Raw genomic sequence first — 69,832 nt, 5'->3', positions numbered from 1 at the left:
TGAGATCTAATCACATCTGCAGTCTGCAGTGATGAAGAAGGACCTCACTTCCTGCTTTGCTATGCCTACCATCTGGAGCCGCTGCTTGTGCAGCTGGGCGGACGCCATGGCCACCATCGACATCACGGATCTAGAGCACCGTTGCGCCGGAGTGCACGACTGGTCGCCCGCACAGCACGGGGCCTGGCCGCCGCCTAGCCCCTGCAGCCGCGGCCGTGCGCGGGGGCCGGGGGCGCCGGCCACTCCGCCTCCGACTCCGAGCGTGAGCTGCTGAGTAGGCGAGCAGCAGAGCAGACTGCCTTGGTGCAGGCGCGCGAGGATGCTTGGGGGCTGGGGCCCGGGGAGGCGGGCGCGTCGATGGCCGGCGGCGGCGGCCTAGGGAGGAGGCGGCGGCAAGCAGGCGGGGAGGCATCAAGGGGCTGACTCGGGTGTCGTGGGATGGTGGGTGGGACGGGGGTTTTTATATTTTTATCATTATAACGAATTGCACTCATCAGATTATTACTATTACGATGTCACTTACATCTATACCATAAGAGAGAAGTTTGACTTACAAATTTACCACATTTGAGGATGTGGCAGCCACGAGGCCGGTCCACGCTGGCGCTGAGTCAGCAGGCACCGACGCCGTTCGGCCCCCGTTACTGGGCGCTGGGCCCGGTTGACGCCGCCGCCGCTAACCCTATCCGGCCGAATCGATCCCCCCCTCTCCTCCCACTTCCTTCCGCCGCAGTCTTCTTCTTCCTCCTCTTGCCGCGCTGCTCCTTCTTCGCTGCTCGCCCCCCCGCCGCCTCCAGCTCCCCTCCCCCCGTCCCTGCGCCAAGGTGGCCACGTCCGACATAAGTCAGGGAGGAGGCAGGAACGCGGCTGTAGCTCAACGCGCGTGCATGCTGTGGCGTATCCAACCGGCAAAGAATCTGGACTTCCTTTGATTGAATGCCCCGACTGCGGCCTAGCCCGTGTGATCGAGCTTCGCGCGAAGAAAGATACAGTCAACAACGGGCGAACCTTCTTCAAGTGTCCGAGGAATGGGGTCAGTTTCTCCATCCCTCTATGTTAGTTTGTTTGGCGATTTGATTTGGAGCATCACAGTTTCGATTTGGTGGTGTTTGCAGAATCCGAAGTATTGTGACTTCTACCGATTTCAGAAGGATTACTTGGATGAGCTGATTCTCAAGAAGATTGTCATTATCAAGTGTGAGCAGATCGAAGAAGTGGAAGAAGGATCGCACGGCAGCATGAACGATGAGGAAGAGAACCGCAGTAGGCTAGAGAAGTTAGAGAATCTGACATGGAAAATGAATTGTGTGTTTGTTGTTTTCGGCATTGTTGTGTTAGCAATGGTTGTGAGATCAGTTGTAATGGCTTGAGTTGAGCATTGTGTTTGTTGGAGCCTGATGTATGAACCATTATCTGATGTATGAATCTTTTGCAATGCACCAGATGTATGAATCTCTTGCAATGAACCTGATGTATGAACCATTTGCAATGAAACATATTCTGGCAACTTGAGTCCATAACATCCCTAACATTAGATAGCAATTGTTGGCATACATATTGTTTTGTGGCATTACAGACCATCATCTAGCATCTCCAACAAAGTGGGTTTGTGCCTAACATTACATAATAATAAGGCCATGCAAGAGACAGTTTTGACCGTTCAAAAGATTGTTTTGGCAAAAGAAGAAGAGTGAGGCTGGTCATTTCTTCTTTGTGGCTCCTTTCTTCTCAGGTGTCTTCTTTACCTTAGTTGCCAACTTTTTCTTCTTTGGAGTCATCTTCCTAGGTGCTTGCACTTCAACCTCCAGAGCATCTCCAGGAAATAGGGACCTGTGCAAAGTTATGCTAATGGTTCATGTGTTGCAAAAGTGTTGTTGCATTTCAGAACAAAAAGTACCTCCTAGTTGTTGTTGTCTGATTAGTGGCTTCTGGGAGTACAACTTCTAAGGCCATCACATGTTACTCCTCATCACCTTGTGATGTTGAAGCTGCAAGTCTTGCAGCTTCTCTTTCTTGCCTTGCTGCTGCTTCTGCTGCTTCCCTTGCTGATGCAGCCTTGAGCTCAGCTTCCATTGCTTCTTTCCTTGCCTTTTCTGCTGCTTCTCTTGCAACAGCTGCTCTGGTCCTTGGAGTTGTTGTTGGTTCTTCAGTAGCAGTATCTTTCTTGCTTTTTTTCCTCCCAGCCTTGGCTTTGGTCTTTTTTGTTCTCTTTCTGCATTAGTGATAGCATCAGCTTAGTATGATATGGCAAGGTGAAACACCAAAAAAAAAAAAGATTAGAAAGAACCTTTTCTTGGTGCCAGTCAGTGGACATCTCCAGCTGCCAGCCCTATGACCAAGCTCTGTGCAGTTAGGACACCTCACTTGCCAGAGACACATCTACCTTTTGAAGCACCTGAGCTGGCATTTTCAGTGTAGCCATCCTTCGTCACAACATCTACTACAATCATAGCCAACCTCTCATTCCATCTGTCCCGAATCATCTGGTCAAAGTGCTCATCCCTCCTAATCTTCCACTCAGACCCAGTATCTTGGTCAAGAACCCACAATGCAAGTGTTTGAGATGGCCCCCAGATTATTTTTGTTGCTAACTCATCGTGGAATTGGGCCAACGAATACTTGCAGTTTCTATCCAGCCATAGGTCATGTTGCTGCTCGGCCATATCAACTAGGCCGTACTCGCCATCAGCCACAAACTTAGCAACCTTAACCACTAGTCTAAACGCATTGCCAGGATCGATCCTGGCATCAGGGTAAACAATCAAAAAGAAATGAGGAATTAGACGCGACCAACTCCTAAATTCATCCTAGACAGTTTTGTTCAGTACGAACTTACCAAGGAGGGCATTCACTGCTACCCATTGCGACACAACCACCTCTCCCACTACATCAGAAGCCAAAGAAACAATGGAAAACGATCATCCCAGGAATGCAAAGGCCCAACACAAACTCGGCGTCCATGATATCTAACCCTAAGTCCAATGCAAACTGGATCATGGCGCACCGCGTGGCCGAGTTAAGGGTACATACCTTTAATCCGTCACGGAAGGCCAGGGGACGGGGGGAGGGGAGCTGGAGGCGGCGGCGGGGCGAGCAGCGAAGAAGGAGCAGCACGGCAAGAGGAGGAAGAAGAAGACTGCGGCGGAAGGAAGTGGGAGGAGAGGGGGGGATCGATTCGGCCGGATAGGGTTAGCGGCGGCGGCGTCAACCGGGCCCAGCGCCCAGTAACGGGGGCCGAACGGCGTCGGTGCCTGCTGACTCAGCACCAGCGTGGACCGGCCTCGTGGCTGCCACATCCTCAAATGTGGTAAATTTGTAAGTCAAACTTCTCTCTTATGGTATAGATGTAGGTGGCATCGTAACAGTGATAATCTGATGAGTGCAATTCGTTATAATGGTAAAAATGTAAAAACCCCGGTGGGATGAGGCCACGAGGGTTCGGTGTCTTGGTGGGCTAGGAGCTGGGCCGAGTATGATTCGTGGGCTGGTCATCTAAATGCGGGAAAATACCGCAGGAATTTCCTGCTCGAATACAGGAAGCGATAAAACGGTCAGGAGAAGTCCTCAACCGCTTCCGCTCCCGGATTCGCCGGATTTTTCCAGTTTTTTTTCCGTTTTTCTGTTTTTCCTGTAAAAATAATATCTAAACGGGATAGTCGGTATACGGCTCCCTTCCCGTTTTCAACCCTAGCTGGGTGTGCTGCCCCAATAATGTTGCCGTCGCTGTCACCCTGTACATTTGTTTAGCTGTGTGGTGTGGCTCGGATCAGATCAGGAATCTCGTCGCAAATCTTGTGCCCATTTGCCGCTGATTTTTTTGTTGTTCCGACAGGGTCAACTGAATGGAATAAAAGGCTTTTGTGCTCCCGACCCTGTTTAACCATCAGTTTGCCATAAAAAAACGTGCACACCACACATGGTGGACCAATGATTTTCTTGCTTTGACATTGAGGTCTTTCTCCCTACCACAAGAGCTTATTGAGATTGGATTGGATACGGCAATTACCTGTCGGGTACCATGATTAGAGGCACCCTAATCAGGGGACTAAAATCGCCCTAAAAACCCAAACACGTATTAGGCAACCGGGCCCACAAAGTCCCACAGCCTCCTTCTAATATGGAGGAAAGGAAAGGATTCAAAGAAGCCCAATACGCGACCCACGTACTAAGTGCGGCACATCCCCATCGAACCTGCGGGGCGATTTCCGCCTCGCTCGAGGGCTCCCCGTCGAAGCCCTCGACCGCGCCCCGTGTCTCCGCCTCGCTCGAGGCCACCCCTCGACAGGAAGGACAAATAGCCCTTCCGCTCCCCCGCCCACCGTACGGAGGCATAAATGCCAACCACTCCTCCACAGCGCCCGGGTCAAACGGCGTCAGGCCGCCATTCCGCACAGTGGCTGTGACCGGGGTACTGTCCACCAACTCCGGTCACTGCTCCGCCATTCCGGACGCTGTGGCGACACTGTGGGAACCTGCAACGCGATGCAAGACGTGCTCGGCACTGCTCCAGCTACTGTACTGCCAACTCCCCATACCTCCTTCAAACTTTCCTCTCCACGGAGCCCTCGAACGGCATGGGCACGACCCTCGGAAGTGGCTCTAGCTTTGACCAGGACGAGACCCTGGCCTGCAGGACCCTCGGAACGTCGCCACGCCACGCCTGGAGGACGTCACCCACTACAACAACGACCACGCCGCCCGCTGGAGCTGCCAGGACGCCAGCGCAATCTCTGCAAGGCCAAGGACGATGCCCAGGACGACTGCCACGCCAGGCGCCATACCCCACAGTGGACTTTCCACAGTTGACCACTGCACCCCCGTGATTCGGGGAGAAGACGACGACTTCTACGATCTCCTGTGCATGTACACCGCCCCTCCTTGTGTCTATAAAAGGAAGAGGCGGGCTTTCCTTTAGCGGGGGGGGGGGACGGTCCATCCGGTAGAACATAACACTCGGCACTACTCACAGAGCACATACGCTCTTCTGAGCCCCGATATTGGCACTAGCCTCAATCAACTCCTCCTTTAGCAGAGACCTAGGAGCTCCCCTCCCTCTCTCGCGTCGCTTGTACCCCCTACTATAGGCACCCCCGGTGCAGGACAGTACAGTGCTCTCGCACACCCCTTTGCTGGACGTACGGCCCCACGGCCGGAACCAGGATAAACCCGTGCGTGTCTGTGTTGCCTCTTGCATCAACATCTGGGATGAGGAACATGCAGCATCATCACTAGTTGGGTTCGCACTGCCGGGTCAGGACACCGACAGTTGGCGCACCAGGTAGGGGACGATGTGTGACGTTTCTCTATTGTTCCCATTTGATCTCCAGGCATGGCGAGCAGATCCAACCCATTTCCCATGGGCACCTCGAATCCGCTCCCAGCGGGATACGTGATTTGGTTCGAGAGTCTTGAGTTCAGGGCAACCGGTAACGGTTACCTCATGGAGCTCCTCTCGCCTAGACGCAACCCCGACACTCCGACTTCACCAGCCCGGCGCAATAGGCGCTCGAGCCAGCACTCGCGACAAGCGCGCATGGAGCGGCGCAGGGCGGCACGACTCAGCTCCCACACATGGGTTGAGGTTGGCATGTCGCAGCTCAGCATCGCGGCCGACGGAGCCACCACTTGTCACCACGTGTTCCGGCGCCATCTTCGCCGGCACCATCATCGACTGCAGCCCCAGTGCCTCCCAGGGAGGGCGCCACTGCGCCGTCGCCCTTTCCCTTCGGGATGCGCAACGCTGCCACTTATGCATCTTCATCCAGCACCAACTTCACCGAATACGAGGATCTGCCGGGTCATCACCTCCTCTCGATCCGCAACCTCATCGCGTCATCCCCTAATGACTCCTACCCCGAGACGGCGGGATCGATCGCTGACAACATTAGCTTCTTCATGGACAACTTCACTGCCGAGGAGGCCGATGACTACTCCAGGGTCTGAGACCTCGATGCTTTCCGCTCGTTCCAGCTCGTGGCAGCTTACTACCTCACTTGCTCCGAGGACTCCAGCGAGGGGAATTACGATCCCACTCAGGAGTGCTTCATGGTCCAACTTGCGGACGGACAAAATGACAATGCCCCGGGCAATGACGGGAACGGCGGGGCAGACGTGTGCGGGCAAACCGAGAGGTGGTGCCTGTCGCGACCCCTTCTTCTTCGTAAAGCTCGGCGGCGCGGCAGGCACAGCTGGCGCAACTCAAGGAGCTTCAAGCCAAGTTCGACGAGCAGCGTCGGCAGATACAGGAGCTGCGCACCGCACTCGAGCAGCAGCGCACTGCACGTGGCGCGCATGCCCAGGCGGCAGCGCGCATCGCAAGGGAGCGGATCCTGGCCGACGACAACGTCGACAAACATACGGAACTAAAAATGGCCGGCGAGAAACTCGTTTCTACGGCCTACCTACTCCAAGCGATGCCCGAGCCATCGACGACTTCGGGTTGCAACCTGCGCCGCAAGGCACAGGTGCTCATCGAGCAAGCTGCTGTGCAGCAGGCCGAAAGCTCTGCGTCTCGCATGCGCTCGATTGTCCCGAAGCCCGGAGGTGCAGCACGCCAGGGCCGCGAGGCCTCGGCGCACTCTCCCCCGGAAGGAAAGGGGAAGGTAGCTGCAGCAGACGGAGCGAAGGCACCCTCGGTGCACGACCGTATCGGAAGGACTCCCGCAAGGGAGCGACTCCACGACACGCACGGACATGCCGGCGACGGCGATGCCCGCAACATCATCAATGGCAGGAAGTACACCCCTCGACGGGGTGGTCGCTTTGACCCTGAGCACGACAGGGGCGAGTCACCGGAGCCTTCGGGCACCCGTGTGTTCGGCCGGGGGATTTGTACTGCTCCCTTTCCCCCGCGCTTTCGACAGCCCACTACCCTCGTCAAGTACTCGGGCGAGACAGATCCCGCAGTCTGGCTCAACCACTACCGCCTAGCATGCCAGCTGGGCGGCGCGATGGACGAAGCGGTCATCATCCGCAATCTCCCCCTTCACATCGCTGACGCCACACGAACGTGGCTCGAAAACTTGCCCGCGGACCAGATCCACAACTGGGCCGGCTTAGTCAAGATGTTCGTGGGCAACTTCCAGGTCACGTACGTGCGCCCTAGGAACTCCTGGGACCTCAAAGGGTGTCGCCTGAAGCCCAATGAGTCCTTGCGCGACTACGTGCGGCGCTTCTCCAAGCAATGCACCAAGCTCCCCAGCGTCACCCACGTCGAGGTCATCAACGCCTTCCTCGAAGGCACGACGTGCAGGAACCTGGTGCACAAGCTTGCGCGAAGCCATCCCGCCAACACCAACGAGTTGTTCGACGCCGCCACCAAGGAAGACGCGCCCGCAGAGGGCGGCAGCACCAAGACCAACGCCCCCGCCAAGAAGCAAAAGCGGGGAAAGAAAGGAAAGAAGTCGGCCCCACCGAACCAGCGCGGATCGGGACAGGCGGAGGACTCCGATGAGGCCTTTGTCGCCGCCTCGGACTGCAAAGGACCTCGAGGCCCCCCTCGAGGCAGTGGCGGCCTATTCGACGACATGCTCAAGAAGCCGTACCCTTACCACAAGGGCTCGGTGAACCAAGTTAATGAATGGATGGGTAGCACGGAAAAGTAAGTGCTAACAAGATGAAAGGATTGTCCAATACACATACATACCCTTCCATTCTCCACTCAAGGGTGAGTCCCATGCGTCAGTTTGTGGATCGCGGTCTCACGCACTAATCCCTACAGGTGCCCATAGTAGGCCGGCCGAGCCCGTATTAGCTTACCTGAAAACTAACTAAGGGGAAGCTCAAAGGAATTAAGTAAGCCAACTTCAGGCTATAAAAGATATTTCTATTGAGGCTAAACTTATCTGCCTTTCCTGGTACTTCAAAGTCGAATACCACTGCTGCTACATACAGGAGAAGATAGATTTTTTGCTAGAGGCATTTAAGAACCCGATTGCTGTAGTAGAGGGATACAAGAAAGTATCTTACTTAATGAGTTGCTTTAGCCGATCGCGTAAGGCTTCGCAAGGTCTTGAAAGAGATTCTTCACAAAAAAATAGACGAAATGCGGAATCCAGTTTCAAAGCCACTCCAAATAGCTTCGCAAAGAAAGATTGATTTGTCCTTCTCACGAAAGAAAAAGGATAGAAGTTTCAAAGAAGTACGAAGAACGAAAGATACGAAAACTCACCCTCGAGCAGTGCGAGATGCTCCGGAAGTACTACAACTGCGTCGCGCATCGCGACGAGGACAAGAAGAAGGATGCTGGTGACAAAGGTGGAGACAACGAGTTCCCCCGGTGGAGAACGCCTTCTTCATCTTTGGAGGGCCGACAACGAACATGACCTCTCGGCAGCGCAAGCGTGAGCGCCGGGAAGTCTTCTCCGTCACCAAGGCCACGCCATCCTACCTCGACTGGTCGGAAGACACCATTTTCTTCGGCCGCGAGGATCACCCCGACTACATCCCGCACCCGAGACGGTATCCACTTGTTGTCGACCCCATCATCGGCAACACCCGCTTCTCCAAGGTGCTCATGGACGGAGGCAGCAGCCTCAACATCTTGTACGCCCACACCTTGGAGCTCATGGGGATCGGATTGAACGAGCTCCGCCCCAGTAAGTCGCCATTCCATGGCGTTGTACCAGGGAAGCGAGTCCAACCCCTCAGTCAGATCGACCTACCCGTCTGTTTCGGCACGGCAGCCAACTTCCGCAAGGAAGTGCTCACCTTTGAGGTGGTGGGGTTTCGAGGAGCCTACCATGCCATCCTTGGCCGTCCCTACTACGCCAAGTTCATGGCCATCCCCAATTACACCTACCTCAAGCTGAAGATGCCGGGTCCGAAGGGTGTCATCACCGTCGGCTCTTCGTTCGAGCATGCCTACGAGTGCGACATCGAGTGCATCGAGCACGCGGAGGCTCAAGGGGAGGACGAGGCCCTCGCAGCCACCCTCGACAAGATGGCAAGCGAGGCCTTGGACTCCACGCACCGGCATGCGGGCAGCTTTGAAATCGCCGAAGGTAACAAGAAGGTGCCCCTCGACCCAAATCACCCAGACGATAAGGCGTTGCAGGTCAGCGCCACCCTCGACAGCAAATAGGAAGTGGTGCTCGTCGACTTTCTCCACATCAACGCAGACATCTTTGCGTGGAGCCCCTCGAACATGCCTGGCATACCGAGGGAGGTCGCCGAGCACTCACTTGACATCCGACCCAACTCCAAGCCGGTGAAGCAGCGCCTGCGACGCTTCGACGAGCTCAAGCGCCGGGCGATCGACGAGGAGCTGCGGAAACTTCTGGCGGCCGGATCCATCAAGGAGGTATTTCATCCCGAGTGGCTAGCTAATCCTGTATTAGTGAAAAAAAAAGAATGGAAGTTGGAGGATGTGCGTAGACTACACTAGTTTAAATAAAACATGTTCGAAGGCTCCCTTTCCTTTGCCGCGCATTGATCAAATCGTTGATTCAACTACGGGATGTGAACTTTTATCCTTTCTTGATGCTTATTCTGGTTACCACCAAATCAAGATGAAAGAGTTCGACTAGCTCGCGACCTCTTTTATCACCCCTTTCGGCATGTACTGCTATGTCACGATGCCTTTTGGCCTCTGAAACACCGGAGCTACATACCAGCGGTGTATGCTCCACATATTCGGGGACCATATCGGGTGCAACGTAGAAGCATAAGTCAACGACATCATTGTAAAATCCAGGAAGGCGGACGGCCTGGCCGCTGATCTTAGGATCGCATTTGATTGCCTAAGGGCAAAGGGGGGTAAAACTCAACCCCGAGAAGTGCGTGTTCGGAGTCCCTCGAGGCATGCTCTTGGGCTTCATTGTCTCCCAGCGGGGCATTGAACCCAACCCTGAGAAAGTCTCGGCCATCACTCGGATGGGATCAATCCGAGACCTAAAGGGGGTACAGAGGGTCATGGGATGCCTAGCGTCCCTCAGCCGATTCATCTCGCGTCTCGGCGAGAAAGGCTTGCCCCTGTATTGACTCCTGAGGAAAACTGAGCGCTTCACGTGGACCCCCGAGGCTCAAGAAGCCCTCGACAGGCTGAAGGCATCGCTCACTCATGCTCCCATTCTTACACCGCCCATAAACGGCGAGCCCCTCTACTTGTACGTAGCTGCGACGACCCAAGTGGTCAGCGCGGTGATCGTTGTCGAAAGACAAGAGGAGGGTCATGCTCTGCCTGTCCAACGGCCGGTGTACTACATCAGCGAAGTGTTATCCGAAACCAAGACACACTATCCGCAGATCCAGAAGCTGCTATACGCGGTGGTCTTGGCTCGGCGCAAGCTACCCTACTACTTCGAGGTCCATCATGTCACCGTGGTCTCGTCTTTCCCTCTGGGAGAGATAGTCCGCAACAGGGAAGCCGAGGGTAGAATTGCCAAGTGGTCTGTGGAGCTGATGGGAGAAAATCTCACCTACGCCTCTCGCAAGGCGATCAAGTCCCAAATCTTGGCCAAGTTCGTCGCTGAGTGGACGAACACTCAGCTGCCCCCACAACAAATCCAAGCTGAATGCTGGACCATGTACTTCGACGGGTCAGTGATGAAAACCGGCGCCGGCGCCGGCCTCCTCTTCATCTCACCCCTCGAAGAGCACATGCGCTACGTAATTCGACTACACTTCCCTGTGTCCAACAACATGGCGGAGTACGAGGCCCTCCTCAGTGGCCTCCGCATCGCCATCGAGCTCGGCGTCAAGCGCCTCGACGTACGCGGTGATTCTTAGCTCGTCATCGACCAAGTGATGAAGGAGTCTAGCTGTCATGACCCAAAGATGGAGGCATACTGCAGCGCAGTACACAGCCTCGAAGACAAATTCGATGGCCTAGAACTCAACCACGTCTAGCGCAAGTACAATGAGGGTGCCGACGAATTAGCCAAGATCGCGTCAGGGCGGACCACCGTCCCCCCTAACATATTTGCTCGCTACATCACCAAACCTTCCGTCGAATTCAAGGATCCGGCAGAACCGGGCCCCTTGAACGCCGAGCCTCCCGGCGGGAACCCCTAGGCGGATGAGGCCGAGCCCATGGACACTGACTTCGAGACCTCCTCTGCGGATGAGACTGAAGCAATGGAGATCGACGATGCCCCGTCTCCGCAAGATTGGCACACCCAGTACCTCGACTGGATGATTCGAGGGATCCTACCCTCGGACCGCGTTCAGGAACGGTGCCTCGCTAGGCGGGCCAAGTCCTTCGTCCTGATCAACGATGAGCTCTACAAGCGCAATCCCTCGGGCATCTTGCAATGCTACAACCTGATTCCCGAGGGCAAGGAGCTGATCCGTGACATCCACGCTGGCATCTGCGATCACCACGCCGCGCCGCGCACCCTCGTGGGTAACGCGTTTCGATAAGGCTTCTACTGGCCCCCCGTGGTCGCCGACGCCACCGACGTTGTGCGGACCTGCGAAGGTTGCCAGTTCTACGCTCGAAAGATGCACCTCCGGCCCACACTCTGCAGACCATCCCTATCATGTGGCCATTTGCAGTGTGGGGATTGGACCTCGTTGGCCCGCTGCGGAAGGCGCCCGGGGGCTTCACCCACTTGTTGGTGGCAATCGACAAATTCTCCAAGTGGATCGAGGCTCGACCCATCGGCAAGATTAGATCCGAGTAAGCTGTTCTGTTCTTTACTGACATTGTCTTCAGGTTCGGGGTCCCGAATTCGATCATCACCGATAATGGCACCCAGTTCACGGGCAAAAAGTTCTTGGCGTTCTGCGGCAGCTACCATATACGCATGGACTGGTTGGCTGTGGCACACCCACAGACGAATGGGCAAGTCGAATGTGCCAATGGCATGATCCTCCAAGGCCTCAAGCCAAGGATCTTCAACAAGCTGAACAAGTTTGGCCGCAGGTGGCTCACAGAGCTACCCTCGGTTATCTGGAGCCTAAGGACGACCCCGAGCAGAGCCACAGGCTTTACCCCGTTCTTCCTCGTCTATGACGCCGAGGCCATGCTCCCCACGGACATGGAGTATGGGTCACCAAGGCTCAAGGCCTATCAAGAGCAGCAGAACCAGCAAGCCTGCGAGGACTCCTACACTCCGCGCGTTACCAGCAGCCCCTGCGAAGGTACCAACCACAGAGAGTTTGACGCCGAGACCTCAACAAAGGGAACTTGGTGCTGAGACTTCGACAGGACAACAGGGGCCGCCACAAGTTCTCACCACCGTGGGAAGGCCCATACATCATCACCGAGGTGCTCAAGCCCGGCACATACAAGCTGGCCAACGAAAGCGGCGAAGTCCTCACCAATGCTTAGAACATACATCAGCTATGTCGCTTCTATCCTTAGAGTTCCAAGCTATTTATACATCATTTGTACATATATTTTCGATTTCACAAAACAATAAAGGAGTATGCTTTACTTGTTTATTTTTTGGGAACCTTCCGGACCCTCGGGGGCTCGGATGTGCACGGACACTGAGGTACACTTGGCTTTACCCTCGGCAAAGACAAGCCTCCCTCGGGGGCTACTACGGGGGGAACCCCCGAATGTCCCCAAAAAGTCGCCAACGTTTTTTCGAAAATTTTTCGTATCTAAGTTTCTCCTATACTTGAAAAAAACGGAAGCGAGGCATAAGCAACTACGGTACGGGGCCGGCCAAATCACGGGACCGCTTACGCCTCCGGGATACAGCATCCCCCTCACCACCCCATGCCTAAGTCGCTTATGAACGCGAAATTCCTTACAGAAGTTTACCTAAGTCGCATACGAGAACATAGAAATAGAGTAAAGAAAATGAGGGCTCGAATGCACAAGGCCTCGATGAGCCACACTGTCGATTTACAATTACTAATATCTTACATCCACAAGTACTATTATGGCAAGTACTAACTTATTACATGGGCTCCAAGGCCCAGACTACCTACAGGTTATCCTCCTCCCTTGCGGGTCTTCAACGGCATCAAATTCAGCTATGGGGGGATGTCAGCTTCAAGCTTCGCGGCCAGGATGGTGGCGAACCCCTCGACAGTGACGTCGGCGTCGTTCATGATGGCCGACGTGGTGTCCGGGATGGCGTCGTTTGGGACCACGAACCCCGATGACACCCTCTGGAGGTCCATAATATAGTGCGTCGAGGCCACGGCGAGGGCTCGCAAGACACCGAGGTGGAAGGTGCTCTTGGCATGCTTGGCGATCCGGCCACCTAGCGCTCGCAGGTGGCTGATCACCGAGCTACCAGACACGACGCCGTCCCCCTCGAGCTCCCGACACACGCTCACGGCGGTCCGCTCCAGTTTAGTGTATTCAGCCTGCGACGCCATGAGCACGGTGTTGACCGCCTCCTTCGCCGCAGCCTCGTCCGCCACACTTTGCCTCAGCTCTGATCAGAGGAATCAAGATAAGCTGCGATAAATTAGAATCAAACAACAGCAAAATCTCGAGCACTCACCCGCGATATTCTTCTGCACCTCCTCTTGCTGGACTAGGGTGGCCTCCTCGAGCGAGGACAAGGAGTCCTCCTTCTCCTTGAGGGCGGCCTCCGCGTTCCGCACGACCACCTCCTTCTCCTCGAGGGCTTTTCACTTCTCCTCGAGGGTCCCGGTCAGCGTGGCGACGGTCGCCTTCTCGTGCTGGAACTCAGCCTCCTTGCCTTGGAGCTCGGCCTCCTTGCCTTGGAGCTCGGCCTCCTTGCGCTGGAGCTCGGCCTCCTTCTGCTCGAGCGTCGTCCTAACACATTGAAGCTCGGCAGTCGGCGCCATGGCCTCCTGAGCCTTCTGCTCCGCCGCGGCCCTCTGGACGTCACGCTCGCCGGCGGTCCGCGCCAGCTCCTCCTCTAGCGCCCGCTGATGCGCCCCCAGATCTGTCATCTTGGTGTTGGCGTCGATATTCCGGAGCACCGAGGCGGCGTTGTGCTGCCCAAGCCAGCGCATTTGGGAGTACAGCCGGGTCAGCTCGGCGCTCTTTTTGCGCGAAATGTCCCTCAGTCACTGCATGTGGAAAAGCGTGAGTGAAACGCACAAAATCAAGGCCAAATACGAACGATTCCCGGGAGGGAGCCACCTACCTGACTGATCTGGAAATCCGTCGTTCTATGGAGCTCCAAGGCGCGGTCGAGGTGATCCAGAATCTGAGAGCCGGCCTCAAACTGCGCCTTCCAGAAGACTTCCTCCTCTTGCTCATTGTGGAGAAACTCCAAGGGGACCCCGGACTGGATGATCGCCCTGTGATGGGGCCCCTCGGACGTCCCCGCGCTGAGTATCTCCTCGGAGGCCGACACGAACTCGGTGAACCGATTGGCGGCGCTGGCAGTAGTAGCAGGGTCCATGTCCCTCGTGTCCCCAAACTCGTCGCTGCTCTCCGACAGCTGCACCACCGGCACCATGTTCACCGGCGCCGTTTGCGCCTTCGCCACTGCAACGACACCCTTGTCCCCGGCCTCTGCAGGCTCCGGGACGCAGGTTTTCTCCACTGCCGGCGCCCTTGGTGCCGACTCCTCCTCCATAACACCCTCGACCCCAGCACTCGGGGGCTCGGGGGTGGGGGTTTCCATCTCCATTTGGCTGGCGGGGCACTCCGGTGCGTCCCCACCAGCTCCTCCTCCTGCAGCCGGCCGGGTGGCGCTATCTGCATCGCCCCGACCGGCCTCGATTTCGACATCCGACCGGGCGGCGTCATCAGCATCGCCCCAGCCGACCTCCCCCTCGGCGTCAGCCTGAGCGGCTGTTACAGTGCCGCCCTGGCGTCGCCCCCACTCTCCGGCGCTCGAGCTATTGGGCCTTCTGGGCCCCTAGAGCCATCGCCTCCTGGAGCTTCGCGGCCTCCGCCACTATGTCCACGACGGGCAGGGGCTACGGCGCTGTGTGTGGCGTTGCGCGCGCCTTGGTCTTGAGGGCCTTGGTCGGCGCAAGCTGGGCCGCATCCCTGGCAATGGCCCCGGAACTGGGTGATCGAGGAAGAAACGCTGGAGTCAGCAGGACTGGGGGGGTCGATTAAACGAATGCGAAGGATAAAATCAAGACCACTTACCCTGACCGGGCGCTCATGCTGCGCTTGCCTGAGCCACTCCTTCGGGCCCGTGGCACACTGACACCTCTCAACAACTGACCCGAGGGCGTCGTCCTCGGATCGGCCTGGAGCCTCGAGGCCGTCTGCACAGACGTCTCTGCGCTCGCCACGGACCCATCGCCGCCCGTCGACACCGCGGGCGCGGGTGTCCTCCTACCCGTCACCGTTGGAGACGACCTCTGTCCTGTCACGGGCGTAGACGATCTCCAGCCTGCTGCCGGCGTGGGAGACCTTCGTCCCGCCGTTGGCGTGGGCGACCTCCGCCCCGCCCCTATGAGGGGCGGCCCCACGCCGATGTGAGCCTCGCCTCGCCCAGTGTCACTGGTACATCCTCGTCGCCAGCCCCTTAATAGACCGGCGAGGAACCCGCGCCTGTCGCCGCCTCGTCGTCGTCCGAGAAGTTGAGCTCGGTGTCCGAGGAGTCCTCCTCCTCCTCGGTGGACTCGGGCGTGGCGGGCCGCGGCTTTTTCTCTGCGTGTGCAATCTTGCACGCCTTCTCGTGCTTTTCCTTCCTCTTCCTCTTCCAGGCGGCGGCCGCCTCCGCCGCGTCCTTCTGCTTCTTCACCGCCTCTGCATGCAGGCGGTTGACTTCGCGTTCCTCCGGGTCCGGAGGCCTCGAGGTGTAGCCCCTGTGGCTCACCCCCTGTAAAATGCAACCAAGTCAGAATCAGGGAGTGGGGAGAGGAGTAGCACAAATCGGCAACGAATTTAAACTGGAACTTACCACAGAAAGGTACCCCATCTCGGGGCGCATCTTGATCTCCCAGAGATCGTTTGGGTTGTCGGGGAACTCCGCCACCGCGTTCTTCGCCCTCCGGGTAGCGATGTCATGGGGAAGCAGCACGTACGACGTCCTCGAGCCCGTGCTCGGGGCCTCGGGAGTGAGGTCAAAAATGGGCATATTCCTCTCCGTGAGAGGAATCACCCTCTGCGGGTGAAAGTTCGCGATGACGGCCGCCGCCGTCAACCCCTTCCTCGCCAGATGCCGTAATGTGTTGGTGAGCACCTCGAGCCTGGCCTGATGCGGTGGGGGCAATACCCCCCAGTCCCACTTCTCTGCCCTCTCCCGGAGCACCTTGTTGGTGAACGCCGGGAGCCGGTTGCCGAAGTTGCACAGGTAAAACCACCCTCGGGTCCACCCAGCGTTGTTCGTTGTCATCCTGTTGGGGGATGTACAAATTCCTCCGGGTCGGGTGCAGGTGGAGCATCAGACTGCCGGCGCGGGCGAACCTTTTCGGCTGGCCCCACACATTCTCGATGAAGAGCTCGCAGAGGAACAAATGGATCCATAGATCCCAGTGCGCCTCGATCCCCAGATACCCCTCGCAGACAGCGACGAAGACCGCCACCTGCGAGATGGAGTTGGGGCCGAAGTTGTGCAGCTCCACTCCATAGTACTCGTACAGCGCCCGCATGAATCTGCCGACGGGGACGCCGAATCCCTGCTCGTGGAGCCGCGCGAGGCTCACGACGTAGCCCTCGGGGGGATTTGGCTCGGTCTCCTCCGGCCACGGGGGAATCCATGCCGGCCGCTCTGAGTTGATGTTCACCGGCAGCAGCTTGTCGGCGACCAGCTGCTCTAAGACCGTCGCGGTGGCGGTGGACCTCCCCCACGACAACGGCTCCTGGACATCCGACATCGCTTCAAACTGCCGGGGGATGCAGGGAAGCAAGCTCTACGGTGGCTAAGGTGCGCTTTCGCTCTCTCTTTCTTCCTCCTCTCACTCTCAGCTATGGGCTCAGGATGCAGGGGAGACGGAGAAAGCAAGGGAGACGAAGGCAAAGTGGCCAGGTGAGCCCAAACAATCCCCCCTTCCTCGCTTTTATCCATCAAAACGGGCGGATTCGCCGCCATGGCCCGAATCCACCGCATTGAATGCGGTAGATTTTGCTGTCGCCGACAGCTGGGCCCCACGACCGCGGAGTCCCCCACGCGCACACTTAGCAATAATTACGGCGTGGTAACCGACTGGTGCGCCGCGACTGTAGCACTGTTCCATCCGTCAGCCGCCGCCCACGCCTCTTCGCCTACCCGTGGCAGCCGCCTGAAAAGGCGCACCCGTACTGCACCGTATGTACCGGGCCACGTCGCCCACGACAAGTAGAAGACCCACACACACGATCTGCGAATCTGCGCCGTTTGCAAACCGTGATGGAATATTCCCTTCAGGGGCTCTTCACCCTCGAAGGAACCATATTCCAAGGCTTTACTGATCAGGGTTCGAAGCCTAGCCCGTCGAGGGTTCGACAGGCACCCCAGATCACCAGAGTCAGGCACTGCATGGATGTGCCGTACAAACTACCCTCGAATGCAGAGTTCGAGAGATCCTACGCAGTGTTCAAGGCCAGTCGAGGGTGCCTAGCAGGGGGATCCCATCGAGGGAGAGCATCGAGCCCTTGGACCCTATCGAATGGGTCTGAGCCCCGCCTAGCGAACCTTTGCGAGCGTTTTATGTGACGTGTCCACGGACCACGAGCCAGCCCTTCTCGAACGGGGCACGGACGTCCACTTGAACCACCCGCTAACAGCTCACTAAAGCAGCCATGGCTCGCGGCCGGGCATGGGTAGCATGGTGCGCTTCACCCCTCCTCCCTGCGGAAGGGCGACGAGGGTCGTAATGAAAGTCAAGGGTCCCCTGAACGCCTTCACGTAGGCCGGGGCTCAGGGGCTCCTCGCATGCCGCGACTCAGGCCGCACCCTCGAATGGATCGACAACTGTCGATTGTGAAGCACCACGTGTTTAGCCAAAACCCCCCACTCTTAACGCATGTCTGCCAAATGGTTCGACGGGATCCCAAGTCACTGCGCCAGCACGAAAAACACCGAGGCCGGCTGAAAGGAACGCCGATGCCGGCTGAAAAGGAAGCTGAGCAGTCTCCCCCGTAAAGCAACCAAGCAGGACGACGTATATAGCCCTTGGACGAGTGCAAACACTCCTCCAAGGCCTCGGGGGCTACACCCACGGGTGCGCTGACGCGCCCCCACGGAAGAAACTTCACACATTCGGGGATCGAAATCCTCTGCAGGCCTGCTCGAACGCCCTCAGCAGCACGACGTCGACGTGCCCAGCGACGGCACCATGGTGCCCGAGGCGACTATGATCTGCATAGGCAACTTGGAGTGGCCACCTCACCACTTCTCTAGCGATAAATTCCGACCCTGGATTAGACTCCTCCAACAATGCTCCCTGGAGCACCGTTGTGCCCCCGCCTGGCAAACCAAGACCGCCATGGTCAGTACTCGAGCCACACCCTCGAAGGGTTAAGCCTCTGCAGGGCTGATGCTCGCCTTCACACCCTCGGTCATCCTCTCCGTGAAGAAGAAGGAGACTTCATTGCTCTTTGCAAATGAAGATTACAAAGGGTTACCGGCTCGAAGCCGTCGAAAGGTACAAACGCATTGCCACCTGCGTGGTAATTTTCCCCGTCTTGGGGAGGAGTGAGCGCTGATGAAGAGCACCAGGTCCTAGGCCGACATTACAACCAGGCTGCTCGGGATTGCAAGGAGCGGCCCCTAGACTGCACGGGTCCGGCGGGATGCCCTTCTCGCAGCTTTCTTCTAGCGTCTCCTCCACCGAAGACCTGGTGGGGGGTCAAGCTGGCGGATAGCACCCTCTGCACCATCTCCCCGAGAGCGACATTGTCTCCAAGAGGGACGACGCGAAGAACGGCCACCAAACCTGGCGCCGACGCCATGGTCAGGCATCTCAACGCCCCTTCAGGCTAAGGGACATCACAGAAGCAGGACCCCACGGGCCCAATGTTCTTCTGCTAATCCCACTGAAGCCGAGGGATGGTGAGCACGCCCTCTCCAGCTTTCCCCCGCCGCTCGCAAGCATTCTTCTAGCATCAAAGCCTAAAGAAGCTAGGCCACCCCGTCCGGGGGATGACCGTGAAAGGCAAAATGACACATTACGAGACTTAGGCGAAGCTAGAAGTAAGAGCAGGGAAGTTGGAGAGGAAAAGGAGTCTCACGACCCCTATTTATAGCTGCGTCGGGCGCCAAGTTTTAAGCCTGTTGCAAGGGGAAGGCTTGGACCGCCCGTGACGGTGCGGCACCCCACGAGCGAAAGATGCCCTCGGTTACCGTGCCGAGATGTGACTAGACAGGGCAAAGCCGAGCCCCTGTACGCTGAGCAGCGCAGCATCGGCGCTGGCCGACTGCCCTCGAATGGCGCGCCGCAAGGCAACCAGGGAAAGCAGGGCTGAGACCCTGAACGCGGGACAGCGCAGCAATAGCACCGGCTACAGAGCAGTAGGCGCCATCATGACCCTGGCCTGCTCAGTGCGCTGACGTGTCTCGTCACCAAAACAAGACAAGAAGGGGCGCGCGCCTCGGAGCACTTTTTCTGCAGGCGCACTACCCCGACCGATGAGTTATCACGTCCAATGGGCGAGCACCCGGACGCGCTCGTCGGGAACACAACGCCGATCGATCACATCAAGGGGTAAAATTGCCGAAATACCCTTTGGCCGAATCCCCTGACTCGACCAAAGGCTCGGCGGCTACTGTCGGGTACCATGATTAAGGGCACCCTAATCAGGGGACTAAAATCGCTCTAAAAACCCAAACACGTGTTAGGCAACCGGGCCCACAAAGGCCCACAGCCTCCTTCCAATCTGGAAGAAAGGAAAGGACTCAAAGAAGCCCAATACCCGGCCCACGTACTCAGTGCGGCCCATCCCCCTCGAACCCGCAGGGCGATTTCCGCCTCGCTCGAGAGCTCCCCGTCGAAGCCCTCGACCGCGCCTCGCGTCTCCGCCTCGCTCGAGGCCACCCCTCGACAGGAAGGACAAACGGCCCTTCCGCTCACCCGCCCGCTGTACGGAGGCATAAATGCCAATCACTCCTCCACAGCGCCCGGGTCAAACGGCGTCAGGTCGCCATTCCGCACAGTGGTTGTGACCAGGGTCCAGTCCGCCAACTCCGGTCACTGCTCCGCCATTCCGGACGCTATGGCGACACTATGGAAACCTGCGACGCGGTGCAAGACGTGCTCGGCACTGCTCGAGCTACTGTACTGCCAACTCCCCATACCTCCTTCAAACTTTCCCCTCCGCGGAGCCTTGGAACGGCATGGGCACGACCCTCGGAAGTGGCTCTGGCTTTGACCAGGACAAGACCCTGGCCTGCAGGACTCTCAGAACGTCACCACACCACGCCTGGACGACAGTACCCACTACAGCAACGACCACGCCGCCCGCTGGAGCTACCAGGACGCCGGCGCAATCTCCGCAAGGCCAAGGACGATGCCCAGGATGACTGCCACGCCATGCGCCATACCCCACAGTGTACTTTCCACAGTCGACCACTGCACCCCCGCGATTCGGGGAGAAGACGATGACTTCCACGATCTTCTGTGCATGTACACCGCCCCTCCTTGTGTCTATAAAAGGAAGAGGCGGGCTTTCCTTTAGCGGGGGGGGGGGGGGGGGGATCGGCCCATCCGGTAGAACATAACACTCGGCACTACTCACAGAGCACATACGCTCTTCTGAGCCCCGATATTGGCACTAGCCTCAATCAAGTCTTCCTCTAGCAAAGACCTAGGAGCTTCCCTCCCTCTCTCGCCTCGCTTTTACCCCCTACTACAGGCACCCCCGGTGCAGGACAGTACATTGCTCTCGCACACCCCTTTGCTGGACGTACGGCCCCACAGCCGGAACCAGGATAAACCCGTGCGTGACTGTATTGCCTCTTGCATCAACATCTGGGACGAGGAACATGCATCATCATCACTAGTTGGGTCCGGACCGCCGGGTCAGGACACCGACATTACCAGTATCAATTTTCTTGTGAGTTCCTTACTGCTAGTTGTTTGTAGGAGTACTTGAAAAATATGTACCATGTTAGGATGATGTGGGTGGTGGTGATGCATCATCTATTCATCTATCTAGAAAAGGTAATTTTATTCAGTGGTCTTGTCTGCACGTTTACTTCTGGTGTATTATCAGACAGGAAACAAAACTGCGGCATCAAGAAATACAGATCTGTTCCTGACAATAGCATGAAAGCATGCATATATTTGCAAATATCATTGGATGTGAGTATGACATGTGGGCTCTGGGGCCACATGCCATAGATATCCAATGGTAATTCTAACATATTTCCTCTATGAGCCATCAAATTGACGTTAAATTAGAATTATTAGGCCCAGTTTGAATCTTCCAAGAATTATTAATAAATACAGATTTTTTTCAATTATGATTTAAAAATTCAAATCCTATGGGAAATTATTAATTCAAATAGAAATCTAATTTGAAATCCCACGAAAGTTATTTTAGTTCACTGCCAAGTACACCTCAACTAACCCAGCAACCTTGACGAGATTCATTTCAAACATGTGATAAACAAGGAAGATACTACATGCATGCCTTGTTTTGACTGGAATATTCTAGTTCAACTATAAGAAAGTTTCATGAGGAGACGTAATGTCATAGGATGGGGCAAACAAAACATAATACAAAGTAGTTGGTGTTGGTAAAGATATCATATATATGTATAGTTCTTTGGCTTCTGTTGTACCAAAGACCACCAGCATTGGCCAAATAACAGGGGAGGGAATAGAGAACTAGAGAGCCCTTACTATGCAAGCAAGCATTGTTATCAAGATTAGGTGCCAATGTACAAGATAGACAAAAAGGTCATCACCATAACTACCACAATAGGGAGATTTCTAGTACTTTGTAGCTCCTAGTAGACTTATCATAACTACTAGAAAAATCATACAAGTTTTTCTACTATATCTGTTACACTGTAACATTGTTTGTTTAAAGATGGTTTCAAGAAAGAAAAGGTCAGACAAGACATTTTTTTTGGGTTCTTCTCCTACTCCATCTCCTATCTTTCGTTTTCAGATGACTTATAATATGAACCGGATAGATACTCTATCAGTCTTCTAAGCACCGAAATCCAACTTTTGTTAGTGGCATTATTTTGTGTTTTTATGGACTCTACCTTTCTTATCGTCAGTCATCAGTAGACCTAAATAGCAGGTCTATCTTTAGTGTTTAGATGACTATTAGTGGAGAACAATGACGTTTGTTTTAACTCGCACTAAACCAAAGTTACCTTAAAGAATGCTTCAAAAGAAGGTGATCCATCCAGATTAACATACTTAACACGTAAAAGTTCAGAGTAGATACATATGAACCAAATCCCTGCTTTTTGTTTACCCGTCAAGCACATCCTGCTCTACTAACCATACCACACTTGCATCATTGGAGGCTTCTGATTTACTCTCAATGGGAAAATCTTGCCACTTCTCTTTATTCATCTTTCCACTTCTCATGCATCATGCATATCCTACAATACCCCTCTGAAAGTGAACCCTTCCAATGATTTGTAGTAGTACAAGTAGTACAACTCTTAAGCAACTTTGGCCTGTTAGGTGTTTGACAATCAACTGTACTTAAAAGAAAACTTTGTATGAAACATCCTTCTCCATTCACATTAGACGGGATGCTTTTTTTTGGAAAGATTAGATGGAACGCTATTTGGATTCTATTGGTGCAACAGTAATATATGATACTGTTCACCGATGTATACATGCAAAGCTCTTCACGCCTCCCGAAAAGGAAAATTGCACAAGTAGGAAATTGTCGAGAAAAACACTAACTCAACATGAAACGTCTTTAGACAGATTTATTGCCTGAAGGGAAAGACCACAATCATTCGAATATATCACTTCGCCACCAACCTTGTTTGTTCCAAAGTTTTAGGGCCCCAACAATGTTTCCTCCGTTGATTCTGCCTTGCTAGTGACCACACATGAAAAAAAAGGAGCTAGGACAAGGTAGGAGGAGCATCTAGATCCAAATCGGATGGGAAGACGAAAATGTTGGTTCTTGGTGGATTGATTGCAAAGGAACCAAACCAGTACAGTTGAGATAGATATCCAGCAACGGAATACTGGCTGCATCTTTTTGTAGTTTATCCTGCTGCGTCCAGGTGCCTGCAGTTTCTGAAGAATCTTTTGCCCCCTCCTATCCATTCTTTTTTGGACAGGAGAAGAAGAATCATATCCGTTGCGCTTTCAGTAGGAGGAACATCGGTTTGGATAGCAAGCATGTGCCGTATCCGGTTACACTGCCCCTTTATCCCCTTTCCCTTATTCCCATCTCCACTTCTCATTCCTCGGCAGAACTCAGCAGGAATTAATTCAGAAAACTCTAGAAACGAAAAGCAGACAGGGTCGCCTCGTCCGGTCGCGTCATCCAAATTAATGCTGCGTCACCAATGATCCTAAAGATCTTTATCCTGCAATCTTGTGTTTAGGTCGGATTGCCATGTCCGAGCTACCGCGAGCGGTTGAGGTCACCCCATACGCATTCGCCGTCATGACAAACACACTCTCGGTCGCCGGCGCCGAGCGCCCGCTCGCACGCGATCCTCAAGAGGGGTCTCCGCCATGTCGCCATCCTGACGAGGAAAACCCGGCCGGGAGAGGAAGAGGAAGGCATCAGAACGGGCGATTACATCAAGCCCGTCTCGTCATCTGTGACATGAGAACGGGCGGATGCCCGACTTGTCCCAACCCTAGTAGCCATGTTCCCGGAACCGTCCCCGGAACCGGAGTGTTCCCGGAACGAGGAACAGCGGTTATGAAGGATTTTTACACTAAATTGTTCCCAGAACGTTCCCGTTCCCGTTCCGGAACGAGGAACGTGGCCACGTTCCACGTTCCCGGCTTCTATGGTCCCAACTCCGGCCAGCAGCGCCAGTACCATGCGTTGTTGCTTCTACGGCGGCCGCCGCCGTGGAAACAATCGACCATGTCGGCCTGGTGGCACGCGGAGAACGATGAGGGTGAAATTAAACGATGTGGCAGCACACAGGGCAAGCGATGGTTGTCAACATGGCGAGGACGGATGAATTCAACCTAGACGACGGCGCGGCGATGGCCGGCCAGGGAGGGAGACCGGAGGTGACAGGGGCGTGTGCGCGGCAGCATGCCGCACACATGTATGGCACGCGATGGAGTGGCGATCGCGAAGTCTACAGTCACCAAACCGCAGCGTGTAAGGTGGTTGCAAGGGGACAAGGCGTCGGTCCAGCTCCTTATCCTTGGAAGCTCTCGCATCTTGGAATGTCAGCCGGAGTGGATCCGGGAGGAGATTCTCAGGGTGGGAGGAAAAAGGAAACACAGGGGAGGTAGGAAGTGCCGGCCACGACCGTCTGACAACAACTGAGCCCGACCGCGGCCTAACTAACAATCCAAAGCCGTTCAAAGCTGAACTGCGATCAACCATGGCCTGGTCCCGTCAGAGAAAAAATGCGTGTGAAAGAGGCAGGTCTGAACACGGGCGATAAGGCTCTCCGCACTCGTCACTCTCTAAATTCACTCTCTAAAAAAAATATTCCATCCTGGTAATCGAGATTCTCTACTCTACGTTCAGTTTCTCCGCGCTCGTTCACTCTCTATATCTCACTCTCTATATCCTAGTCATCTACATTTTCTACTCAAATCTATTCCACCCACCTCTTCTACTATCCCTGACGAGTGGGACCCACCCAACCTTATCTCCCACCCATCCACTCCCTCTCCCCATGTCTCTCTCCTCCCCTGCTTCTCCTCCGCGGCGAGTGGGCGGCGCCGGCCTTCCCCGGCGGCCCTCCCCGCGCCCGTGGCTGGCAGAGCTCGGAGGGCCCCCTGCTGCTCACCCGCCGGCGGCCCTCCTCCCTCCCTCGCCACGGCCCCCCGCGGCGGAGGAGCGCGCGGCCACTGCAGGGCGAGGCCGCGGCCATGGCGGCCTCCAGGGCTCCCGGAGCGGCGGCGAGCTCCGCGAAGGCGGCGGGGCAGCAACGGGGGGAACGGGGCGCCCGACGGCCGCGGCGGCGTGGCCAGCAGGCCGGCGAAGGGGGCAGTCCACGCCGCAGCCTCCCCTTCTGCTCCCTCAACTCGCGTGCTGGACGCGGCTCGCTCGGGCGGGCGGGCGGGACGGTGCCGCAGGCGAGCTCGGCGGCGCAGGCGGGCTGCCTCGCCGACGCGTCCTCCTCCGCGCCTGCGCCCCACTCCTCGCGGCCTGCGCCCCACTCCTCGCGGCCGCCGCCTCCTCATCTCTGGCCGCGCTCCGCGCGCGGGGGGCGGACGCCCGTCCCTACCCCTGCCCCCGGCGGCGGGGTTGCTCGGCCCGGGGCGGGCCTGCGCGGCGAGGCAGGGCGGCGGCCTCCCTCCCTCCCTCTCCCTCCCTGGCGAGCTCCCCCACGGTGGCGCGCGCCCTCCCTCCCGCGCGGGGCCATGGCGCCCACCTCGCCGCGACTCCTCCTCGCGGCCGAGCTGCAGTGGCCCTCGAGCTCGCCTGCTTGGACGGCACGGCTCGAGCTCGGCGGCCCGGCTCAAGCTCGGCGGCCCGGATTCGGCGCCGGGGAGCTCCGCGCAGGGCGGCGGCCGAGCTCGCCGCGGCCGGGCCTTCCCTCTCCTCCCCTGCCCCGCACTCTCTCCGCCCTCGTCACCTTCTCTCCTTCCTCTGCGGCGCCTCCCCCCTTCCATGCGGGGCCATGGCGGCTCGGGGCGGGACGGCGCGAGCTCGAACAGGGGCGGCGGCGGTGGAGGCCCGCGGCGGGGCGACCTTCGCGCGGCCCGGCGTGCGGACCGAGCTCGCGCGGCTCGGCGAGCAGGGGCGGCCGCGGTGGTGCGGCGAGCGGGGCGGACGCAGCGAGGCCGCGGGACGGTGTGGGACCCGCGCCACGGTGGCGGCGTAGCGCGCGGCCGCTATCTGCGCTGGGTTTGGAGAGCGGAGTCTCGCCCGCAACCATAGAGAGCGAGGTAGCGCGCCCCGCTGCAGCGTTTTTCTCTCTAAATCGGCTCTGTAAGCTGCGTTGCGTATCGCTTACAGAGCCCAGTGCGGGCAGCCTAACTGAAAGACCTGACCTGTCCGGATGTAACGAAATATCCCGGACGCTGAAGCAAAGGCATGCATGCTTCTGACGCTGATAAGATAGATGCCGAACTCCCCGGGTCCAACTGAACGTTCCCCGGCGGACTGACACGGCCGTCGGCGGCGGCGAGCGAGAGCAAAGCATGCCGTGCCAGGCACAGCGACGCAGGTCTCTCCGATCCGTTCGTGGCCGGAACGCGGCGTGGGGTGATGCCGCGGCTTGTGGTCGCCGGCGGCCGGCAGGCATGGGATGGGACCATCGGCCGCGGGAAGCCCAAGTTTGAAACGAAACGGAACCAGGTGGGAAGGCACCGGGAAGGAAAGCGCATGGAACCTATGCTATCCTCAGTCTCCGGAGTGCGCCGACCGCCGCGCGCCACGCTCCGCTCCTTCTTTGGCGACCTCTTCGCTCGAAACCAGACGGGCCCTTCTAAACCGAGCCGTAAGGCCCATAACAGAAAACGAGACCCAAGTTGTCTCACGGGCCTCCATAGTTCCAGACAACCTGATTGAACTTCTGTCTCCGTCACATTTTGTCGCACATTTTCCAGGTTGATAAGCCAGAGCTGCAGTGATCCAGGATAATAGGAACCCCCAAGTTTCTAGGAAGCCAACCAGAAATCAAATCAGTCATAGACTGAGGAGGGCTAGGTCTCCAGCCTAAGGCTTGGATCACACAACAGCGAGCGAAACTTGTCACCGAGCATCGAGAAAGGAAATGATCACACAGCACACTGCGAAATAAAGATTTTGGTCTTGCCACCATATTTTTTTTAGAGAACAGGGCACCGCCCCTCTTTTCATTCCGTAGGAGCAAAACGAAAGTCATTTGCAGCATTCAAAGTAGCGTATTCGAAGCGCGCCCGCTAGAAACATAACCAAGAGTGTCTGAAAACAAGTTCATAGAAGAGTTGGGGGCATCAAACCCCTCTCCCAAGCCAGAAGCTAACAAATCTTCCACTTCCAACGCCTCCCAATCTTGTATCACTGGAGAAGCCAGCGGAGGAGACTCGTCCCAGGAAATTCTCGGTGGTTGTTTCGCTCGCGCTTCCAGATTCGCCACCAAGCCCTCCAGCTCGCTTGGATTCTTGCATAGGACCATCCATCTCCGCATCATTCTTGTCGCCTTGAGCAGCACCAACTTCACGTCCGACCACACCAAGCCCTGAAAACACATAGCATTACGTACATTCCATAAGCTCCAAAGAATAGCTGAAGTACATGTGTTGAGAGCAATATGTTTTTTCCAGCTAATCCACCATCTAGCAACATTTTCAAAACTCACACCCACAGAGGTGTGCAGAATTTTAGAGCAAATTTCCCAAACTTTAGCAGCCATGCAGCATTCAAAAAAAAAGATGATTAACTGACTCTTGTTCTGAGCACAGTAAGCAAGATGCGTCATCCAGATTTCTCCTTTTACTTAGGTTGTCCCTCGTCAGAAGTTTGTTATTGCTAAGAAGCCAGAGAAAGATTTGAACTCGGGGGGGGGGGATACAAAGATCCCAAATTGCAGGGGAGTAGACCGGCGTAATGCCTCTAAAACTGACTACCGCGTATAAAGATTGCACTGAGTATGTGCCGGAGGAGTTAAAACTCCAAACAATTGCATCACAATCGTCACTCAAGGAGATTGAATCTGCGATAGCGCACACCTCGTACCACATATTCGTCAATTGGGGCGAAACGGTTCTCCTGAAGGTGAATTTCAAATCAAATCCATCCCAGGCCTCTGCCACCATCATTCCTTTTTCATTAACAATATTATATAAGGGCCAGAACTGAATAGAGAGGCTAGAATTACCAAACCACCTATCTTTCCAAAATCTCACCGACTTCCCATCTCCAATCTTCCAGGAATAGCCCATCTTAGCTGCTTTGCAAGCCCACATCACACCTTTCCAAAAAGGTGAAATGTTATTTTCAGGGTAGCAAAAGATATTAGGATCAATTATGTTATACTTGTGGTTAACTAGATTCTTCCAAATTGCTTCTTGATTCAAATAATATCTAGCAATCCAGGAAGCTAATAAGCACATATTTAAATTTTGAAGGTTAGGGATTCCCAATCCACCAAAATCTTTTTTCTGGGCCATTAGTGGCCAATTGGCTATGTGATACTTTTTTCCTTCCCTCATGGTCATTCCAAAAAAATGTGTCATTTGGGAGTTCAGACTCTCAATAGCCCATTTTGGAAACTTAATCACCGACATCAAGTAAATAGGTATGCTAGCTAGACATGATTTTAGCAGGGTCAGCTTGCCTCCATAGGAGAGCAATCTTCCTTTCCAACCAGCAACTCGTTTCAGAATTTTATCTACCACAGGTTGGATATCCTCTCTTCTATGTTTAGCATAGTGAAGAGGAACCCCCAAGTACTTGAAAGAAAACTGTCCAACCTTGCAGCAAAAGAGCCTGGCAAAGCTATTTTGCTCATCCTCTGTCATCCCCAAGGTTATGAGGTCACTCTTATCATAATTGATTTTCATGCCTGAGAGGTTCTCAAAGCAAGATAAAATCCACTTAAAGTGTCTAGCCTTATCTAGATCATTTTCTAGAAAAAGGATTGTATCGTCTGCATATTGCAGACTAAGGATCCCCCTGGAGAGATTTCAGGTAAAAGGCCAGTGATAATATTATGATTAGATGCTTTCATCAGCATCCTTGAGAAGACATCTACTACTAAATTAAAGAGAAGGGGGGATAATGGTAAATCTCTGAAAACCTCTGATGCTAGTCATAAGCAGGCTCTATAGCTTCTGGCAAATATCACTGAGCATTACGGCAATTTAGTTGCACAAGATGTCACCCCAAATTTCCAAAGTAATCTAACAAGCCAGTCCAACCTGGCCATCACTCTGAACTGTCGGGTAGAGCACTTTAGCAACACACTTTGGGTGGTAAATGCGCCCACAATCATTAGCCTCACGTTGGAACACCTGTCGAGTCAAGCAGAAACAAAAAGAATTCAATATATTCAAATGAGAACAGGCAGCCATGCAGGTAACAGAATTTCTTGCATTTTGAGCATATGTCCATTCTGGTGCATCCTGCGATACTTGTGCATTCTTTTCCAATACCAACAGAAAATGTTCCTTTCTTCTTTTTTTACCTAATCTAAGTGCCATTTCATCGAATCTTTCAAAATAAATTAATTTCAAATTCTTGACGAAATAGGATTCTGCCATGCCTACCTCAGCTTCAGATGACAAGTCAGAAGATCCCAGCTTTCCACAAGCAAAACATTGATGTTGCTTATACTTGCTGTTCTTGCATATAAAACCTTTGTCATCATCAGCAAGAATCATCTGAATTATCAATGGAAAACATCACTATTTCAATTTTAGACATACAATAGCAAATGCAAACTCAAAGAAATAGGCAACTAGATAGATACTTCTGCCTGTTCTTTGGTTAGCCCAAGGATTAATCTGCATCTAGATCCTTCACAGTTTTGATCAGTTAGGTGGAAAGACCTCACGCACCCACCATCGCAGCTACAAAATATCAAGGTAAGAAGAAACATTAATATGAAGCATTGGACAAGGATTTAACCCTTGTATTGCTCCAGAAATTCTATAGTTGATCTTAGCAAATATGAGAAATTTTTTAACATCAGTGCAGTTGTAGTTGGTAATGTTTAGAAGTTTATGTCACATTCTATAATCTGGACATTATAAACTCTTTATTGTGCATTGTTTAGGTGTAATAATGATTTATAGGAAACCGGGCTGCCGGTGGAAATGCAGCGATGTGTCATGCTGTATAGTTTTATCTCTAGCCTAACCAAACTTGCTTGGGACTGAAAGTTTGCAAGGAAAAAAAGGAAATTGTAATGCTGATTCAGCGTTATTTTAACACAACAGAATATAGAAAAAAGTATATGATTTGCTCTCAGAAATAAATTATTCACCTAACTACATGCATCATATTGAAGACATGCAAGTGTGAATCAGTAGGTTTAGATTGTGCCTGAACAAATGTCCTAAGTGCAATGCTAGCACAAAAATCAGAAGTAAATTTCTTGTTTGATGCTCACCCTCTTTCTTTGAGTCAAACTCATAATAAAGTAGGTTTTGTGATACAAAAACGGACATGACTCATATTTTAAAATTCTTTTCTACTATCATGAAGAGTGTATCGCAAGAGAAACTAGTGGTTCAAGTTTTTAGTCGGGTTATTAGGAGTTTGTTTAGGTTATAAGATAAGAGAGGAGCTTTATTTGTTAGGAGAGTGCTATTTGTTTGTGGCTGCTGTTATATAAGCACAGGCGAACATTTGAAGGAAGTTAATCAAGGAAATACACTCCCTTTAATTGGTTGCTCAGAGCCTCCTAGCAGAGGGCGAGCACGCCTTCGCCTCCTTACCTCTTTCCATCTAATCTACCACAACAGTACCAAATGACGATGAAAGCGCAGAAAGACATGAACAAAATACCTATCAAAAAGTACAAATAGTAACACAGTATGGAAAATAACTGGTGGACTTGCAAGGAGGTAAGGATTTTTCACTGCCCGCATACATCATATGCTACCACACAAGTTTCTGTTACTGTTTAATATGGTGGGATGTGTAACTGGGCACATCTATATTTATGAAATTATGCATATTGACGCCCGGCGCATTACCAGATAAGAAATGATATGAGACCCAACAAAGTTATCATAATGAAATACAAAGGTTCAAAGGTTTACCATGAGACATGGAGCCATGCATATGTTATCAATAGGACGAGCATTGTTATCACCTCAAGCAGAATTACGGAGCTCAAATGAACTCTCAAGAAAAACCCAGCACAGGGGAGCAGCTATTGGTTTGACATGAATCATGTTTCCGAATGCTGTCCCTAAAGAAGAGATACTCTCTACTAGCAGCATTTTCATTCAGATACAGTGAATAGCTGCCGTTGACAGAAGTCGAATTTAATAGGTACAACAACAACAACAAGAGGGAACACCAGGCAGCAACATGGCCTTACTCCTATGAAACCACAGCTCAGATGTGTATCCTTGCTCATTTGCTTGATAAAAGGATAGTGCCAGGGAAAGAAGCTGAACCATTGTTCGGAGCGGGCTTTAAATTGAGAATGGAAGCCATGACATTGTATATCTCCACATTCTCAAATGAGGGCACAGTTCTACTCCCCTGAAAACAAGGTCCATGTGCCACGAAAATGGTCCTCATTGAGAAGAAGGCATTGTCCTACCCATGTGCCCCTCCACATTCATTCCTCTTGGAACATTTCTTCTCCACTTTATAGCCTTCCTTTACCAGCCCAATGATTGGTGGGATCCTGTAATTCTCTGAGTAATGCAGGCGAGAAGGCAAATCCTCCTTCAAGTACATTCTCACATATTCCCCATTCTCCACCATACCAGACCCAAGCCCCTCGTTCATCTTGGCCACAACCACAGCCAGGGACACACCATCCGACGGCCTGATTGCCAGCAATGGCGTCATTGACAGAACCCAATCTTCCTTCAGCTTAATCCATGGAGCCAACTCTTCAAGGAACACAAGCTTCTTGCCGCATGTTCCGACCATACCATGATCCCCCAACAGTATAATGTTCACATCCTCAAACACTCCCCTTGCCTCCAAACCGGTAATGAGCCTTCCGAGCATCTCATCTATGTGGATAACCGCATCAGTGATTGCCAGATCGTCAGGACCCACCTGGTGCCCCTGATGATAAGGATCTTCAAAGTACAGGGTCAGGAACTATGGCATTTCGTCAGACAGGAGATCAAAGTAACCAAGGATGGTGTCGATCCTATCCTCAAATGGCACCGAGCCATTGTAGTGGCGGCAGTACTTGTCCAGGAAGTTCCAGGAACCCTTCTGGACCTCCGAACCGGCCAGAAGAATGTGGCGGCCAGCACGCCCTGGGCGGCAGCGGTGGCCCAGAGCGGCTCCCCTCCCCACCACTTGGGGTCGTGGTTGGCCATGTTGAAGTGGTCCCTCGAGACTGGGTCGGGGAAGTAGTTGCCGATGATGCCGTGGGAGGAGGGGTAGAGGCCGATGACGATGGAGTAGTGGTTGGGGAATGTGAGCGTGGGGAAGACGGGGATCAAGCCCTCGGCGGCGGAGGTGCCATTGCCGAAGAGGTGGCGGATGTGCGGGAGGGGGGCCTTGAATTGGTACCCGAAGCGGAAGCCGTCCGAGGATATGAGCAGCACCACCGGCTTCTGGAGCTTGGAGAGCGGCCGCGCGGTGGCGGAGGCCGCTTGCACGGCGGAGTGGAGGGGCGGGCGGACGATGAGGAGGAAGAGGGTTTTACATATATACCATTACAAAAGATGGCCCCAACGTCCATATCACTAAAAATTTTAGTGACACCTCTATATCATCGTGTTTTTTCGTTTTGACGTCTGTACCATTATGGATGGATTGGAGGGTAACGGATGCTAACAGAGCTGCAAAAGGTCCATGATGCCCTTGGGTGCCCAAAAAATGATTTACCCTCCATGCCATTCTATTTTGCTTCCAACGTTTGAATACATGACCAAAATTTTTTTGTCTTCCATGCCACTCCATGGCACTCCACGCAGAAATGTAATATGGTTTGCAATACGATATATTTTTTTAATTCTTGCACAAATAAATTATATTTGGACAGCACAAATAAAAATATATTTTTGTCCATCATTTGTACAGCATCAGAACCATTCATGTGGACAGTAACACAACATTATATTTGCCTACATAAGAGGAATAATTCACAGTAATAAATTACATCACAAAGTACTTGTTCATTGCACCAACATTTAAGCACCTAAGTTATTGGTTTCCATCTCCACAGGACTGGTCATCGAAACTAAAGTGTCTTAAATACAACTCCATTGCATAATATTATAGAACAAAATAACACTCATCAATCACATTTTATTCAAGCTCAGTTTCTTCTTGCTTCTAGTATTTGCAGCTGGGCTGGCCGGGCTATCAACCTGAACTGGCACCCTTTTTGGTGTTAGCTTCTTCGTGACATCACATTTCTTCATTGGTGTGAGCGCTGTATGTGCTGAGGCAGCAGGCAGAACAGGAGGCAGAACTTGGAGAGGCACAGGATCATTGGATCCAGTTCCAGATCTTGTGTGAAAGCAAGAAATGTCTATCAGTGAGCTGTAAATCACAAAATATTAAAAAGTGAGAACAGAACAAGACCATACCTGCTAGCAGTACTTGTTGAAGTACTGATTGTTGTCTTCTTCCTTTTCTTGGCACCTGATGATGATGAAGATGATTTTCTCTTCCCTTTCTTGTGTGTAGCATTAGCCACTGTCTCATTGTGTGGCCAGACTATTCCTGATGCAGGAGTGGCCACAATAATGCTACTCTCTGTGGTACAAGCAGTTGCTTTCTTCTTGAGCTGTTTCTTTGGTGGACCCCTGAAAAAAAATTATTTGATATAGATGTCTAAAGGCAAACGCATATGGTAGTAATGTCCATGGAGTTTACCTCTCACGCTCCATTGCAGCTATATCTTCTGGATTCCCATTGTTACATTTGTACCAGTGGTGCCTTAACTCTTTGCATATTGGGCACTTATGTCTCCTCTTGCCAGTCCCTTTGCTACCACTACCTCCACTACCTCCCTCCATAGCTGATTTCATCCTGTTCTTGTGCCTTCCTGCAGTTGACTTGAGCAATGGAGGATGCATGAAGAAACCATGTGTGACTTTGGGCCAGCAGGACTTGTCAGGAATACTAGGGACAGAACCTTGATATGCAGCTTTGAATTTGTCAACTGAGTAGTACTCATGCACATAGTCCTCTAAGATAGCACCAGGAATTGATGTGACTTATGCAATAGCATGTTTGCAGGGTATTCCTGACCCTTGCCAAGCCCTGCAGGTGCAAGTCCTCTCAATTAAGTTGACTACAAACCTGTAGCTGCTGGCAGAATGCTCCTTAGCACAAAGTTCTCCAATACCATCAGGTGAGCTTGTGATAACTTCAATGTCAAGGTTATAGCTCTCTTTCCTCAACTTTTGAACTATATAAGGCATAATCTTGCCTTGAAACTGCTGGACAATCAATTTCCTTTGATTCCATTTAATCAAGGTCCGCTGTCTAATGTATTCATCAGGTCATCGAGGTTCTTGCCCTTATGATCCTTTACCTGCGAATATAGTAATTAGTGGTTATGTACTGTTGAAAAGAAATCAGTGCAAAGAAAGTGGCCAAAAAATGAACTTATCTTGTTGTCAATGGTGTGGTGATCAATCACAACAAAGGATCCTGGACTGCTTTCCTCTATCTGAGCCTTAAATCTATAAAGATTGTCAAAACTTTTATTCCAAGGACCATAAATTTTGTCCATAGCAAGTTGTTTACCTAGATAAACTTTTCTGTAGGTCATATTAACTTTGTAAGTTTCCTTGAGCTTCTTTTTCAGAACTGTGGCTCCCAAAATTCCATCTTCCTTGAGCCAATCAAGCACTTGATCACACACCCAGAAATGAGTCTCCCCTACACAAGCGCCTGCCCTCCTAGCGCTGTGACACTACTCATGAGGGTATGGGTTCCTCTTTATCTGCCAAAAAAAATAATTCAATGGCCATGTAGTAGAAAAAATATATGAACCAATACAAAGCTAACAACTCAAAAAAAATTACCTTCACTGTGACCTCATCCTGTAGAGTAGAGGCATGAATTCTCCACCTGTAGCCCACATTCTTGCCACTACAATACACCCTGTATCGAGATTTATCACTCGCCTCAATATTATAATGGAACTCATATTTGGTAGCATGTGTAGCTAAAGCCAATTTAAAAGCAGTCATGTCTGAATATAAAGTGCCTACAGCCATAGGAGGATCCATCTTGTTATAGCTAGCTTCAGGCTTCTGTGGAGGCTCACTATCTTTGATAATCTCATCATCAGAGGAAGATTCATCATCACTGTCAGAATCATTGCATGTGTCTGATTGGGATGGCTCAGGATCTCTTTGTTGGCTTTGAGGATTGACAGGTTCTGGATTTTCGGGACCAATATCAATATACAACCCTTCCCTATCCACACCTAGGTACTCATCATGTGGGTTTGGGTTGGGTATTTGTTCAGTTTCATGGGTATGAGTTCCAAAGCTTGGTTCTGCTATGCTAGGATATGGCATTGAAGGAGTGCATGGGGCTGCAACTGAGTTGCTAGTAGTAGTAACATCACATACAGGAATATCAGGAGGCTCACTACCAGGGCAATGATAACAGAAAGTCATATAACAGCACTTTGAAGTTTCATGTTTTGCAAACATTTCAACCAAAACTTGGTTAGAACAGACTTGGATATTGGCCTTTGTATCCATGCATGAGTAAAACAGTTTCACTACGTCGCCGAAACTGGGAGGACACTTGTCAACAACTTCATCAACTAAATCTCTGAAGTTGGTGAAGTCAGCATCCACAATTTTTTCCAAGCTGTACCATCTACCACGACAGTTGGGAGCAACGATTTGAATTTCTAGCTTGAAACGACTATTGTCGTCCATCCTACAGATGAACAACAATGTAGCCTCATCACATATGCAAGCAAATACAAGCAAATCTCTCCTCTCTAATTCTAGTAGCAAAATCATGAGCAACAATTCAGTAATGTACCTGCTGCTCGCTGCGTACTCCTCTGCCTCTCGCATGTGAGTGCCCGGACGCGTCTTCAAGCCCCATTCCGCAGCGGCCCAATGACCCCACTCCGCAGCCCCCCACGCAGCTGGTCCCCGTGCAGGCCCGGCCTGGTCCCCCGTGCAGCGCCGCTGGTCCGGCGTGCCCTGTCTCCTCGTCCGGCCTGGTCAGCGAGCGGAGGGCGGTGCCCCTAGCGCGCGGACCCCCACGCGCGGACCCTCACGTTGCACGCGGGGCAACGCCCTCAGCGCACGGATCCCCATGCGCGGGCGCCCACGGCCGTGCAGCCCCCCGCGTACGCCCCCGTGCAAGCCCCCACGCCCCTCTCCAGCTGCAGGCGCGGGCGGCGAGGGGAATCCGGAGGGGAGGGAGGAGGGGCGGCGGCGGCGGCGTGGGATGGGGGCGCCGGCCTGGGGTGGATGGGGCGTGGATGGAGGCCTCGAGTGGATGTGGTGCCCGTGAGAAAGAAAGAGTTGGGAGGATAAGGTTTGATATAAGAGTAAAATGGTCATTTTACTGGATCAGGTCCACATGTCAGAACCCTATATCTGTTAACTTCTAACGGATGATGGATGAAATGATACAGACGTCAGAATAAAAAAATATGATGATATAGAAGTATCACCAAACTTTTTAGTAGTATGGACGTCGGAGCCATCTTTTGTAATGGTATACATGAGAAGGAAGGCGGCGGCGGAGGTGAGGAGTCATGTTTGTTTGATAGACGGGCCTCCAGCGTCGTGGCCTCCGGCCCGTGGACCAGTTTGCCACTTCCAGCCCATGACTTCGCTGCAGCGTCTATATAGGCGCCCCCCATCTTGTCCTCTCCCTCCGTCGCCGCCGCCTCGCGTAAACCTAGCTCGTCGCCTTCCCCACCAGATCGACCACTCGGCCATGGCTCCTCCGTCCTCATCCCGCGCTTGAGTCCTCTTCTCTTTTTGTCCGGCTTCTTCTTCTTCTTCTTTTTTTCTTCAGAGCTTCGTTTTCCGATTTGAATTTGTGATGATTGCCGCTGCCGTGCCGTGTCTGGTCCATGATTCGTGCGGGGTTGGAGACGACGTCGCCTTTGAGAGAACCAGATGGCTTCTTACCCGTGCCGTCTCGGTTCCGTTGCGGGCGTAGAGAGACCCGTCGGTGTAGATCCATTCTTGATTGTCCCATCCTCCACGCATCTGTCGTGAGAATGGCAGATTGGTTCTTGAACAGATCCCTACTTTTTTCCTCACTGGTCGTCGTCTTCTTCTGCATTCAACTGAGTCAGCACAGCTGCTGCAATGTTTTTTTTTGTCTGCGATCCGAGGTGTTGAGTCGCTATTCAGCTGCGCGCGGATTTGTTTATCCGCAGCGTCTAATTTGATGTGGCTGTGGGCGGCTCTCCGCAAATTGGTTTATCGAGCAGTTGTTGGTCCTGTCAGCTAGTTTACCGGATCTGTTATGCTATTTTAGAAGTTGGCTTGATTTGCCTTCATGGCCTTCATAATCCCGGATTAACTCGCTTAGCTGTTCTTCTGATTCATGGGAGGCCAAGATCGATGTTTTCTGGGAGTTTCGCTGACAGCGCCTTCTTACTCGTGGAGGCGCTTCATTAGTAACTCACCACACAAGACACATTTCAAGTTGTCATTTTAATTATTTTCCCAAGTTTCTTCTTATTTGATCTTTTCGTGGCTACCATTTTTCAGTATATAACCAAAAAAGAAACAATGCCGGAACCTGACTGACGCTTTGATACGAACTGAACTTTATTCAGACCTGCTGACGATCGGACATAATGGGTTGTCAAACAATGTTGGAAATAATCAACTTATATGACAAATGAATGATTTGGTAAACTTCAAACGGAACCTAGCAAAGAAACACGAGTCGATCTTGTGTCCATAGTCTCAATGCTTCAGCCACCGATTTGTTAAGTTGATTGTATCTTGGCAAAGTGTTATCTGAAGCTTGCTAGACGACTGCCACGGCCAAGTGAAGTCCGGGAATCTGATGACGAGGATGGAATGAAGGCATGGCAGCGTCAGTTCTGCAACCATGCTCGGCATCCCCGTTCTGTTTCAACTTGCAAGGTTCAATGCTCGCCACCATACAGAGTAGCACAACCACCTCCTGGGCACAAATGAGATCAGCTGAGTAGAAGTGTAGAACAGCAGAGCCCAGTCAAGCAAAATTTTAGCAACAAAAGGCCTTCATCCTCTGTCAAGCGATGGTGTAGTGATATAGCTGTATATATGTATTAAATGGGCAAAAAACTGGATTTGGTGTAAATCAGATAGTTCTATAAAATCCATTACACTTACACAGGTAGCGTTATTATGCATCCCCAGCAAAAATTGAAGTATACTCTCTTACCGTGTGAACTGTATGAGAATGAAAAACATTTTGAAATTGACTGCATGCGAGAAAATGCATTTGCACATAAGGTTTGTGGTTTTGGTCTTTCACAAATATAATTGAGTCTTTTATTATCTATAATAATTATACGTGGATATAGGCAACTCACTTATAATTGTATGATTTTTTTCATAATTATTGGGAACATCACGACGCGCTTCCTATTGTGGACCCCATTTTTCCCTTCTCTAGCGGATATGCTATGTTCAAATTTAGATTCAAACAAATAAACAACCATACTTGTCCTACTCCCCCGCCCCACCCCTTGAAAGTGATTGGGTGCTCTAGTTTAAGAGGGGGAGATGGTGAATTAGGCAATCTAAAAACCTCAATCTATGGCTCCAACTAGTTTGCACAAAAACTTAAACTAGATCAAGCTATCTAGATGTGCAACTACGGTTCTTCTAGTGTGGAATCCTCATCCCAAAAGAGTTTTGCAACTTATAGCCAATCCTATTAAAAGAGACTACACTAAGAAAGTAAAGGCACATAAGTTGTAATATAAAATGCGGAAGCTTAAAGAGGGATGAGAGGAAGCAAACTCTCGACACAAGGATTTATCCCGTGGTTCGGATTGCCACAAAGATGTCCCTACATCCACGTTGTTGAAGCACTCACGAAGAGTATCGCTTCTCGGCAATCAAATCTCTTCCGCGAACACAATCACGGTCACCTTGATCCCGATTTTCACTAAGGGGGCTTGCCCACGAAGGAGGGGTCTCCGTCTCTCGCACAATGTTTCAACCTGCAAAGGTTCAATGCTCGCCACCATACAGAGGAGCACCACCTCCTGTGCACAAATGAGATCAGCTGATTAGAAGTATAGAACTTTTCAAAAAAAAAACAGCAGAGTAGTACGCCCAGTCAAGCAAAATTTTAGCAACAAAAGGCCTTCATCCTCTGTCAAACGATGGTGTTGAGATATCGCTGTATATATGTATTAAATGGGCAAAAAACTGGATTTGGTGTAAATCAGATAGTTCTATAAAATCCATTACATTTACACAGGTGGCGTTATTATGCATTCCCAGCAAAATTGAAGTATACTCTCTTACCGTGTGAACTGTATGAGAATGAAAAACATTTTGAAATTGACTGCATGTGAGAAAATGCATTTGCACATAAGGTTTGTGGTTTTGGTCTTTCACAAATATATTTTTGTCTTTTATTATCTATAATAATTATGCGTGGATATAGGCAACTCACTTATAATTGTATGATTTTTTTCATAATTATTGGGAACATCACGACGCGCTTCCTATTCGGGACCCCATTCTTTCCCCTTCTCTAGCGGATATGCTATGTTCAAATTTAGATTCAAACAAATAAACAACCATCCTTATCCTACTCCCCCGCCCCATCCCTACACTGCAGTACCCCAAGACAGAAGTGCCTTCATCTTGTAGTCTCTTCCTAGTCGATTGGGGAACGAATAACGAATTAATCTACATCCGTGAGAGAAGTAGATTCTAAAGCTAGAGGAAACAAGATTGTTAGGAGGTTGGTTAATTTATACTGATTCAGACTTTAATAGGAAAATTGGACTATGAGGGGGGCCATGGCCGAAAGCTCAGCGGTGTAAAGTGTAATCAGTGCCATATTTATATAAACATATTTTAGTGCTCCAATCTCACCAAACAAAAATATTAGTTGTAGTTGGTGCAGTTTCGTTTGATGACATAGCTAGAGCCAGACCGCGGACACATGGATGATGAGAAGCTCTATCTAGCCCATTCACTTTGAGCCTCCAATCGAGCTTAAATTCGAACATTTAAAACTCTCATTGTTTAAATTACAAGATGTTGATATCAAAATTTTGCAAGCATATTTATGGAAAGACATAAAGGAGAAGGAAGCCTTGTTTGAATATCCTTTTCAACCATTGATAAATCTATCGAGCCCTTCTCCCGTAATTCCTTCGGTGCACGGGCCACGCAATCTTCTCATGTGGTACGATTCGCTTGAGCTAGTTTTGTAGGACCCTAAAAGCAAGATAGCTTCAAAGACAAAAAGGAGGGGCCGTGATAGCTATGCTGCCGTTAAGTTGGATATGAGTAAGGCGTACGATCGGGTGGAGTGGTGCTTTCTGAGAAAGATGATGCTCAAGTTGGGTTTTGGAGAGTCATGGGTGAATACTATCATGCAGTGTGTCACCACTGTTTCATACCGTGTTAAAATTAATGGTGAGCTCACAGAAAGGTTTAGCCCAGAGAGAGGCTTACGGCAAGGGGATCCACTGTTCCCGTATTTGTTCTTACTGTGTGCTGAAGCTTTTTCCTCCTTGCTACTTGCAGCTGAGAGTAGAGGAGAAATGACTGGGATCAAAGTGTGCCAAGGTGCTCCGAGTATTAATCATGTTTTGTTTGCAGATGATTCTTTGTTACTTCTGAAAACTGATACAGGAAGTGCAAGTCAGCTGCAACATATTCTTTCACTGTATGAAGATTGCTCAGGGCAAACAATTAACAAGGATAAATCCTCTGTCATGTTTAGCAAGAATGCCAATGCAAATGATAAGCAACATCTGATTTGTGGAAGCTCGGAATAAGAAATATTTGGGATTGCCTGTTTATATGGGGAAATCAAAGGAGAAAACTTTTGCCTATCTGAAGGATAAGGTATGGAGGAGGGTGCAGGGTTGGAAGGAAAAACTCTTGTCCAAGGCAGGGAAGGAGGTTCTTATTAAGGCAGTAGCACAAGCGATTCCGAGCTATGCTATGTCCTGCTTTGATCTTACCAAAACCCTATGTGATGATATTAGTAAGATGATATGCCGATTTTGGTGGGCTCAACAAGATGATGAGAAGAAAATACACTGGTTGTCCAGGGAGAAGCTGACCACTCGCAAGGACAAAGGAGGCTTGGGATTCAGGGACCTGCACCTCTTCAATATTGCTATGCTTGCTAGACAGGGTTGGCGATTGCTCATGAACCCAGAATCTTTGTGTGCACAGGTCCTACGTGCCAAATACTTCCCAGATGGCGAGCTGGTGAATGCTACTGAGAAACCGGGCATTTCATACTCATGGCGAAACATTGTGCGTAGATTGGATGCTCTGAAACAGGGCTTGATTTGGCGAGTGGGAGATGGAACTCTGATTGATATTTGGTCGGACCCATGGATCCCTGACGGAGTGACTAGGCGACCTATAACCCCACGAGGTAACATTGTGCTGACTAAGGTTTCAGAGTTGATTGATCCTGTCACCGGTGATTGGGATAAACAACTGATAAGCGAGGTGTTTTGGGAAGAAGATGTTAACCGTATTCTCGGGATTCCAATCAAACATGGCATGGCAGACCTGCTGGCTTGGCATTATGACAGTAAGGGGATCTTCTCAGTCAAATTGGCCTACCATGTGCTTGATGACCAAAGAGAAAGGGAAAGCAGGAAACAACAAGGGGAAAGTAGCTCCAGCAGCCTGCAATAGGTGTTTACCGGGTTCCGATGGAAAGATATTTGGAAGTTGAAATGCCAACCAAAATTCCAACATTTTTTCTGGCGCTTTACACATGATAGCTTACCACTCAGGTGCAACATTTCCAGACGTGGTATGGAGATTGACACTAGATGCCCGGTCTGTAAACGGTTGAATGAAGATGGAGGCCATTGTTTTTTGAAGTGCAAGTTTGTTAAGCAATGTTGGAGAGCTGTAGGATTGGAGGCAATCAGATGCAAACTCAGTGAGCTATCATCGGCTAGGCAGATTGCTGAATATATCCTGAACCTGAAAGAGGAAGTGAGGTTGCTGGCAATTGGCTTGATTTGGGCGTGGTGGGATGCAAGAAATAAAGTTAATGTAGGGGAACATCTTAAGTGTGACGGAACCGCCAAATTAAAACTCTAAATTAAGCGTAATGACCGTCATTTGAACACATCGGGCGCATTAGCTTAATGGCTTAATTTGACGATCCTTTCTCAACCCACGGCCCGATCGAAACAACACCGGTAGTCCCACGCGAAGGTGGGCGCAGATGGTACAAGCACGACATAATACTTGAAAATAGAACAACGCGACACAAATAATACATAACTTCTTACAAACTAAATTCAGATACAATAATTTTATAAACCGGGTTTAAAAAGATACTTGATATACAGGTCTTCCAACAAATAAAACTAGAATTTACGCTAGGAAAGGACTATACTACATTACCCCTAGAGGTTCTAACTAACACCACCGGTCAGACCGGTGCGTCCCACCGGTCAGACTGGTGTGCATGGGTTCCCCACGTATACACCGGTCAGACCGGTCCTTAAGACAGGTCAGACCGGTCTGAACAAAACTGAGGGCGGCACACTCTGAACTCAAGTGTGCAACCCGCCGACTCTATAGTCTACTGGTCTCTCTCCACAACTTCCCACCCCTCTGCATCTCGGCGGATAAATTTGACGCGGCAGGGGCAGGAATCGACGTCGGGGTGCCCTGAAACAAATTAATGGTGGCAACAACTCTGAGCAACTAATACTCAGCAAGACTTACCTGACCAGTGGGTATAACTTAGCCCACATACCTAGACATGCAAGCCTTTTGGCTGGTGGTTATTTTGCAGAAAAGCGACTAAAGTAATTCCTTACTTTCAGTATTTTAGCTCCAGATTCTATACAAATTAACTCTAATCTAATGTTTGCATGAATCAACTATAGCAAACATGTTGGTGCAATCAAATAATAATTCCATGTGTTCATTGTCATATTTATACATATTCTCCTCATTCTATCATGAGACTACGATGCAGCAAAGAGATCAAGGCCCTCATAACCGCGAGACACGGCGAATCGATTCGATTTAACCTTGCAAGGTGGACCTAACCAACACGGCACGCGTAGGCCCCGTCGGACCGTACGCACCGACCCTTCCCCTCCCCGCCTCCAACTACAGAACCACCCCACCTTCATATAGTTAGCCGAGCTCAATGTGAGACCACCAAAAGTAAACATATGCATCCCGTTTCTCCGCGACTACTCGACTCGCCCTAAGGGGTGGTGATGCAGTTCTGTACTTTCGAAGCGAGGCAGTACTAGGCTTACCGGTTTCGACTACCTCCTACTCCCGGCATGCAGTTAGTACAGTTCAATCCCCGATCAGCACTGCCGACAACGACCGGTCCTTAACCGACTCAGACGGGGCTAAGGCACCCAGGAACCCTGTCCTGCTGCCATACCTATACATCATCATCACTCCCCGTCCGGTCTCACATTTCCATATCACTTTCAATAACTCAGGGACTGTAATATAAACACATATAACTTATATCTCGCGAGTAACCGGAAATTACCCGACTTCTAAATATCTTATATCTCGCGAGTGACAAGAAGTCACTCGACTTCTATCGAGAACTTATTAAGCATAGTATTTCTATCGTCCTATACATGCTAGTATAACTCAAGGGACCTAAGGATCATGCAACTAGGGTTCCAATCAACTCCTGAAACGTAATACATAAGTAATAGAAATGTATATAGATGTCATATTTTAAAATAATAGGACATGCACCGGGGCTTGCCTTCGGGGTGCTGCTCAAAACTGGAGTGAGTTGGGCCTTGGGCCTGGTTCTCATGCCTCTCCTCCTGCTGGGCCTGCTCTAGCGGCTTCGGTGGCTCCGCAACCACCTCGTATATGACCTCCTCCGCGGCGGCTACTACACGTGTGCATATGCATATGACATGAGAATGCATGCATGATTTATAAACATTAGAAATAACCAATATCCAGATAAAATTCCTAACCAATTGCACCAACAACTAACTAATTGACCCTCAGCCACTGCCCCACCGGTCAGACCGGTACCCCACACCGGTTAGACCGGTACTACTTAACCTAACCACCCTACCGGTCAGACCGGTCCTGCTCAGACCAAAAGCTGGAATCCATAGTGCGGCAAAAATCGCCCACCACTTCTAAAACCCTTCTAGACACTGGTTCCTAGATACATTTGGACGTTTTTGACCAGAGGAAAATACCTAAAACCATCTAGAAAAGGAGATCGTACCATCCCTAGCTAAAATACCTTGGATGACCTTTTCCCCCATGAAGAACTTGGATCCTCAGCTCCCCAGGGAGGGAATCACTAAGAGAAAGCTCCCCCACGCCGGTTTGATCCTTCCTTGGCCTTGGGAATCAAAGGAAAGGGAGGATTTGGGGAGTTTAGGGCTTGGGGAGGGATGAGCTCGGGGAGAGTGAGGGAGAGAGCTAGTGATGATAAGTGAGTTGTTGGAAGAGAGAGAAGAGTCAGAAAAATTATGTGGGGCCCAAAACAGCTGAAACCGGTTTAACCGGTCAGACCGGTTGCCCCGACCGGTCAGACCGGTCTGGCCCAGATTGTCAAGAACACTTTGGTTTAGTGATTTGTCGCGTGGGTTTTGGAACTAATGGCCGTGATTAATTTAATTACAGAGGATTAACACCTGAGGTGTTACAACCCTTCGTCCTAAAAGAAATCTCGTCCCGAGATTTAACGGAAGTGCTAAATTGAGAGGATAGTAGGAGGTTAGGTACCTTGGTAGGTTTGTAACAACTCTGGGTATTTGGATTGAATAAATTCTTCCGTCTCCCAAGTGGCTTCTCGTTCGGAGTGATTACTAGTTTGAGTCCGAGTAACCCGAGTCTTGTGATCCACAATTTTCACCGGATGTTTTGGATAGACCAGATCGGGCTCCAGTTGCAATTTCTCTATGTCAACCACCCTTTCTGGAACACAGAGACATTTCCGGAGCTGAGAAACATGGAATATATTATGAACCGCTGATAATTGGGTAGGAAGTTCCAGGCGATACGCTACCGGCCCACATTGCTCAATGATAAGAAAAGGCCCAACGTAGCGAGGTGCAAGTTTTCCTTTTATGCCGAATCGCTGAACCCCTTTCATTGGAGAGACCCGCAGGTAAACATAATCTCTCGCTTGAAATAGGACAGATCGACGTTTCTTATCCGCGTAACTCTTTTGTCGGGATTTCGCAATCTTTAAATTTTCATGAATAACCCAGACTTGTTCTTCAGCTTCGCAAACAATATCGGGTCCGAAAAAGTTCCTTTCTCTGGCTTCTGACCAGTTCAATGGGGTCCTACACCTTCGCCCATATAATGCCTCAAAAGGAGCCATTTTGATGCTCTCCTGATAACTATTTGTTGTGGGGGTTCTAGGGGTACCCACAGCCGGGTGGCGGAACGCACCCGCCTATTCCCAGTGAGGGAGTACTCGGGGAAGTACTAGGCGATGGGGCTGGATCTACGCTGAGACAAGGACTCAAGAACACACGATTTAGAGTGGTTCGGGCCGCCGGAGCGTAATACCCTACGTCCACTGGGAGATGTATTGTTCTTGGTGGTGTGTATGAACCTATCCTCTGCTGGCCTTGGCTCTTGCCCAGCCTGAGGTTTTCTAGCGGCGCCCCCTCCTTTTATAGATCAAGGGGGAGCGGATACATAGAACGTTGATGGCCCGACAGGTGGGCCCAACGTGACTGTGGCTACAGTGGTAGCGAATCTTTCCTCCGATATGCGTACTGCTGCTCCTCTGACTCAGGGGGGTCTTCTCTTGTCCCGTCAGCGAGGCGCCCGTTGGAGTAGCGTAGCTTGCGGCGTGGCCTGCTGAGGCTATTATGTAGCGTCATAATGGGCGAAGCCGAGCCGTCGTATCCATCTGTTACGGCAGGCTGGCAGATGCGGTATGGGCGGCGCCAGCGGCTCCACTGCCTTGGTAATACGCGATCAATAGTGTCCCCTGGTCAATGAAACGCCTCAGCTTCTGCCATATCAATGCAGACGTCCACCTACCGCAATGAATGCAATGGCGGGTGAACGTTAGTATGGAAACCCAAACGGCCATATCTTGCAGACACGTGGCGTCTCCAGACCACCCCGACATGGGGTGCCGATTTCTTCCCTTAGTGAGGGGTCTGGTTACTATACAGGGGTCCGGGACCCCATGAGGGGTCCGGGACCCTTGTAAGGATCACCGGGGTGTCCGACCCTAGAGGGGGAGGGGGTGAATAGGGTCGCTAATCGCTTTTCTATCCTAGGGCTCAATCTAATTGCTTAAGATAAACCTAACACGTCCTACACATGCTAGTTATGACTAAGGTTTATCTATGCTACCCTCTACTTACCCCAAAAGACTTGCCACCTATAGCCAATCGTAATCAAACTAACTAGGAAAGTAAAGGTAAGCAAGAAAGAGTAAATGCGGAAACGTAATGCGGTAAGTAAAGCGGTAAGGGAGAGGATATGCAAACTCCCGTGAAGACACCAAGACACACGATTTAACGTGGTTCGGTTAGGACACCAAAGTCCCTCCCTACGTCCACGGCCACTTGCTCACAAAGAACAAGTGTGATACCGAGTCTCTTCGCTTGATCACCGTCTTGCCACGCCTCCAAGGCTCCCGACAAGCAAAGGCTAAGTGACACCAAGTCACAAAGACGAGGTCACCGCCACCGTCTATCTCGAAGCGTCACCACGGCACCGTCTTCACTATCTTGGAGCTTTAACACCAAGTAGGGGCCTCCTTCCCCGCACAAAGTGTCGTTGCCACTCCACACCAAGTCGGAGGGTCACACGACGAGTACAAGTGTTTGCTTGCCGCAGCAAGACTTCTCTCAAGGGAGCTCTCGCAAGAACTAATCCCTAATCAAGCACTAAGCACTCTAACAAGTGTGCTTAAGCCTATATGATGTACAATGAAGCTCTATGGTGGTTGGAGATGATCTTTAGCTCTAGTATACTTCTTTGAACTCCAGCACACTCAAATGGTGCGGCCTTGGGGGTATATATAGGCAGCACAAGCAAATATAGCCGTTGGGGAAAAGCTGCCAGAAATGTGCTTAACACCGGTTAATCCGATGCTCCCCAAATTGCCATCGTCGGTTTAACCGGTGATACTAAACTGCCCACTGAAAACTAGCCGTTACGTGTACGGGCAATCAACCGACGCAATCGACCGGTGTATGTAATGTTAGCGTCGGTTTAACCGGTGAGTGCAACTGTCCTCTGATCCTTGAAAAACAAACTCTCTGGACAACTGCACCGACGCCATTAACCGGTGCATCATCGGTTCATCCGATGTATGCATTTTTCTTGGTCTGCTTCTGCCATTGCACCGACGTATTCAAACTTCCTATCGTCGGTTCATCCGGTGCCAAACCCTAGCCCGCAGGCCATCTCTGTCATTGCACCGATGAGTACATTTTGCCTTACGTCGGTTTAACCGGTGATACTAAAACTCCCAGACGTGCTCAAGTCAATGCACCGACGTGTGTAATTTGCTTGGCGTCGGTTCAACCGGTGACTTGATTTCTTTTAGGTTTCAGGGCGCTGCCCTGAGACCCGCGAGGGGCGGCTCCCCCTCGACCCCCGTCCGCTAACCGGGTAGCGGAACCCCCGTAGGGGCGGCCCTTCGGGCCTAGCTTCGCCTCTCTTCTCTTTGTCATTACTTGAACCTAAAAGCCTGAGTATATCATCTAAGCAAACACATTAGTTCAAGTGTTGCGTGTGTCATCAATCGCCAAAACATTATATTGAAATATGGCATGAGAGGCCATTTTCGCTACAACCCTGCGGGGGTCCGGTTTCCTTCGGAGGTCCGGAGCCCCGGCTGCTCGCGCACGAGTTCCTGCCTCTTCCGGGACACGTGGTGTCTCCGGACCCTTCCCAACTGTGGAACGGTCCGGGCCGTTGCTGGAAGAACAGGACTCCGGACCGCAAGGGTCCGGCTGTTTGGATGTAGTTAAGGATAACTACAAAATCCTTGCCTAGACACAGCAAGAGGGGGTACCCCAGTCCTGGGGTACCGACACTATTGTTATAAGCAAACTCGGCTAAGGGTAGACATTCATCCCATTTCTGACTATAGGTGAGCGCACACGCTCTGAGCATATCCTCCAGAATTTGATTTATTCTCTCGGTCTGGCCATCTGTCTGAGGATGATAGGCTGAACTGCGGATCAGTTGTATACCAAGAGCGGCGTGAAAGTGTTCCCAGAACCGGGCACTGAATTGAGTACCCCGGTCCGAAATGATTGTCTTTGGAACCCCGTGGAGACTCACAATACGGTCCATATACAATTGGGCATATTGTTTTGCCGTATGTGTTGTCTTTACCGGCAGAAAATGTGCCGACTTGGTGAGACGATCCACAATAACCCATATTGAATCATAACCCTTGGAAGTTTTGGGTAAGTCAACAATAAAATCCATACTAATATCCTCCCACTTCCAGGATGGAATACTCAAGGGTTGTAAAAGGGCGGCTGATCTCAAATGACTCGCTTTAACCCTCTGACAAGTGTCGCACTCCGACACATATCTGGTGATTCCCCGCTTCATCCTTGTCCACCAGAAGCGCTGCTTCAAATCTTGGTACATTTTATTACTACCTGGGTGGATTGAATACCTCGAGAGATGAGCTTCATCAAAAATTCGCTTCCATAGCTCTAAATATTTAGGTATGACCAGGCGATTATCAAACCACAAAACACCCTCACTATCCTGGTGAAAACATGCAGCCCTATGGTCATTTTCCATAAGCCTTTGTTTGATCTTCTCCATGCCTGCATTATTTTTCTGTGCATCAACAATCTGATCTCGTAGCGTAGGTGTGAGGGTAATGTTGGCAAGTGTACCCTCAGCTACCATAGCCAGATTCAACTTCTCCATCCTTGGCATAGAGTTGCATGCATAGGTGTTGTTGAGATGCAGTTGCAACTTGCCTTTCTGCTCAATGCATCTGCTACAACATTGGCCTTACCCGGGTGATAATGAATCTCTAGATCATAATCCTTAATTAGCTCTAACCACTGTCTCTGGCGCAAATTTAGCTCGCTCTGGGAGAAGATATACTTGAGACTCTTATGGTCTGAGTATATATGAACAGGGTTGCCCAGAAGATAATGGCGCCAGATTTTTAATGCATGCACCACTGCTGCCAATTCCAGATCATGCGTGGCATAATTCTCCTCATGCCGCCTGAGGGCTCTGGAAGCATAAGCAATTACCCTCTGGTCTTACATAAGTACGCAGTCGATGTTCATACCTGTTACATTTAATACATATCAAGGGCCGAATAATAGCCGACTAGATTAAACAGGGGTGAGGGCACAGTGGGGACTCGTACATGATGCATCACAATATACATCAAAGGGCCGAGTGATATCCGGCTGAGCCAGAACAGGGGCAGACGTCAGAAGCTTTCTCAAAGTCTGAAAAGCATCACATTTGTCGTCCCAAACAAATTTCACCCCTTTCTTAAGCAATTCTGTCATGGGCCTATTAATTTTGGAGAAGTCCGGTACAAACCGGCGATAATATCCTGCTAGTCCAAGAAAACTTCGAATTTCCGGAACTGTCTCAGGGGTCTTCCAATCTAGCACATCTCGGATTTTGGTGGGGTCGACAGAAATACCGTCCTCCGAGATGACATGGCCTAGAAATTGCACCTTTTTGAGCCAAAATTCGCACTTGCTGAATTTGGCGTATAACTTGTGCTCCCTGAGACGCTGAAGGACAATGCGAAGATGCTTTGCATGCTCTTCTTCGTTCTTGGAAAATATAAAAATATCGTTGATGAAAACCACGACAAACTTATCCAACTCGGACATAAATACTGAGTTCATAAGATACATAAAATGTGCCGGGGCATTTGTTAACCCAAAGGACATCACCAGATATTCATAAAGTCCATATCTGGTAGAGAAAACCGTCTTAGGAATATCTTCGGCTCGGATTAGAAATAACCAATACCCAAATAAAATTCCTAACTAATTGCACCAACAACTACCTAATTGACCCTCTCAGCCACTGCCCCACCGGTCAGACCGGTACCCCACACCGGTCAGGCCGGTACTTCTTAACCTAGCCACGCTACCGGTCAGACCGGTCCATCCGACCGGTCAGACCGGTCCTGCTCAGACCAAAAGTTGGAATCCATGGTGCGGCGAAAATCGCCCACCACTTCTAAAACCCTTCCAGACACTGGTTCCTAGATACATTTGGACATTTTTGACTAGAGGAAAATATCTAAAACCATCTAGAAAAGGAGATCGAACCATCCCTAGCTAAAATACCTTGGATGACCTTTTCCCCCGCGAAGAACTTGGATCCTCAGCTCCCCAGGGAGGGAATCACTAAGAGGAAGCTCCCCCACACCGGTTTGATCCTTCCTTGGCCTTGGGAATCAAAGGAACGGAAGGATTTGGGGAGTTTAGAGCTTGGGGCGGGATGAGCTCGGGGAGAGTGAGGGAGAGAGCTGGTGATGATAAGTGAGTTGTTGGAAGAGAGAGAAGAGTCAGAAAAATGATGTGGGGCCCAAAATAGCTGAAACCGGTTTAACCGGTCAGACCGGTTGCCCCGACCGGTCAGACCGGTCTGGCCCAGATTGTCAAGAATATTTTGGTTTAGTGATTTGTCGCGTGGGTTTTGGAACTAATGGCCGTGATTAATTTAAGTACAGAGGATTAACACATGAGGTGTTACATTAAGCCAGTGGAGGACATTGTTTTCAGGGCCCGACTAGTGGCACTTGTAGATGTTGCTACTAAAACTGATTCAGTGCGTATTGGGGATGCACCTCGACAGCAATGGAAGCCCCCACCAGTGGGTACATGGAGATTAATATCGATGGTGCCTTCTGGGAACAGGAGAAGAAGGGTGCGTGGGGATTTGTTGTGCGTGATGATCGGGGTCAGGTTGCATTGGCAGGCTCAGGTTCTCTAGGATTAGTGTGTGATGCTTTAACTACTGAAACGCATGGCTGCATTGCTGCTCTTCAAGCTGCTGCAGACTGGGGGCTTCAAAGCTTGATCCTAGAATCTGATTCAAAGATTTTGGTCAAGGCGCTGCAAACTAACGAGTATGACCGGGCGCGAGAAGGGATGCTCTTCCGCGAAGCCAAGTTTATCATGGCGATGAACTTCAGTTCTGCAACCGTGATTCACACTAAACGTTCTTGTAATAGTTTGGCTCACTCTCTTGCTCGGATTGGACGTAGTAGGGACCCGAATGATCCTGCTGTTTGGGCACATCCCCTCCCTGATTTTGTAAAAGATTTGTTGGGTCGCGATCTCATTGATCCCAGGATAAATTAATAAAGTAATTGGAAGTTTAAAAAAAAAGCAATAAGGCGCTTGAGCTAGTTTTGTAGGACCCTAAAAGCAATAAGGACAATCCAAACCATGAAACTACATTGTAGTAGTACATATTAAACGATAACTTTGTGGCCACAAAACAAATTTCATCAATGATTTTTTTTCTCCTCTCTCCTCCAATCTTTTTCCTCCCCGCTCTTTAATTTAAACTCTTTAATTATACCTTGGTATTTGTGATATCCACCTAATGTTTTTCATGCGGTATATTAAACTTTGTTCTTTTGTAGAATACCATTTCTTATATAAGATCCAGTTTCTTGATATTTTCCTCACTCTCCTTTTTCATGCAGTATATTTCACTATTTTTCAGCCATAACATTTGGACTCACTACATCCTCCCTCGCTCCATCTTGACTTTGCTTGAGCCACGAAGTGCACTGATGACAAATATTTGTACAGTCACCATGCCCCAGTGTAAAGATGCGACTCAATTTCCGTGCTGCCACCTCATCTGAATAGTCGATTTTTTCAGCGCAGTGCAGAAGGCCAATACATGACTTTTTTGTGACATGAGAGTTATTGGATTCGTCTATTTTTAACAACATAAAAAAGTTATAGCAGAGTTATTACACATTAAAATCTTGCCTGAATAAAATGAAATGATCGACCGAGCGAGTATGCAAACTTTGCATGGAGAGATTTCAAAAGCTTATGAACCTGGCAGTCCGGGCCCCCAAACGAAGCCGGCTCCAACGGTCAAATTTTCCTCCACGCCAACACAACTCCCCCCAGCCAGGCCCCGGTTGGGCCTCACACGGGCAAAAGAAACCAAAACCACCCAAACTGTCATCCCATTCTGGCCTTCTCCTCTCTCCCGATTCGAATTCAATGGCCAAAGGCGGCGGCGGCGCCTCGCCGGCGCCCCCTCGGGGCCAGGTCTACCTTCCCGAGTGGCGCCGCCTGTACGACCGCCTGCTCAAGATGCTGCGCGAGGAGCACGCGCTGGCCGAGGAGCTCTCCGTCGAGCGCGCGCACCTCGCCGCCGAGCTCGAGCTCCAGCGCATCGGCCGCCGCGAGCGCGAGGAGATCTTCCAGGCCCGCATCCAGCAGGTAGGAGGCGACCGCCCCTGGGGTTCTTCTTGTTCTTCCGCTCTCCGAGGCCGCTGACGCTTGCTAGGGTTTTCGCTTTCTTCCTCTCTTTACAGATCTGGAGGGACGAGGAGCGCTGGAGGAGGGTCGAGAAGGCCGAGAGGGCGGTGCTCATCGGGGGAAAGGATCTGGAGAGTAGCTGCTACCAGAAGCTCGTAGGTAAGGAGAGGCCCCAAGTACCTTTGGCTCTAGCCTCGTCTGTTCGTGTAAGGTTTTCGTTATCTCGAGGGTTATTCCATCTTCATAGTGGTGCTCGTTGCTGGGTTGTCAAGATTACCTTTTTCTGCTACCGGTGGACCATGCCTCGTCGCATCCAGTGCCCCCGTCTAGTGAAACATGCCTTTTTCTTGTTTAATTTTGGCGTAGTAATGCAAAACCCCACTTTTTCTTTGGGGGTTCCAGACTTACAGTTCCTGCTTGCTCTTTGTAATTAGGGTTTCCTTTTGTAATAACAAAGTTGACGCCTTTCTGTGTGTGATTGCACTCCCACGAATCCATGGTACTTCCAACTTCATTCTTCTGCTTTCCATGACCATTCGCTATCACCTACCCTTCTTGAACCTGCTTCTGCTGCTTTGAGAATGCGAACGCTTGACTTTTTTTTTCTGTGCATATAGAGTGCCTTAGCACTGTGTTATTAAAACACTGTCATAGGTTATATCTTTGTTCGGTATTACTGGTTCAGTGTTTTCCGAAGATTACCCCTGCATTATGCTGGAAGTGTCGCACCTTGTATGCAAATCACATCTCCATGTTGCAGTCTGAAATTCTAGTTGTTGCTGCACAGTACGCCTGGTGTATTATCTTACTTGCGGATCTTAAAGCAGCAGAGATGACAATAAAACAGCATATTTATCAAGAATCTTGAATGCTGGTTATTTTGCCCACCTAAATTGGCTTTACAATTGTGCCGTTTAAGTTTTCACATTGTTTGAAAGGTTTGCAGTTTCTTTTGAAACTAGAGTTTATATTTGTTGACATTGGACATACTGTGTTTTGCTTTCCATCTCAAACAACATTTAGTCTATCTCCTTTTCTTTTTTGCAAAACCATTCACTCCTCTTGAAGGTGAAGCCATTTTTATTCTGTGTTAAATAAATGCATATAAATTTTGGAAAGGAATGCATTCTCTATGTATTTGTGTTACTGCTGATATTGTTCCCTTGTGTGCTCAAACCAGAGCTCGCAGATAGTGATGCTGAGGATTTCAGAAGTTGCATTGCTAGTTTGACAGCTGAAAATTCTGAACTCAAGGTGATTACTGAAACATGAGTAGGCTGTATGCATGAGTTGACTGGACCTTTGTGGATGTCATAACTCGTAAGTATGTAGTCCGGCTTGTGCATCTCACTGATCTTTTATCTCTGTGCTTCTCTCTTATATCAGGCAAAACTGAAGGAGGTTGAAAGTCAGGCGAAGCTTAATGAAAACAGTGCGGATCATCAGCAAAGTGGAAAAGATCTGAGGCAAGAGTTAAGGAAACTAAAGCAAGCTTACAAGACTCTGAGCTCAGAGAAGGACAAGCAAATTTCATCATTAAGGGCAGAAAAGGATTTTGTGTGGAACCAGTTTAAGACCATGGAGCAGGATTACATCGTGACCATTAAGAGCAAGAACATAGAGGCAAAGCAAGCTACTGAAGCAGCACAAAAGCTTCAGAAGAATGTAGATGAACTGCGAGTGGCAGCCCAAAAGAAGGATGATGAAATCGACAGACTGCAAGCTGAGGTGACCAGTGCCAAAGAGAAGATGCTGCTTCTTGAGGATGAGCTAAAACAAATGCATTCCTTGGTCAAGGATAAAGATGTCGAAACCAGTAAAAATCAAGATCATCAATCTGAGACTAGTCGAAAGTCGAAGAAGGATATTAACAAGACAAACGGAAAATCTAAGTCTGAAGGCCCTGTTTCAAAGGAAAAAACAAGAACATCACAGGTCACGCCAGACAAGGTAGAAGTGAAGACTTCCAGAACTCGTGCTTCTGACACTAGTCAAAAACGCAAGCGTGGCTCTTCTGTATCATGTGTAAGTATTCCATTTAAGCATTTACATGTATACACTAGGCTTATTTTTGGTATCGATATATCTATCATAGTAAATGGACATTGTTGGTAAACCAGATCTTTTTTGATAATGTGCATTGAGAAATGTATTACAGTGCTTGTATTTGCCTATAATTTATCTAAAAGATTCTTAGTATGCTTTATGCATGAGTTGTGCTATGCATGGGTTGTACCTTGCTGTAAGTATAAAATAGCGAGTAAAATGAGGAATTAGTTTGGTTTCTATGATCCATATAACATATGCTTTCATCAGAAGTGAGATTCTGAACTGAAAGTGCTAAAATCGAATGAGTATGCATTTGCTGACCAATTTATCTCTATCTTCTAAAATTATATCCTGCAAATAGTAAATAAGTACCTCTTGTTGCTCTTAACTTGTAATCTCCTAATTCTTGGCAGGCCACATGAGTCGCTTCTTTCTGTAAATATGGACAAAGAATAAGGTTGATGGAATTCTGATATGTTTCTTCATTCTTGATTATCAGCCTTAACAGCAGTTGCAAACGTACTTGTTACCTCATACTGCTGTTACAGTTGTATCTGCAGAAACCAACATATCAGCTGAGTAAAAATGTCAAAATTCATATGGTTTATACTTTATACTCCTAAGTTACACTGTCCTAATTCATGGTAGGCAGCATAATTTACGTCCTGCTGTAAATATGGACAAACAATAAAGTTGGTAATAAAGGTGAGCACTATATGAGTCGTAGATGCTCATAAAGGATCATCACACATACACTAAGGGTTCTAGAAGCATGGATATGATAGAACATGTTAATTACAGTTCATCACCTTTAGTGGTTCGTTTAGCAGTTAATATGCACAGATAGTACTCCATAGTAATGGTGAGCGGATATTCCATTTCTCCAGCAATGCCAATGCCGTGCACTGCATGAATCTCTCATTGAACAAACTTATGGAGCTATGTTTGTTATTCTTTTAGTTTTGATCATTGCTGCAGACTAAATCATTGCTGCTGATATAAATTCGCTGATATTTGTTGGTACCAACAATTAAGAAGAAACTTTTTCTTTGACTTTCTAGATAAAAAATAAACTGTGCAAGCTTCTGATAAAAAAGTGCCATTCTCGTGAATTGTAATATGCAATGTCCTAATTCTTGGTAGTCCGCATGAGTTGCGTCCTGCTGTAAATATGGACAAACAATATATTTGATGGAATTTAGATGAGCATTACGTGAGTCTTGGATGCTCATAAAGGACCATCACACACACACAGCCCTTATTGCTGCTGAAACTAAATTCGCTGCTGTTTTTTTACCAACAATTAGGAAGGAACATTTTCTGTGATTTGCAAAAAAAAAACACACAAGCTTCTGATAAATAAAAATGTGCCATTCTCGTGAGATTTGTAATATCCAATGTCCTAATTCTTGGTAGTCTGCATGAGTTGCCTACTGCTGTAAATATGGACAAACAATATATTTGATGGAATTTTAGGTGAGCATTATGTGAGTCGTAGATGCTCATAAAGGACCATCACACATACACTTGGGACTAGAAGTTAGGATATGGTAGAACTTGCTGGCTGCGTTTATCACCTGAAGTTTTGTCGTAGTTCTGAATTCTTATGGAAGGAACTGTCAAATAGTTTCCTGGTAGTTTTCTCATTTATAATGTTGTGAACTGAACCAGTGTTAGTATTTGAGATCTGTCATGACATGTGCAATCCCTTGCAAAGAGCTATTTTTGCATTTTCTTAAATTGTCAATATACTCTTGATGGACCTTGTACTTTGGTATTTTATGCTTTTGATTTCCTCTGTTCATGTAGCCTTGATTTCAGGTGCTCAAATTGTGGCACATTTGAGCACTGCCTTTCTCATAAAGTATGGTGCTGAGAGTATGTTGTCACCACATGCAGGGTTCCCAGCGATGCTCCACAAGGCCGCTGCAAGTTAAAGCTGCTGTGTCCCCCATGCTCCTCCCGCCCAGTTTTACGGTTCCAAGACTGAAGACCCCAACCCCTGGCCGCCATAATCTTATGTGCTGACATTTGGAATTGCTGATACACACCCTGATATGATAGTATTTAGGTGAGGTTAAGCTTATCAGTTGCTGCTCACGGGCCTGGCTATGTTGTGAGGCAGAATGATATGGATGATGGACCGTGTTGTAGCATATTTCTTCTCTCGTCTCCTTGTTAGGGTGCTTTTTAGGGTGCTGTGCTATAATGGTGGGTTTCCTTGTTTATGTAAGCTTATCACTTGCTGTTCGCATGCTGGCTTTAACTTGAAGCCAAAATTATTGGATGGTCAGGGATGTTTGTAAACAGTTCCGATCCATCTTATGATTGTGTTTCCAATGAATGGATGATCGATTGTGTTATTTGTGCCAAGTCATGATGTTATGTGTCATAGCCCCTGTGGTAGGGCCTAAAAATCAGATTGGTCTTGGTTGGTTCCTGAGAGCTTATAGAGTTGCTCCATGTTTGTACCACCGTTAGCCTTTTGTTCTACTGTACTCCGTCTGTGAATGACTGAATGGACGCTGAACAGTGTCTACTTGAGTTAATAGTTGCATGAGTTTTACATAAGTTAGTTAAAATCGTAGTTGTTTTTTGGCGTTTGGACATGGATTGAAGCTCTAGCCGCCGTATGTTTCCACCCGTGCTGGTGTTCTCTAGAGTTGATGCGAGAATCTGAGTGGAATTCAGCTTTTCCATTTATATTTCTGTATGAAACGATATCGTGAGATATACATGTGTACTGACTACAAACATATGAACAAACAGCCATCTGCCATTCTGCCCTCCCCTACAATACTACAACCTCCCCGCATCAACAAAAACTGCCTTCAGCCTGTAGAATTTTCTTCGCGTACCACCAGGCGCCGAAAGGCATCAAAACTTGTGGTTGCAAAACTCAGCCCAAGCAGTCTTCACTTTCATGAGCTGTGGTTGTCACTTGTCAGGCCATGGCCATCCATGATCCGCCCATGCTAAACGTTCAGTGAGATCCGCGTCTTGATTGGCTTCAGCTTTACCCCCATGCTCTCAGGTGACAGAAGTTCAGGGGATATGCAGAACGGGTTCAGTGTACTCCGGGGGCTAGTTTCCTGCTGTGGAGGTCTGTAAAGCCCGTATCCCATAAGGAAGTATTCCATAGGAATGAGCATCGCATGGGGCTGCTCTTCGGTCACCAGTGAACCACAAGCCTGAACCTGCATAATTTTCACCACAAAAGACTCCTCAGCATCCACTTTAGTCCTCTTGTAGAGTGGTGAACTTGTAACGTCAAATTGTTGAACTGTATGTTACCTCGACTAGAGCGCAGTATCTCTGGTCTAGTTTTGTGGTCATGTGGACTGAGTCGGCATGGAATTGTGAGTTTTCTCCCACAAAAATTAGCGTCCGGCACTGAAGCTTCATCAACGATTCCGTTAAGTCATGCCGCCTGATGAACAGGGTAGTTTAATTTAGTACGGCGAGATCCCATTTCTTTGTCTGTTCAGGTCATGCACAACAAAAATATATTCCAGTTACCTGTTAATTGCTTGAAGGAACCGCCAGACATTAGCTCCCTGCCTTTCATCAAGTAACTGCACAAAGACATTAAAATGGTTTCAGTTTATGTTCAAATATTAGATGTAATGGTCATCTCATTTTTACAAAACTAGAGAATAAAGGATGTAGTTACTAACAGTTCTGCAGGCTTGGACAATATCTGATTCAGGATCTTGACCGTTGCCACGAACTTCCTGCAGAAAGCATCAGAAAAGCAGCACTGAGTGAATCTGCATAATTACATGTATGGACGAAAAGGGGGGAAAAAAAGCTGATGGGGGACCAAAAGTACCATGCTGAAATAACGCTGAAGCAAGCTTTCCTTGACTAAGCCACGTGTCCCATAATAATAAAGCAAGTTTAATAATACCTGGCACATGAGATTCTGGTGTTAATACCTAAATGCTCCACATAGGAATGAATAATTGACAGGACATAATGCATTATAAATAATTGAAACAAAGGTGTCGGTTATAACCTTATTATACAACCACTCGCTCCATGAAGGGGCTTTGCATAGAGGTGAAACCAACATGAGGCCAAGAACCCTCTCCCGATACTTTGTCTGTGATAGTGTATACAAACATTCTTAGCAAGCACTCAACAGGAAGACAATCCAAAACCTAGTCATCCCATGGTCACACTTACCGCAAAGAGGGTGAGAACATAGGCACCAGCGGTGACACCCAAGCACATTACAGCACCTAAACTGCATGGGCAAACCAAGATTACAACATCAGGGGGCCACCTCTAGGGAGCACCAAAGTAACAAGACATAATTCAGCAAATGCAATGATAAAATACCTAAAAAAATCAAGGACATCGGCGACCTGGTCTGCAAGGTCATCGACAGATGGCACGGGCACATCAGATGAAATCGGAGCCGCTCCTAACTGCAGTACTTAACATACACCATTAAAAACAACCATGTAAGAACCTGAGCTAACATGCGAAGAATTGGTAAGTGGTTGGCCGTGCAAATCAATCAATGCAGCATAAAACCATCATAACAGACCTCGTGTCCTTGAGGGGTGATGTGGTAGACACAGAAATTGTGAAGCAACAGCGACGCAGCCTCTGGACAGAAGAACAATCCTTGGAAGCAAGACATGTCTACCAAACAGGAACAATTTCCCCAAATGTGAGCTGCTTATCTACGGCAAAGCTTGACATCTTTACCAAGAAATATAACAAAGATGGTAAAGGCACTCACGATTCAAGGCTACATCTGGATAAGTTATGAGCGCGGGCTTGTCTTCGTCTCCATATACAGAAACCGAAAGAGGGCCATGTCTCGTTCTTACTCGATGTTCCTGAGGAGAGCACAAGCCACAGGCACGCATTTAGCACCATCAGAATTCAGAACCCAACAGAGAAACAATATATTCAGATATACTCTGAATTGCCATATTAATAGATTCCATTTCCCGATTGATCAATCAATTTTTCCCTAGCTGCTGACTATTCCCATTCCTCAAACTGCACACGGGATTATTGCCGCATAGGAAGGGTAGGAGTTGGTTGCATTAACAATAAACAATTCAAGTCCCTGCCACCTAATTACTCGCTGAACCTGCCCTTGAGCAGCATTACAGCCACACGCGGTTGGGGGTTCTGTTCTCTCGATGGCACCCACATCACAGCACAAATTGCAAGCAGTAGACATAAGAAAATTTTCACACACATACAGACATACCCTCCCATTCACAAGCATTGCAGCTAATGGAGGACGGGGGGGAAGGGGAGCGTAAATTTCTAAGAGCAAGCAAACAACCCCCTACCAAACCACCCGCAAGAGCTACTAGTCGAGAAGGAGAGCAAGCACAAACCCCGCGGCAACGAATCAAACCCTCCCCACACGAATGCGCCCAGCCCAACCGAGTGGAGGAACCCAGGAGAAGCGGGAGGAACCCGAGCACGGACCTTGCCGCCGAAGAAGATCCGCTCGACGTCGATCGACACCGAGCCGCTGGAGTCCCCCATGGGGCACCCGCCTCCCTTAACCCTCCTCTAGAAGCTCCTCCTCCTCCTGCTGCGCCACCAACCTCCACCGCTTCCGAGCCCCTCCCCCTCCCTCCTCTCTCTCTCTCTCTCTCTCTCTCTCTCTCTCCTCCGCTGGCTCGGCTCGGCTTGGCTGGCTTCCCCTAAATCCTTCGCGTATATTTCGTGCGCGCATATATACGCGGAGGCGACCGCCCAGAATAAGCCCCCCCCCCCCCCCCCCCAAACCCCCCACCGACGGCGCCGGTCAGCTCACCGCCCGCGGTGACCGACCCAGCGGCGCCAGAGACGAAAAAAATATAAACTGGAGCGGCTGGGGGGATCCCACACGTTTGTTTCCCCCACCCCTGTTTTGGGGGCCCCACCTGTCATTGACTGTCACGCGCCGCGCGTTTGACTACCCTGTGGGCCCTGGCGTTCCGCTTCGTTCGGCGGAGGGGGCGTGACAGCTAGGACGGCCGGGCCGGGGGGTCGCTTGCTAGGGGCACACCGCGTTGTCCTCGTGAAAGGTGTTGTACTGTTACTCCACGGATAGATTGCTTGGAGGGTGGCTTGTTTTGGGTCAGAGGAAAGCGGTTTGGGCTCCTTTAAAATGTGTATTTAATGGGTGGGATTTTCGTAGATACTACTATACTAGTCAGGAAGTGATTTGATGGTTCAAAATGCTGTCCAAAATTAGTACCGACACTAGGTTTTTAAAACCACCATTATGAAAAATGTGGGCTCATATCTTTTTTCTATTTTTAGTGAATTATAAATGGTAAGATATTCTTTAGAAATGGTAATGAAATAGTTCTACTATTTTGGGAAAAAAAACTATGGGAGACTGAACCACTTTTGGGAAAAAAGACTAATATTTGTTTGTTATGGTGCTAGGGATTTTACTAAAAATTGCAAGAAGGATTCACATCAGCTTATTTGAGAATCATATGAAAGTATACATAATGCATTCAAAGAATCAATGTATTCCTTTTTAACTATACAATAATCAAAGCATTCTAGTATTCCCAGCTGTACTAAACAGGCAAACATAAGAAAGTCATCGAAGAACAGGGTGGGTGCGCCTTGTGTGGAAGGCTACGAGTTCCTGGCGGCCAGCTCAGACCGGTGCCACGACCGCGGCTTGGTCCAGCTGTCCCCAGGCCCACGCTTCAGCCTGCGAAAGCTGAGGGCGGGCGGGTCCCACTCCCCGAAGTTCGTGGGCGCCCGACGCGCGTCGTGGGCTCCTCCTGATTGGGCGCGCCCTGCTGTGGGTCCCGGTGGTCAGCGGGGTAGTAAATGAGCCCCATGCTTGGCCTCGTGACTCGTGGCAGAATTGATACCGTTGTCGCGAGGAAGAACTGGTCGTGGATCCAAAGGCAAAGGCTTTACTTTCACTCGTGGCACCTACAGCGTATTTTATTTCGTTTTGGTATATGCTGGTGTAGTACTTTGATATTTTCTTTTGTTCAAATACTATTCCCAGTATTTTCTTGGGGAGTACTGTGGGACTAAAGTTAAACAGGAAGAAAATCTAATTATTGCAGCTAGCGTTGACTTTGATTATTAGAGGAAATGACAATCATCGAAGGTGAATAATGGTGGCCCTGGTCGGTCGGGTTGACTATGAAGCTTAGCTTGCCAACCAAAGCAAACGTCTGGCATACTGCTTGCTGCTGGTGCCGGTGCGGGTGCTGCCGCCCGTAGATCAGTGCGATCACAAGTTTTCAAAAAAAAAAATGATCAGTGCGATCACACACTTCACACATGTTTGCTGCAAAGCAACGCTAGATATTCATCAAGCCGTCGTCTTTGCAAGACCCTTTGCGATCAGTGCAAAGCAACTGGCCATGGAGCTGAGCCTGCTGCTCAATGTGAACAGTGCATTATGTTTTGACACGTCTTATAATTTTTTTTCATTGACACGTAGGAGTAGCGGGTGAGAAAAAGAGAAGATCTCATCACCTGGCGTGCCTTACGCATGATCAGGTGTGAAGTCTAATTAATTAGTGGACGTGTAAGGCCATAAATGCGATGCACGTGAAGGCAAGCAAACTCCCTCCCCCGCTCGTGGATCTCACCCCACATGCGCTTGTTGTTATACAGTCGTCGTCATGCACGCTCCGGCGACGTATATAGATGTAGATCCCGATCCTTTGGAATATGCCGCCGTAACGTCTAAGAGTCTGTTTGGATGGGCTAAAGCTAAGTGCTAAACTTTAGCACTAATATATTTTTGCTAAAGTGTTTTAGTTTTGGCTAAAATTTAGCCCACCCAGTTTGCACTTTGGGGCATTAGCATACTTGGATCAAAACACCCCCTAAGATGAGAATATATACATACATTGTCCCACTGTCTCAAAATATGCTTATTTTCAAGAATTTATCCTACGTAAAACACTATTTTAGATCGGAATAATAAATTTTCCTGAAAAAACTATAACAATATCTATAGCACCGAATTAATAATATTGAATCACCATGAAACATATTCTTATGGTCTACTTAATTAGTTGGTCCCGTAGATGCGTTTGTATTTCTTCTGTGAATCCGGTCAAAACCGATAATAATGTCATGGGATAGAGGAAGTACATATATACGTATATGCTCCCCGAACGCATTGGCAAATGAAACGAAAAGGAATTAATCCACAGCAGGACGTTGGGACACATGACCGGCTGACTTGTCATAGAATGGAAGCAACGCAAGGGGCCGGGCCGCAATGTAGCAATGGATCATGGTCCTAGTATTCTCTGCACAATTCAAATTGATATTTATATATTTTGTGTTATATTGTGATCCAAATTCTGGTGGGAGATTGTTGGAATTTAGGCTTGGCCCATTAAGTATTTCAGTTATTCCAAATAAATCCCAAAGGCTCATGTGGTGCAAACTTTTAATCCTACATTGCTAGTAGAAGTTGAGGAGACCATATGACTCTCCTATATATCTAACACATAGACTTCACCGGAGAATATCAATCCGATTATTCTTCTTGTAAGCTGCCGTTATGCGTTGTAAACACACACCCGATATAGTGAAGTTCTTGCTGGCTTGCGCTCGTGGTTTTTACCCTTCGCATTGGAGGGGTTTTCCACGTTAAATCATTGTGTCTCTTGAAGTTTGATCTTTGCTGTTTTCATCGTTTTGTTTGCCGTCGCTTCTAACATTTTGTTTAAAATTATATAAAATTAGAGCTAAAAAAGATCTCATCCTTAAATTATCTAAGTCAAATTTTAAATCCGATCCCTTTATCACCTCTAGCCGGCTGGGGTGTGCGTAGGGGTGGTAAAGGGCCCAACATTTTGAACTAGAAAATCTAAGGATCGGGCCCTAAAAGGACCGGGCTCTAAACATATGTATTTTTGAACTAAAAATTTTAAGGGCTTTATTGGGCTGTGAAGAGGCCATTAGGGCCATGACCCATTAGGTGTGCGACGCGAGAGTGCGACCGATATATCAACCGACAATCGGTCCCGTGTCTCCGTCCACGTCCGTCGCGGCAGGTCCTAATGACGGAATTGACCGCTACCTACTGATGTCTACCAGCAGTCGTTAGCTTTATTAATCCCCAGTCTTTAAGCTGATCGTGAGAGGAGCGTGGCAGGTGCACTACTCGCATTGCCCGGCCCTGACCACAGACAGCTTAGTTAGTTAAAGTTCCTGCATGCGCCTGGACCTGATCAACCGGGGCGTACGTGTCCTTTGCCCAACTTCTTGTAGCTACGAAATGCCCCTGGTTGCCGTCATTTGATTAATCTTCGTCAAATTAAAGTTGCCCCTGATTCCTCTTCTTTCTTTACTCCGACCCAAGCAGGCTATAGGAGTACTGATCGAGCAGTCGAGCTGGCGTCAGAAGCATCTGATGCTAGTGCGTAGCCGGCGAATTGACACACATGCAGGTCGTCGTCTTTTTCTTGAGGCTGCATGCAACCCGCGACCCAGGCTAGGTCTCGTGCGCCTCGCGGACCGGCCGGAGATGGAGCACGACGAGCAGGGGCAGCGCACACGGTGATGCCCGCGCAGCCGCAGCCGCGCGCCTCGGTCCCGCTCGCGATCTGTGTTCCGTCGGCAATCCAACCGCAAGCCCACAGCACCAAAGAAAAAAAAGGCCACTGGCCAGCAGGGCTAGCTCCCCCTGCCTCTGATGTGATGTCGTCGTTGGTCAGACTAGCGTTGCTTCCTTCATGAGCATGCATGCTCGTCGGTGCAAGGAGACGTACGAGTGGAGTGGAGCCAAATTTCAGCTGCGGCCTTCCGAGTGGATCCCTCGCTCTGATTTATTCCGGGGCAGGGATAATAAGGACAATAAGAAACTTATAATAGGGTTAGATCTGGATTGATTCCGAGCTGGAAATTAATTGCAACAAAATATCCTTATAGGTACATCGAGAAATGGGGATTGACTCCACACCTCTCGACTGATGGATTGATTTTCGGTCTCTCTAACTGTGCCTATCATGAGTCACTTTGTTGCAATTAGTTTCCGGCCGGAATAAATTCCAATCTCATGTTATATCTATCATGAGTCTCCTATTATCACTTTTCATTCCTGGCTTGAATAGGGTAGTGACGATAACTGTATATATTCGCCCATTTTAAAAGTGATGACGGAGCCGGCTGCTGCTTCACTCAAGTCTCAGTCATGCATATACAGACAATTCAAAGAACCAACAAGGGCAGGGCCACCATCATTTCATTGCTTTGAGCTAGCAACCTTTGCTTTTTTTTTATCTGATCACAACAAATTAAAAACGCTAAGCCAAATCGAATACCACCCCAGGTCCCCAACTTCCTGCTCAACTCACCAATTACTGCACGTTCCAGAAGCCCAGAACCCACTTTTTTTAGAAAAAAAACGAAAAGAAAATCTTCCAAACTGTCGGTGGCGGCACCTCCGCGTCGCTCACCATCACGCACGCATGACGCCGGACCTCGACCGCGACGGGTGGTTGCTAGGCTGGTTGGTAGCTAGGGCGGGGGAAGTACGTGTCACTTCAAGGTGTGCAGTAGCGCTAGCAGTAGCCGGCATGGCGGCCATTGGCGTTGGTGCGCATCAATTATACATGTCCATTTCGGGCCGGCCCGCCGGGCGGCCCGTGGCCCGGCACGGCGAGGCACGACCCGAGCACGGCCCGGCACGGCAGGTGGCGTGCCTGTGCCGGCCCGGCACGAGGTCCGTGCCGTGCTTGGGCCGGCAGGTCGGCCCATGGTAACGGCCCGAGCACGGCCCGGTAAATGTGGCCGGCCCGGCATCGGCCCGATATATATACCCACCCCTCTCCTCCCCCCGTAACCCTAGCCATTCGGCCATCCCCTCCCCCGCAGCAGAGCCGCCCGCAGTCTCCCCGCTCGCCTCGCCTCACCCACCGCAACCCTAGCCATTCGCCGGAGAGTGGAGACGGACGCCGCCGAGCCGCCATCGACGCCTTCTGATCCTCTACCCCTCTCTCTCCCTCCTCACTCTGTCCTCTTCCCTCTCCTCCTCTCTCGCTGCCTCCATAACCCTAACCCTAACCTCGATCTGGTCAAGTTCTGTGCCAAGCTCCGCTCGTCGTTTTCCCTCGCCGCCGGTGGATCTGGTGCTCCGGCTGCGCAGGTGAGCCGTCCGCCCGTCCCTCTCTTCCGCATGAGGTCTCGAACCCTAACCCTAAATCAGTAACCCTAACCTCTATGTTCTTCTTCTTTCTCTTGTTTTGCAGGTCGTTGGCTATGGGTCTTCTTCCATAGATCCGGTGCCGCGTGGCCGTGAGGGAGCCGGATACGCCGGCTGAGAAGGCGGCCATGTCCATGGAAGATGATGCCATGGGCGACGACTACTATGCTGCCGCCGAGGCCGAGGCCGACGAGGCGGAGCGGGAGCTTGAGGCGCAGAACAAGGCCGAGGATGCCCGGTGCTTCATCCTGGGTAGCAGTGCAGATGCTGCCATCGAAGTGGATGGCGCCGGCGCGGGGACGGGGACGGGCACGCGCACCGGATCCACGAGCCCGACGGGCACGGCCGCGGCGAGTGCATCTGGTACCCGCACCAGGAGGAGGGGACCATCCTCCAAAGTCTGGCTAGACTTTGAGGAGGTGACTGAGATCCAGGGAGGTAAGGAAGTTCGTGTATCTGCCATATGCCACCACTGCAAGAATACCTTGTCTGCTAAATCCTCTTCTGGTACTGGGCACTTGCGCCGTCACCTGGATCTTTGCCCTGCTAAGAAGGAAAAGGATAGACACGGTAGAACTCAGTCTATGCTTAAGTTTAATGCTGATGGTTCTTTTGTGCACTGGGAGTACTCTCCTTCTGTTGCTAGAACAGAGCTTTGCCGTTTGATTGCTAGGCTAGACCTGCCTCTTTGCTTTGGTGAATCTGATGCTTTTCAGGACTACATTACCAATGCTCATAACCCTAGGTTTGTGAAGTCCTTTAGGCAAACTACTGCTAGAGACTTGATTGGCCTTTATAATAACCGTGTTGAACAGCTTACTAATGTCCTGAAAAACTTTGTTTCATCTGTTGCTCTTACATCTGACATTTGGTCTGGTAAAGCTAAAGAGGACTACATCTCTGTTGTTGCTCACTTTGTTAACCCTGATTGGTGTTTAGAAAAGAGGTTACTTGGTCTATGCCAATGAGGAAGAAACATCACCTGGTACCAAGCGAAAGGACCTTGAAGCAGCCTTTGAAGCTATGTACCTGGACAATGAGGAAGAAACATCACCTGGTACCAAACGAAAGGAGTAAGAAGGAGGCAGTGGACCTGATGCTGCTGCTAGGAAGAAAGACAAGGGCCCAGCAACTGAACCATCCAGTTCAAGAAGCAAAAGAGCTTGAACTTCAATCTCTCTTTCCATTCTGGCTATCTAACATCTATTCATGTATCTGTAACTGTAATGAACTATGACATGGACTATGAACAATGAACTATGAACTAAGGAGCTGGCTGTACTCTTTTCCTTCCTAGGGTTTTTTCACGAGGTGTGAGTTTTTACCTAGGAAGGTTTTTAATGAGGCAGCATTGCACTAAGGCTCCATTTACATTTTGAGATGCACTATTCTGTGTTCTGTGATGGTTTGAATGCCTGGATGATCTAGTTTAGTAGATTGAATGATTATGCCTGGTATTTTGGAGTTTGGTCATGAATTGTTGAATGCTTGAGTTTGAACATATGAAATCTGTTTATATTGCATTATTTGGAGTTGATTGAGCTCTTGTGTGTCCTGGGCACGGCACGGCACTGCCGGGCTGACCGTGCCCCAGGCACGGCACGGCCCGTCTAAGCTTAACCGTGCCGTGCCTGGGCAGGAAAGCCGGCACGGCGTGCTGGCCCGGCACGGCACGAAGTCTCGCCGTGCCGTGCCTGGGCACGGTGGAACCGTGCCGTGCCCAGGCGTGCGTGTGCCGGGCCAGCACGGCACGCCCAAACGGACATGTATAGCATCAATCATGGATCGACCAGGGGACGGGGACCCATGCCGTTGCGGACATGCAGCGCGGCAGCCAGCATGCAGGGAAAAGTGAATCCCTGTGTGCCTGCAGGAGGCCGGTGGCCGGAGCGCCAGCAGATTGCCTGTCCGTTCTTCGCCACCAGCACCCAGCGGTAGCGCGGTGGCCGTCTTCAGCTCCGTACCAATCATGCCTGCCTCATATATTACTTGCTATGATGACTCGGCACGAACTGGACAGTACAGGACTGTGGATGCCGCCGGCGGCCGTGCGCCGTGGCGCTCGCGCCAAATACTCCTCCGGTGGCCTCGCCGCGGCCGGACACGGCGGCACGCTCCTCTGACGGGGCAGCTATTTCATTTCAGAGGTTCATTGAGAAACGGTGTGCTAGGGAAGATGCGACCGGTGATTGAATCGTTACACGGTGCCCTTTTATTATCACACAGGCATCCACGTTGCGTTCTCGCCGCCTGGGCACATGATTGCACGGCACATGGGGGGACGATCGATATCCTGAGATTTCAATCCAGGATCCCGGGAATGATTACTTCCAACACATAAACAGTGTAAGATAATTAAGGGTTGCGCTCGTAAATAATCTTGGGGGTGGTGGGGGGGGGGGGGGGGGCAAGTGAACTGAATGAAGTACAATTATAATCCCAGATCTCGCCGAATTATTAGAAATGGAAGGAGAGCATTCAAGTCGCACTCCCTCCGTTTTGAAATGTAAGACATTTTGATTTGTCATAAGTTAATTTTTTCTAAGTTTGATTGAATTTATAAAAAATTTATAATATTTTGAATATCAAATGATAATAATTACATGTAATATAAAATATATTTTTATGATTCACTTATTTGATCAAACTTAAATTATTATGATTTAGAACAAAGCAATATGGTTTACATTTCAAAACAGATGGAGTACTTATATTAGCATATGCATGTGCTGTAATTTAGGGCATGTACAACGGCAATTATTATGCCATCTATTGCCGGTTTATTGTGATTTTCGAGACCAAATCGGGAGGCGACGGCCTTTGTCGTCCTCTCGCGAGGCAACAGCCTCGCCCCGTTGCCCGAGGAAAAGCGACGGCTTGACGCCTCCGCCGCAGCAGCTGTGATATGATGACGGCGACGACGGATCCCGTGCGAGTTCCTGCTCGCGCTCCCACGCCTTGCTGCGCCGCCGCGCCCAGCAACAAGAGGAGGGGTGTGGCGCCAGTGCTGGCCTCCGCGCCTAGCCTCGCTGCCTCCCACGCCACGCTCGCCGGCAGCCGCTCGCACGTCCTCCGGCTAGCAGGCAGCAGCCCGCCCTGCCATGGAGGGAGTTGGTTAGTGGAGCCGTGGAGATATGCAAGCACGGGGGAGAGAAATGAGTGGCTGAGAGAGACGCAAGAGAGATGAGTCAGAGATATTTTCAACCCACTTTTCTTACAATAAAGCCCTTAGCTATTTTATAAAATAACCTTTAGCCATTCATGTATTCTAGTTATCTGTATCTCCCCGAAAGCAGCCGATCGGGTCGGCGCCTCCAGTAGATAGTAGTGGTAGTACTGGGCCTCTCGCGCGCGCGGCATTTTTGTTGTTGATTCCCATCGATCGTTCTTCGTCAAGAACAAAATAGCACGTTAACTCGGACCGTACCGGGCGGCCCATCAAGTCCACACGCAGACTGATCGATCGGTGACGCATCAAGGTCAATCGACAGAGCGATGCTGCTAAAAAAAAAAGACAGAGCAGCGATGGCCCGATGGAGACGCCTGCTGGCAATAATATAATCTACATCATGCATCCACACATTAAGATGGATGGGTATGGTAAGGGTAGGGTAGCTACGTGCGTCGTCGGCTCGTCCTCGTGGCTAGGTGGGCTGGATTATATCTTGTTTCTTGGAGCCTGATTGGCTGCCAAATTTTTGGCTAAAATTTTCAATTTTTGGTCAGTACTTGATTTGTTACCAAAAACTGTCAATATCTTACAATTAGCTTACCAAAATGGTGGCAAGTTTTTTTCCTATATTTTAACTTGTCAAAATTTTGACATGCCAAAAGTTGGATAGCAAACCAATGAGCTCTTCCTGCCCGCCCAGCCGGCCGGCGATCTGAGAATGAAGGATGGATCCGTGTCCTCCACCGACAGCAGCAGCTTACGCATCATCCATGAATAACTAACCCATGCGACGATCAATGCATGCACGCTCGTCAACGCACTAGTCGTCGTAGCCCCATGCATGGCATGCACGCCTCCATGCTGCATGATGATGCAAGCATGAGTAGTATAGTATACACACACGTACGCGTCGTAGTATGTACTTGACACCTCTCGTGGTACACTACACGACGCCAGAGCAACACGTACAGATAGGTAAGTATAGTAGGTAGGTACTAGTACTCAGCGTTAACAATTTCGGCGAAACTTCGCCGAAATTTTAGGAAATTTTTCGTTTCCGCTAGTTATCGGGAAAAGACATTTCGGTATATTTCGGTATTTTCCGTTTTGAATTTAGAAAATTTAAAAAAATTGCAAAAAATTGGAAAAAATATGATAAAAAACTAGGTGTTTTTCTAAGCAAATAGAACTATAACACACTCAAATCTAAGATCATTTGCTAGACTAAAATTAACATTTGAAACCGTAATTTGAATGACTCGTCATTTCATGTGCAAAAATTTGTTT

General features: G+C 50.0%; 3 protein-coding genes, 4 non-coding genes and 1 pseudogene across 8 annotated transcripts; 6 read left to right on the top strand and 2 right to left on the bottom strand.

The window, feature by feature from the left end:
- Positions 1-573: 573 nt before the first annotated feature.
- LOC120709426 lies at positions 574-1,616 on the top strand. The gene is made up of 3 exons (XM_039995058.1): positions 574-660; positions 734-1,033; positions 1,116-1,616. The coding sequence occupies exons 1-3, from the start codon at positions 574-576 to the stop codon at positions 1,368-1,370; spliced, it is 642 nt and encodes a 213-aa protein (XP_039850992.1). The 3' UTR covers positions 1,371-1,616.
- A 29,179-nt stretch (positions 1,617-30,795) lies between these two features.
- LOC120710431 lies at positions 30,796-35,394 on the bottom strand (annotated as a pseudogene).
- Positions 35,395-37,006: 1,612 nt separating this feature from the next.
- Positions 37,007-37,133, top strand: LOC120710922. The gene has a single exon (XR_005690091.1). It is a non-coding gene; the product is annotated as a small nucleolar RNA snoR83 (small nucleolar RNA).
- Positions 37,134-51,804: 14,671 nt separating this feature from the next.
- On the top strand, positions 51,805-56,570 carry LOC120705724 (myosin-11). 2 transcript variants are annotated; one of them, XM_039990216.1, is made up of 6 exons: positions 51,805-52,109; positions 52,205-52,307; positions 53,329-53,402; positions 53,535-54,173; positions 54,611-54,654; positions 56,097-56,570. In XM_039990216.1, the coding sequence occupies exons 1-5, from the start codon at positions 51,888-51,890 to the stop codon at positions 54,617-54,619; spliced, it is 1,047 nt and encodes a 348-aa protein (XP_039846150.1). In that variant the 5' UTR covers positions 51,805-51,887; the 3' UTR covers positions 54,620-54,654; positions 56,097-56,570. The 2 variants fall into 2 exon arrangements, with proteins under 2 accessions (XP_039846150.1, XP_039846149.1); XM_039990215.1 differs by lacking the exon at positions 54,611-54,654 and having other exon boundaries at positions 51,807-52,109.
- On the top strand, positions 54,847-54,951 carry LOC120710920. Its single transcript, XR_005690089.1, has one exon. It is a non-coding gene; the product is annotated as a small nucleolar RNA snoR103 (small nucleolar RNA).
- On the top strand, positions 55,342-55,448 carry LOC120710919. Its single transcript, XR_005690088.1, has one exon. It is a non-coding gene; the product is annotated as a small nucleolar RNA snoR103 (small nucleolar RNA).
- On the top strand, positions 55,615-55,722 carry LOC120710918. Its single transcript, XR_005690087.1, has one exon. It is a non-coding gene; the product is annotated as a small nucleolar RNA snoR103 (small nucleolar RNA).
- Positions 56,571-56,874: 304 nt separating the features above from the next.
- LOC120705723 (protein NDL1-like) lies at positions 56,875-59,883 on the bottom strand. The gene is made up of 11 exons (XM_039990214.1): positions 59,661-59,883; positions 58,951-59,050; positions 58,753-58,850; positions 58,542-58,630; positions 58,386-58,446; positions 58,216-58,302; positions 58,030-58,107; positions 57,875-57,931; positions 57,717-57,772; positions 57,492-57,627; positions 56,875-57,394 (listed from the first exon to the last, which is right to left on the bottom strand). The coding sequence occupies exons 1-11, from the start codon at positions 59,718-59,720 to the stop codon at positions 57,173-57,175; spliced, it is 1,044 nt and encodes a 347-aa protein (XP_039846148.1). The 5' UTR covers positions 59,721-59,883; the 3' UTR covers positions 56,875-57,172.
- Between the last annotated feature and the right edge of the window lie 9,949 nt (positions 59,884-69,832).

This window comes from Panicum virgatum, chromosome 5K (genome assembly GCF_016808335.1).
Source record: "Panicum virgatum strain AP13 chromosome 5K, P.virgatum_v5, whole genome shotgun sequence".
Classification (NCBI taxonomy): Eukaryota; Viridiplantae; Streptophyta; class Magnoliopsida; order Poales; family Poaceae; genus Panicum; species Panicum virgatum.
The sequence above is the reverse complement of the archived record's forward strand: the minus strand, read 5'-3'. Positions and strand labels throughout refer to the sequence as shown.

Excerpts from the sequence above, each read along its gene's own strand:
- LOC120709426 (XM_039995058.1), top strand. The coding sequence starts at position 574 with ATGTGGCAGCCACGAGGCCGGTCCACGCTGGCGCTGAGTCAGCAGGCA. Across the intron at positions 661-733 it reads GTTACTGGGCGCTGGGCCCG|TCTTCTTCTTCCTCCTCTTG; the intron begins GTTGACGCCGCC and ends CTTCCGCCGCAG. Across the intron at positions 1,034-1,115 it reads TCAAGTGTCCGAGGAATGGG|AATCCGAAGTATTGTGACTT; the intron begins GTCAGTTTCTCC and ends TGGTGTTTGCAG.
- LOC120705723 (XM_039990214.1), bottom strand. The coding sequence starts at position 59,720 with ATGGGGGACTCCAGCGGCTCGGTGTCGATCGACGTCGAGCGGATCTTC. Across the intron at positions 58,303-58,385 it reads ATGTTCTCACCCTCTTTGCG|ACAAAGTATCGGGAGAGGGT; the intron begins GTAAGTGTGACC and ends ACACTATCACAG. Across the intron at positions 57,773-57,874 it reads TTGTCCAAGCCTGCAGAACT|TTACTTGATGAAAGGCAGGG; the intron begins GTTAGTAACTAC and ends GTCTTTGTGCAG.
- LOC120705724 (XM_039990215.1), top strand. The coding sequence starts at position 51,888 with ATGGCCAAAGGCGGCGGCGGCGCCTCGCCGGCGCCCCCTCGGGGCCAG. Across the intron at positions 52,110-52,204 it reads TCCAGGCCCGCATCCAGCAG|ATCTGGAGGGACGAGGAGCG; the intron begins GTAGGAGGCGAC and ends CTCTCTTTACAG. Across the intron at positions 54,174-56,096 it reads GTGGCTCTTCTGTATCATGT|GGTTCCCAGCGATGCTCCAC; the intron begins GTAAGTATTCCA and ends CACCACATGCAG.